The 61,258-nt window shown below is 39.4% G+C and overlaps 3 protein-coding genes and 1 non-coding gene across 4 annotated transcripts; 2 read left to right on the top strand and 2 right to left on the bottom strand.

Annotated features, from left to right (window-relative positions):
• Nucleotides 1-2,697: 2,697 nt before the first annotated feature.
• LOC139732586 (guanine nucleotide-binding protein G(o) subunit alpha-like) lies at nt 2,698-21,879 on the bottom strand. Its single transcript, XM_071643442.1, has 9 exons — nt 21,606-21,879; nt 19,497-19,677; nt 16,681-16,772; nt 12,736-12,828; nt 11,172-11,335; nt 9,738-9,866; nt 5,037-5,166; nt 4,238-4,397; nt 2,698-3,383 (listed from the first exon to the last, which is right to left on the bottom strand). The coding sequence occupies exons 2-9, from the start codon at nt 19,618-19,620 to the stop codon at nt 3,193-3,195; spliced, it is 1,083 nt and encodes a 360-aa protein (XP_071499543.1). The 5' UTR covers nt 19,621-19,677; nt 21,606-21,879; the 3' UTR covers nt 2,698-3,192.
• A 3,294-nt stretch (nt 21,880-25,173) lies between these two features.
• LOC139732595 (coiled-coil domain-containing protein 57-like) lies at nt 25,174-48,938 on the top strand. The gene is made up of 20 exons (XM_071643451.1): nt 25,174-25,301; nt 26,642-26,898; nt 27,615-27,803; nt 28,847-29,057; nt 30,267-30,424; nt 31,997-32,071; nt 32,853-33,053; nt 34,115-34,273; nt 36,151-36,313; nt 36,950-37,087; nt 38,283-38,520; nt 38,962-39,159; nt 39,792-39,892; nt 41,712-41,912; nt 42,436-42,498; nt 43,119-43,217; nt 43,994-44,260; nt 45,802-45,973; nt 47,945-48,145; nt 48,697-48,938. Exons 2-20 carry the CDS (start codon nt 26,648-26,650, stop codon nt 48,936-48,938), a joined length of 3,327 nt encoding a protein of 1,108 aa, XP_071499552.1. The 5' UTR covers nt 25,174-25,301; nt 26,642-26,647.
• Nucleotides 48,939-52,045: 3,107 nt separating this feature from the next.
• On the bottom strand, nt 52,046-57,093 carry LOC139732585 (large ribosomal subunit protein mL62-like). The gene is made up of 6 exons (XM_071643441.1): nt 56,922-57,093; nt 55,773-55,815; nt 54,413-54,472; nt 53,768-53,850; nt 52,983-53,152; nt 52,046-52,420 (listed from the first exon to the last, which is right to left on the bottom strand). Exons 1-6 carry the CDS (start codon nt 57,081-57,083, stop codon nt 52,333-52,335), a joined length of 606 nt encoding a protein of 201 aa, XP_071499542.1. The 5' UTR covers nt 57,084-57,093; the 3' UTR covers nt 52,046-52,332.
• Nucleotides 57,094-57,366: 273 nt separating this feature from the next.
• Nucleotides 57,367-57,448, top strand: Trnal-aag (transfer RNA leucine (anticodon AAG)). Its single transcript has one exon. It is a non-coding gene; the product is annotated as a tRNA-Leu (tRNA).
• The last annotated feature ends 3,810 nt before the right edge of the window (nt 57,449-61,258 follow it).

Raw genomic sequence — 61,258 nt, 5'->3', positions numbered from 1 at the left:
GTATTGGTTGAGGTGAGGATTCAGCTTTTAACTTTTTGCAAGATATTTAGAAAACACTCTACGAAATGTTAAGGAGCATACAATTCTAAGGGGAATCGAAGGTTCATTTGATGAAAATCAGTTTTGAAATGACGGAGTTATTGAAAAACAAGGTAATACAAAGAGATCCTAATGAAAGTTGCGGCCTATCACATTTTATTGAGAATGCTTTTTTGATATCTCAGCCATTTTAAGACCAATTTCCATCAAATAAAATATGAATTCCTCCAAGAATGACATGTTCTTTCATATTTCATAAGAGCTTTCTGATTATCTCACAAACACATATGCACACAAAGTTTGAAACCTGCAGCCCCATCTAAACCAAAACTGTAACATCCTTTAAACACTGCCTACCTGGTTGCTCATTGTGACACATACATTATGCAGAGACTAAGATATGTATTAATGGTCATATATCCTCACACAGTACTCGTATCTTTGAACGAATCTTCAGTTGAAGGGCAAAAAAAGAGGTATCTCAAAATGCAGCAAATATAAGATGATGGTAGGTTATGAAATACACAGCTTTGAAAGAGTCCTGCAGCTCCCCAAACAGTACAAAGTCACACTTTCATAAAATCAGACAGATTACGTAGTAGAGTTGATAACAGTGCCTGAGGCCAGTATCCAGAGGATGCCAATTCTTTTTACAAGATATTGGTCACTAAATTTGTGATGTGACCCTCTACAACAAAAGGATCCGAAAGTCGAGGGAGATCGATTTTCTAAAAACGGCATGACACTATTTCCTCACTACTCCGCTTTAATTTCATTTATAACACAACTCATAAAAGTACTCTGTTGCGGAGATATTGATGATTTTATGAGACCATGTCGAGTGGTCTCGGAAATCAGTGTTTACGGAAAACCGCTTCCAAAGTTTTCTTTCCGACGCAATCGTGATCACGGGGAGGTAAGACAGTTTTCACCTCTGGACAATAGAAGGTCTTCTCATAGCAATCTCCACAATGTTCATTCAAGTTTAGCACCAACGATCTACGCACAACCAATCAGTAGCAAGAATGCCACGCACTGACCAATAAGATTACTCCCTTGTTGCTAGAAGTGGAGTCTACCTGCGACGCTAAATCCAAATCTTGGAAAATGTTTCTGTTCCGTTGAAATCATGGTCCAGAAAAATGCTAATTTCTTGCCTTTCCTTTGATCATTTAGCTCCGAAACTTTGGCAGGTGATAGACGAGACATTAGACTACAACATTATACCAAAAACAGAAATTCTATGGTTTTGACCGATTTTGATGATCTGACTTCAAACTCGATTTTCTCAGCTCAGCCATCAGCAACTTTTGGATTCTTTTGTTGTGCCGGGTCACATTTGTTCTTAACATAGTCGGCATTTCTATACATATCTACCCAACACTTGACGGGGACAAAATTGCAACTTCCTCCTTTCTGTCGGTCGCTACAAAGAGGCCTCTTTTTGCAAACACCACAATCATAATGCCAAGAGATCATCTAGATTGAACTACCTCCTTCCACAGTCATCAGCTTAACATCATTCAAGCATCTGTCATGACTCACATGATGGTCAAACACACCATCTGACCAGTTTCTGTGACCATTTTGGGTTGACAGACCACCTATCCATACATACCACCCATTGCAAGACTTTTCAGAGTAGTTGGTATGAAGTTGGACTTGAATGTACAGACCATGTTCCCCAATAAGCCTTGGCTGAACGGCAAGGACATGGAAGAACCTGACTGCGCTCAGTCCATCTGAAGGCTTCTTCTTCCGGGGGTATTGCAATCTGAACTTTCAATAGGGAGGTCCCGATTTTGTAGTCCCGCCACAGCACTCGTGTCCTTCAACAGGACACCCTCATCTTAAAACATTTCTTCACACCTAGGTCCATAGGTAGATCATTGGCCAGATACAGCACTATCACGCTGTTGAACCCAGTTTACATGTTCCTTTCAACAGGACACCCTCATCTTAAAACATTTCTTCACACCTAGGTCCATAGGTAGATCATTGGCCAGATACAGCACTATCACGCTGTTGAACCCAGTTTACATGTTCCTTTCAAATAGCAGAATGTGTGTACCTTTAAGGTAGCAGCCCAACTGGAGTGCTTTTGTGTTTTGACCACCTCAATGTGGTGAAAATGTCCTATACATAGAAAAAAAAAAATTAATCATTATCATCCATTTTCATTTTCCTCACCTGCATGCTAGGCTAATTTCAGTACACTTCACTTGTGTACAGTTTTGCGAGAAAATGTTTCTTTTCACATTCTAATAGCCCATGAAAATTATCAATGCATTGTGTGAGTTTTTGTGGGAGATCAGCACAACCCACAATTTATGTGGATTTCCACACTGCAAAATAGTCCACATTTACAGTATCTAAGCTTGTCACAACTGCACCTTCATTCAACCTTTCAGTGGTTAAAGAATACCCTAGCAAATGCTTGGCAAGCCTGGCATTCAACTTCTAGTGACCCATCCCCCAGCTATTAGTGTGCTGCCACACCATGCGGATAGAACATCACAATACAGGCGCACAGAGTAGGGAAATAGTCTAGACCTATAGCAGAGAGTGTCCCAAAGATATCTTTCTAACTGATGAGGACATCTCCATGCAGGACTGCAACTAGATGCAGCTTCATCGTGTCGCACCACGCACAAACTTGCCGATACCATCGATGCTTCTTTGGAAGTGACATGCACTACGTAAGCTTCATAAAGAATATCCCAACTTCAGCAATATTAATGGCAGATGGATACAAAAAAAAAAAAAAAATAAAGACAATAATTGATAAGAAAAAGATGTTATAGTCTCTCTCAATGCTGAGGATGCATCTCTGTGAATGTTTGCACAAAATATACAGCCTTCACTTGTCTTAATCAACTGGCATTCAGCTTCTCTCATTAACACTGCAAGCTGGCAATGCAAGCAGTGGCAACACATCTCTTTTTCGCAAGCGATCGCATCGCGATACCTTGAAGAAATTTTAAGGCAGCACTGGTTGTGTACAGCATCTGGAATACAGTAAAAAATACGCCCAACAGTGACCTGCTCATCTCACAGAGCCACGTAGGGGGGTTGGAATTCCTTAGTCAGAATACCAAATGTCTGGACTTGGGAGCATTCTGGTGACAGATCCTCCCCGAGTGACCCCCTTCATCATAAGAGCCCAGCAGCGTCAATGTTGTCCTTGACGATGGTATCCGTGACAACCTGGAAGACCACCTCCATGTTGTTGGTGTCCGTTGCCGTGGTGAAGTGCGGGAACACCTCTTTCTTTGGGTTGCGGTTACAGAGCTGGAAGCGCCTTTGGATGTACTTTGCAGCAGCATCTATGTCATAGTCAGGACCTAGAAATGACAAGGTCAACAACAAATCAGTGTACCACAGAAAGACATTAAAGGTACTCATTTACCTGTGTTTGCATGCTAAAATAAAAGAGAACATCGAATGTCACAAAAAAATAAGGACTACGGGCAAAACATGAACTCTGAACTTTATAAGGGCCTATGTACATTCACATTATGGGACACGTTTATCAGCTTTGTTTTTTTTCGGCAGAAACAGGTTTCCAAACGGCTTTTAGGGATTTTTTTTAGAGATGATAAACGCAAAGCTGTTTGATTATGGGGTTCGGAAGGCCATTTTGAAAATTGCAAATTTGTGCTTTCCGAAACAGGTTTTAGCCAAAAACATATTTCTAGAAGAGAGATAAATGCAAAGCTGTTTAGAAACAACTTTGTACTGCACACGCTGTATATGACCCCTTCTGAGAAAACCTGTTCTAACAAGAGAGGGCACTGACACTGCACTTCCATCTGTGCTGTTTAAATCCACGATGCTGAACTCACCCTGAAAATCTGAAATGCACCGATACAAAGTTGCATGGGTCATGTACTGGCAAAATACTACCATTAAAAATGAAAGGTACACAAGGTACTGTACACGCTGTTATTTTCGCGTACAGATATTTTCGCGAATGATGAGGTCATAGACATTTTCGCGAGATGTTGTTTTCGCGAATCGACACCACTGCTTACGTTGATGCTCTATTAACACAGCACATGGAGTCATTTTCGTGTGTTGTTTAATTCGCGATCCAACTGTGATTCGCGAAATTCGCGAAAATTAAACCCTCGCGAAAATAACAGCTTATAGTACTGTTTTCCATTTCTGCCGTTTAAATCCACCAGTCTGAACTCACCCTGAAAATCTGGGAAGTATTGGTGAAGCTGCCTGTTGGTGTGCAGGATCTTGTACTGGAACAGGTCGACTTTGTTCAGAAAGAGGATCATCGTTGTTTGCCGGAAGAAGCAGTTGTTGCAGATGGACTCGAAGAGCTTCAGGCTCTCTTGAAGCCGATTCTGTCAAGAATACAATGCGTAAAATGGAGTATTTGTGGATGGAAAGAGCAGATTCAAAACTTTCATGAGGTTTGCCAGGGAAGAGTAAAAGAAGATAATATAACACATCTTGCACATTTACATAAAATGTGTCAGCCTCTTACAAGAGAGATTATAAAAGCACCTGAATATTGGACTGAAAACTTTCATAGATTCCCCCCAAAAAACAAAACAAAACAAAACAAAACAACACACCACAAGACTTCATGAAATACACATTAATCTCGTGAACATGACAAACATATGACTCCAAATTTACAACACTTCACTCCAAGTACTGCACAGCATTTTAGAACAGAACGATATTGCCTCCTTTCATTCAGCTCTCATTCGTAAATAATCTTGAATCCATTGTTGACAAATACTTGATGGACACACTGAGTTAGCAAACTGAGCAGTGATTTCATCTATATTTGATTGATTAACTCAGACATGAGTGTATTCGCCCTTGCATGCCAAAGGTCGAAATCTACCCAAAAAGTGCTTTGGTAAATATTTCCAGAAATGAAAAAATAATGCAATGATTGGAGCTCAGAATGGAGATAATGCAGTTTGTGTACTCTGCCTTTGGACTTGACCTCAAAGCATTACTCTGCTCACCACTTCAGGATCTTCGAAGAGGACCATGTCGTAACCGCTGAGGGAGGCGACAAAGAGCAGCGCCTTGACATCGTCAAAGCACTGGATCCACTTCCGTCTCTCTGACCTCTGACCTCCTACATCGTACAATCTGTATAAAGCAAAATATTAGATTAGAGATGTGGAAATAATTTCTGTATACTGAAAGTTCTAGTGTCCCTTGTGCAGCCCTGAAAATTAGATTCCTTTCATAAGCTGGTAAATTGTAGAGGTAGGTAGCTCAGATCTTTTTCTCAGAATAAAACTGAAAAATTCTTAATGATGGAGGTGGAAACAATATCACAGCTTTTATATGAATTTTATTTGAACTCTGAAAAAATTCCAACTGTTATTACCTATACCTATATGTGATTTCTGTATACTGAAAGTTAAGTTCTTGTGTCCCTCGTAAAGCCCTGTAAATTAGATTCCATTTATAAGCTGGTATATTGCAGATGTAGGTAATTCAAACCTTTCCTTAGAATAATTACACTGGAAACTTGTTTATGATGGAGGGAAACGATATCATAAAATTTCCAGTGAATCTATTCGGCATCCAAAAAAATTCTAACCATTATTATGAACACACTAAGGGGAATGTATTCTCAAGTGACATGGAGTTAGTTTTTCATTTCTTTACACTCTTAGGTGTATTTTCTGCATTAAAGGTGCATAGTCCCTGTAGTGTAGAGGGCGCCGTTGATGATACTGCCGATCACCGTTAGCAATGATACGAAGATTACTGAAGTCGAGCTGTCATCAAGAGTAAAGTGCGTAGGTGTTGCTAAATTACGAAAGTAACGTTGCCTTCGTTGTCTTATCTGCGCATCACGCAGTCTCTAGTAATGTCAGGGTGCGTGCATATATTGTGCTTCCTATTATTACATCACAAAAGAAGTTTGCTAAAGCTGCCATCCCCCTCAGCCAAATCATGAGCCGGACTGTGATCGGACCACTGACTACAGTGAATTGGACTTCTTCGGACTCGGGAAGTGGGCCACAGCGTAAGTGCTAAAGAGGAGTTGATAGCGTAGCTAGGTCCCTATAAACTTGCGCCGTGCGCCCGTGTACACTTTTGACTATACCACCGACCATGTACCTTTAAAGATTCATTACACAATGTTGGGAGACAGTCTTCTTCAACCATGCAAAATGTTTGACCTTTGCAAAAGGGATATACAACCTTTAACTCTTTAGCCATGCCCCTTCCCCCGCCCCACCCCTTATCCCGTTGAGAACAAGTACCGAGTAGTGGACCTCCCCCCCCCCCCCAATTGGGTTATAAAATAGTTTCTAATGCAAAACAGAAACTAGAAATGTCGCTATGGCGACTGATGCCTCCGCCATAATGCATGATTCTCCCAATAGGCGTATAGTACAATGTCTTCACAATGTGTGATCCATAACAGTTTCACATAACTGGCAAAATATTGAAATGACAGGTTTGTCAGAAATGTCTTGAACTGGGTTTGCTATAACTTTCTAAGAGTGCAGGTACACATATTTGGGGAATTGTTTTTTTTTTTTTTTTTTGGGGGGGGGAGCATTGAAACCTGGCCTTTGACCCTTAACCTCTGACCTTTGACCTTCTGGCTGGAGATTTCCAGGAGAATCTCCATTAGGTAATGCATGTATTAAGTTTTGAAACTAATAATGCAAGCATTATATACTAGTATGTGAGGGAAATAGTAAAATTTTGAGTTGATCTTGACCTTTGACCCCTGACTATTTACTCATGACCCCTAAATTCCCTAGATAATCTCTGCCAGTCAGTACATGCATATGTACCAAGTTCCACGAAGATACATTGAACCATTTGCGAGAAAAGTGATATTGCAACATTTGACCTTTGACCTTTTTACCTTTGACCTTATGACATGAAACTCTCTTTGGAGAATCTTTACGCAGTAGTACATGTCCACACCAAGTTTCAAGAAAATACCTTTGGGTATTGCATAGCAGGCATGAGACAGAGAAAAGTTGAAAAAAGAGGAGAGAGTTTGCGAGGGAGCGCAGCGACCAAGCTGCTAGGGAGCTTAGCGACCGAGCGGGGGGAGGGTGTGGGAGGGGGGGACTTTTTGAAATTCAAGGTATGAAAAAACTCATTTTAATGCATTTTACAACTGAAATTTACTATTGTTATGAGGTACATTTTACAGAGAAACATTGTGATAATTGAACTCATGAATGACACTTGCAAAATCTAAAGGAAGGAAAAGTATGCTTAACTGTTATACCTAGAGGCTAGGACCTACTCAAATGTGAGGCCATAATAAATCACAGTAATGTACACCCAGGTGACGTCTTGCTGGATTCAGTTCATACGGGTACAAAAAAATAAAAAATAAAATAAATCACAGCTTAGCATTGCCATTGTTGGCTGTCTTTACCTTAGTCCATTAACAGTTTACAGTGCGCAGACCAGGCAAAGTACATTTGTACTAGTATTGCTGATCTTGGTCCATGTAGTCTAGTAGAGAATCATGTATGTATATAAGACAGCTGAAAATAAATCATACATGCAGCTCAGCATTGTTGACCGTCTCTACGTCCATGCAACAGCTAACTTTGACCGATAGATCGGTCTGTATCTGTCCGTCGGGGAATGTTCCGCGGAGACTGCGTCTGGCTTCACGGATTCCCTCCGTAGGACAGCGTTAATGGCAAAATATAAGAGAGTCCTCCCAATTGCTCCGGACAGACAGATCTTTCTGTCTACAGCTAACTTAGACTGCCTATAATACCTTACAGGAGGTACAACAATTTGTAGACCCGGTTAAGTCCATAAACAGCTAATGTAGACCAAGCAAATGAAGTATTGTTGGATGAAGTCCAGAATGTAAAGCGAATCCTTGCGGCGGATGATGTATCACAAGTTCCAGGTGCCGAGGAAGTCGATTGAATCGCTGGCCTAACGTGGTTAGAAGACGAAACTGGTTCTGGGAGATCAACTTCATATTCCAACCACTGCCACTTGAACTTACTACTGTATTGGAGACAGCTGTGTCAATATCCGCTACACGAGGGTCATCCTTATCGAAGGTCTTCATTTTCTCGTTGAAGAAAGAAATATTCTCACTGGTCCACAAAATCACGATGACAAATGTAGGTCACGCCAACGTAATCAACGGGATACAAAAGCAGCGCATCGCGTAGACAGAAAGATCCGTCTGTCCGGAGGACTCTTTTATATTTTGCCATAAGTTATAACGCTGTCCTCCGTATACAGAGGAGATCCGTGAAGCGAGACACAGTATCCGCGGAACATTCCCCGCGACGGACAGATACAGACCGATCTTTCGGTCAACGCATCGCGCTGAATGCTGCGGCGTGCAGCACATGCATGCCGAAGCTCCTTGACAGTAATGATACACGTAATACGCAGTTACAGCCTCACACACGTGTGATACACGTAATACGCAGTTACAGCCTCACACACGTGTGATACACGTAATACGCAGTTACAGCCTCACACCACAGAACTCTTACACAAGAGTTCTGTGCCTCACACACGTGTGCATCATATCACACCACACTGCAAGCTACAGTATAGTACCGTAGCTACAAGTTGATCGACACGCACGTTTCACATCCATTTCACGCATGAAACATGCAACATCGCACAGCTGCCCGCTGACAAAATGCACTCGAATCACCATTCACACACGGCCAGATATGGTGGCTGCAAAAAAAAAAAAAAGAAAGAAAAAGAGGAAAATCACGGAAATTTTCCCGACTGTGTATTTTCTCCCCAGAATTTCAAAATCCGCGGAAATCCGCGGATCCGCTGAGAAGTCTCATGCCTGCATAGGTATGGGGGAAATTGCAACATTTGTAGCATTTGACCTTGACCTTTTGACCTTTGACCTCTTGCCAATGTCACTAAAATCTACTCAACTAATTGTCCCATCTTACATCATCCTTGGACCAAGTTTGGTGAAAGCTGCTTCATACAGTTTTGAGTTATCACGTAAACAGATAGATTTTAAGATTTGACCTTGATCTTTGACCTTTGACCCTTGTCCGATTTCACTGAGAAACTAATCAAGTAATTGTCCCATCATACATCATCTTCCAACAAAGTTTGGTGAAATTTGCTCCATCCAGTCTGGAGTTATCGCATAAACGGATACAATTTCATGATTTGACCTTGACCTTTGACCTTTATAGCCAATTTCACCCAAAATCTAATCAAATAATTGCCCCATCATACTTCGTACTTGGACCAAGTTTGGTAATATTCCATTAAATATTACTCAAGTTATCGCGTAAACGAAAGCGGACGGACGTACGGACGGACGGACAACCCGAAAACATAATGCCTCCGGTACCACTTCGTGGCGGAGGCATAAAAAGAAAGACAGAAAGAACATAAACTGAAAAGATTTCTTGAATGCCGAGATCCGGGTGAGAACGAATGGGTGGATGGATGGGTGGATGGGTGGATGGATGTATAGATGGATGGGCAGAGCCTATGAAGTGATGCCTCTAGCACCCTTCAGTGTAGGCATGTAAAAATGACTAAATGACGCATAACCAATTGTCTGTCGCTTCAAGTTTCAAAAAATAGATATCAGCTTTGATTAATTCAACCATTCCATAGATAAAACTGGATGGTAGTAGTGATGCCGAGGTATTGGAGCTACTACTTTGTACCATAGGACAGATTGGTAAGTTTCCTACCTGAAGATGATTCCCCTGATCTTGAAGTGGGTCTCCAGGATCCCCGTGGTACGAACCCTTGCTCTCAGCACATCCTGGGTGTTGGGTCGGAACTTCTCCGACGTCAACCGCTCCATGTTCTCAAAGTAGCTGCATGAAACCACAAAATTTGACACCTGTATACATTTCAAAGTTTAGAGCAACATTGTACACAGAGCTACCCAAGTACCCATGCACAGTGCCCACAAAAACACACATCATCATCATCACTATCATCATCAACTCGCCTGTGGTATTACGGTCTGAGCTTTCGATCCTAGCAGAATCTTCATCAGAGGCAAAATGACTACCAGGCAGGGAAAGCAATCACATATTATAAGGACTACATACAACAAGAACAGTCAGGGGAGGGCTAGGGACACAGAACAAAGAAAACAAAAGGGGAGGGTTTGAGGTCATGGGCAAGGAGCCCAACAGGTAAAGGGAGGGGGATTAAAGCAAAAGGGTGGACAGACAAAAGGTAGAGGAGGGTCAGTGATGATCCCAAGGATCATTAGGGGCAACCTGTGAAGGATATGGATGATTAGGGAGGCAACATCAAAGAAGATAAGGAACAACAGAGGGATAAAGAAAAGAGTAACATAGCAAAAGCATGAGTTGGGGGGGGGGGGGGGCTGGAGCAAGCAGCGAGCCCGAACCTGTTGTACTAAGAAGAGGCAGCAAAATGAAAAGTGAGAGTCAATCAACAAATGCAAGTTACCAATTATTACCAGTTATTTTAAGAATGTAATCTATATCATCCTGTGTTCACTGTAGATATATTATTAATTGTGACCTTTTTCAACTGAAGCTCTTTGCATTGTTGGACGAGTCCATTAATATCATTACTGGTGTCAACTGCAAAAGTCGCAAGCTGTCATTTGCCCCAAATTGACAAATTTTTTGAACCACGCTGTGTAAACCCTGATCACAAAAGCTGGAAATTTACTCCTTTATGTCCTAAAGTAGGAATTCCAAATTCACATCAGTGATATGCTACAAACAATGTACATGATGCTTTGACTGGGAGCATAAAGCATAGAATGAAAGCCCAGAAACATTAAATCTTACATGCCTTGAACCCACAAACTGAAGTTTCATACACTCATAATCTTAAATTTCAAAATAAAAGACCTGAATTCACAAAGTTGTGAAAATTATGAAATCAGTCCGTGGAGTAAAAATTAGAGAGAAATAGGCATGCACCTTCCATATGCGCTATCAGTGCACATTCATAATTGAACCTATGTTGACGTATGTGACATATCACGCACATTCAGGCACGTGAAATGTGCATAATCTAAGGGCTAATTGTAAACCAACTTTGTAAATTCGGGCCGAAGAGGCTGGAGACCAATTTTCAAAAACACCACAGGGTAACATGTGGGCTTTCGAGTGCTGCCCTGCAATACTTACTAAAGGGCGGAGTCGTTGAGCTCGTATTCATGGCCCCGCGAGACACAGAGGCGTATCCCATCGTCGTTCCATAGGGCAAGGAGTGCGGTGGCTATATCGGGCTTCATCACCACCGAGTATTCGTCAAAGCAGCGGTGGCACTGGAGGATGGTTTGGGCATGATACTGAGGTAGGGGGTGGTAGAAAAGAATGGAATTCATTTTCCATGTCGCTCTGAAATCTTGCCTTGACACAAGCTTAAAGAGTACAGCCATTCCCCCGCTCACACTCATGAATAAAGTAAAAAACTGCAAAAGTGAAAACATGAAGCTAGCGTAACAATAAAAGTGTAAAATTCTAGGCATATATGTAATATCATTTTACATATTTGATCTCAAGGTACATACATGTAGACCTTATTAAAGTGGTATTACTGCTATGCCATTTGTATTTTTTTCACCTTCGATAGTTCTGTCACATGAAGGAATTTGCTGTTGTAATGCAGACCAGTTGCCTTTTACTGTAGCGTAATACCTTCACGTAATAACTCTAGTATCTGAAAGTCATACCTTAATGACAGTACAAAGACGTGAATTACTTTCAATGAGGACACCATTTTGCTGGCTTATTCCATGTCAAACTTAAGAAGGGATAATCTGGTAGCACACATGATATATGAGGTTTCTCTACTAAAAAGTTTATTGCAATACAATAAACAGAAAACATTGTACATGTAATACCATGTGAAACACTCAAACAAGCCGAGGCTTTACTAGGGATTAGAACCTAATTAACAACTTATGCAGCATGTGCGTGACTGGATTTCAAAGAAAATTCTCGGTGAGTAATTGATGTCAGAGCACTTTGTCGTTGCGGCTCAAACTCTTGATCATCAATGACAATTGAAGGCTCTTCAACCAAGTTCCTACAACAGCTGCACACAGCTGTCTGCATACGCCTGCATGTGAATTATTCCTTGCCCCTATTTTCTTTGAAGTCTACACCTCACTACCTTTCGATAAGAATGTGACAAAGAAGTATGGTATTTCCTGCTTGCTCACATAGGTGAGGCCATAATTGGTGCACAGTTATGATTAGGTCATGCCCATGGCACAATTATTTCATGATTTTTATGCATGCTAGTAAAGCATTGAACGCACATTACAGAACTATACAAAGAGATTGGAATTTGATTTAGCATCATACACCATGTTCTACATACATTCTCCATTAGTAGGTATATAAATGGCCACTGGCTGAATGCATACATTATATATACGTTGTATGATTTTTTTTTGATTTTTTTAAATACACTATTTTCTTTTGGTAATATGATTACGTTGCTCTACTGACAGAATAAAAGCCTCATTCCTAATTCAAGGCCTCTTTTTAATCCACAGTGAATTAAATTTCTTATATCTCATACCTTCGCAGCATATGATATCTCACTAACTACACCAGTTTTATTCCTATCTTCTAGATGTTCATTTTTAAAAATCAATTCATAATTTTCATTTTTAAAGGCTACCCTAGATATTTATCACCATTGAGATTATGCCAGATTACTCCAGGATGCCTAACATACCTTATTTCTAGAGTTGGCAAGCGGTATGCGTAGCAGTCCCATTCCGTTCAGGACGTACTTCATGGAATTCAGAAGGTTGTCCAGGACTGCAGGCTGAAAGACACACACACACACAAAAAAATCACAACAAACTGCCCTCCTCAGTGCTTGATGACAGAATAGGCCTATTCACAAAGCTACCAACAGTGGCCATTTAGTTGTGTTGTTATTTGGCTTGTGACACACACATTGCAATTTTTTTATGTGTGTGGACATAAATAATAGCGACTGTTAGTGAGATTCATATCGCAATTTGCCCATCTTTAAAAGTGCAATGTTTCTTTAAAAAAAAATAATGATTATTTGTGGTGCAAAGTGTGTATGACTGATGCACGAAATAATTGTACTGTACCTTTATTTTATTTATTTATTTATTTTTTTGCATCCAAGAATGCTACTTTGTTATAGGTATGTGTTGGACACTTGGAGACAGTCAGGTCAAATTCAAGTCAAAATCCTAGACTAACTCATAAGTCATGTGCAGTTTGGACTCGCCTGGACTAGTGTGACTTTGGTTTCTCTGTGGACCATTGTGATTTGAGTTGCAATTTTTTTTTTTTGGCCTGTATACCTTTAAACAAGAGCACAAAAAAAAAAAGTCCAATTCAAATCTTCAGTGTGTGTCAATGGGCATACTGATGAGTCAACTAAATAAAATTTAGCTCCACATCTACAATCAACACAAATCTTTAACAATTACTGAGCCATCAGTTGACAAACAGAATGGCAAATAAAAAATAAGTATGAATAGGATTCAGTGGCCCCGAACGGCCCCAATTTTAGGCAAGTATGGACATTATAAACACTGATACAAATTAGTGGGGTAAGCTAACCTTATCAAAGGGTGTTTTATAATGGTAACTAGTCCAGTATTTTTCATGCATGTCACAGCAAGACCTTCAATTGTTCATCATATCCGAATACCCATCTGAGAGTAAACAAACTGAGAAATCGCTGCAGCTGTTACGTGCAAAAATGGGACAAGTCAAGATATTTGCACAACGGGGGCGCTGCTATTGTGTTAGCCCACACTGTAAATAGGGAAAAGAAGCCCACATATAAAATCACACGCTGGTTGGATAGATGTGTGGAAATGTAAAGCAAATATACAATACAAATAGAATGTATGATCTCCATTGGCGATACAGACAAGGTATTCAAAGAATCAGTCACCCTAGAGTGTGAAAAAAATAATAATGAAGTACTGTACTTACAAAGTAAACATGAATGTGTATTCTGGCCAGCACCAGTGCATTTTATTTATAATTAATAAATTGGGCGCTCTTCGCGAATTTAAAACACACAAAAATATCAACTCTGATCTCGACATGAATGTGGTGTGCACGCACACATTTCTCCGTTCAGTGTACTCCACAATCGCGAATTTAACCACTTGCGAAATTGTTGAAAACTCCCGATTACTGAAAAATTAGACTAAATATATGGCATATACAGCACTTGCTGAACAGCATGTTTTAGTTGCACCATGGAAGCAAGCGGGTACAAGTGTATAGGCATACATGTACATGTCCTTAACATCTCCAATGAATTTCCAGCACATTACATGTACATACAGCTGTACCCTCTAATCTACATAACATACAATGTACATTGTACAATCTGTTTGAAAGAAGCATCCCATTTATTCATTACTTGTTACATTATAATTGGCTTGCATGAGAATAATGAAAAGGGAAAAAAATGAACACCATAATCTTGAGTGATAATAATTATGATTGTGATCGTGCTGATTATGATCCTCCAGACTAAAGTGGAAACAAAATGAAAGTGAATATTAGCAATATCAAACTGCTTCTCTCTTGAGCACGAAGTCATTCTACAATTTATTATGAAAAGTTATGAACATTAGTTCTCCCCAAAAGTACTGTATATTGTTTATTACACAAACACACAGTAAAAACCTGTAATGCCATCAAAGACCCTGTTTACAGTGCAGGGCTGGGCCGAGCCCGGGCTGAGCCCAGGCTGAGCCTGGCCTCAATTGCGGTACTCGGCCCCGCAATTCTGTCCGTTTACAGAGGAGGGCTCGGCCCAGGCTTTTGTCATTCAAACCTTTCAATATTTTGTCGGAGTGGCGCTCTGCTTGTAAACACATGATTATTACGGGGAGCGCGCTGGTCGCAATTTGGTACCGCATTTGGCCCAGTTTGCGTTTACAGTGAGAAAAGGCCAGGCCGAGCCCAGGCTGAGCCCGGGTCGAGACTACTTCCAGAGCTTGGCCAAATGCGCAGCCGTTTTCGGTACCGCATTCGGTCTTTTGCGCGTTTTACGGTGAAAGGAAGGCCAGGCTCGGCCCGGGCCAAGCCCGGCCTTTTCACTCACTGTAAACAGGGTCAAAGAAGACATTTCCACATTCAGACGATGGAGCCACTATGTTTTTGAAAAAGTAGCTCCATGTTCAGACACTGCAGAGTGTAAACACTTTTGTTTATAATGCCATGTTCCCCTCACATTCCGCAAACAATCAGAAGTGCGGACAAGTCATAAACACCTCTACAAATAGATCTGATTTACAGTCTTACAATTGCATGCTTTGATCAAACCTCAGGAATGTGTGTAATCATGTCATTCTTTGTATTGTGTACTTTTGTAACATACTTGTAAAATAGAGAATGGTATGCAGACAGCTTGTTTATGAGACTCCGACTGTGGGAACAGATCAGACTCTGTCACTTCTAAAGCAAAGATCAGTCTTGCTTAAAGCCTTCCTTTTTTTTTTTCCTTTCTTTTTTTTTTTTTTTTGGGGGGGGGGGCATTCAGAAGTATTGTTTCCATGCGGTTTGTCTTCGATGTTATTTGTTCTTGTGACATTAAAAAAGATATCACGTACATTGTACATGTATCAAGTAATATCAACAACATTACTGTTTTGAGGAAATGGCATCATTCTGTGTATGTAGCCTATTTCCAATGTCTTATTCCATGGATCAAACATGAAATATCTTGCTTACAATCACGATGTTGTTAAAATTGTTTTAAAAAACTGAAAGAAATTCGTACACTTTTGGTCATGCACACTGTAGCATAATACATTGCAAATTCCCTTTGGACTGATATTGGGTATAAAACACCTATAATGACTGATTTTTCTCTGACAATACAGTAGAGACTGCAAACAAACCTTGTGCTCGAGATCAAAACACAAAGAGCTTGCCCCTTTACCTTATACAGTGCTTGTGTATTTTCTTTCTTACTGTGAATCCCTGGTGGCCACAGCTTGGCAAAATATGAGCAATATTTCCCACGAAGGTCAGAGGAGGGCTGATAAAACATCTTTTACAGGGAATATGACCTTCCTTTTCGTGAAACATAAACAGACATGACACACTGGTGTATACAAACACACACCCCAGTTTGACATATCACGCAAAGATTGGTCTATGATAACAGTGTGCATCTACCAATACAATAAAAATGTATGCATGTCTGGGGCTTTTGAGATTATGCTGATACAGTGCCAAACAGCCTGTCTGTCTGTCTGTTGTCATTTTTTTCACACACAAACACACATACACTTTGCTGCTCAATAATTCTTGAATAACTGGGAGCGAACAATATTTTATAACAGAACAATGGGTCCCACCTTTTACTCAGACCACTGTGTTTACATTGTCTTTGGATATATCTCAGTCATTTCAAAACTCATTTTCATCAAAACTTTCAATTCCTCTTAGATCTGTACATGCTCTTTAATATTTCGTATCAATATTTTCTAATTAGCTCACAAAAAAATTAAAATCTGAATTCCCATCTCATCCAAAACTATACTATCCTTTTAATGCGTCCACATACAACTTGTAAGTTTGCTTTTTAATCTATGGCTGACTATTCTCAACTACAGTGTAGGGATGGTCATCACGGTATAGCGCCGTTACAGTACTTTACCTTAAAACTGAGAAGTTCATTCTCTGTGAATCCGTCACTGTGAATGATTTTCATCTGCTTCACTAAGGTGCTCTTTCCACTTTCACCAGCACCTGGAAGAAGAAGATAAAGAAAAATTTTAAGGACAATATTTCCTCTTGTCTCTTCACAGTATTAAGTCATGTTTTTTGGAAGCCACCCTGGAAACAAACAGGAAAGATACAAGAGACGATAATTGAAGAGTATGATATGTTGATGCTCTATGATAAAGACAGATGAGAGATTTGTAATGTCATGGTTCATACCAGTTTGCTAGCAAACTATATACAGTGACAACATATTGACAAGATTTTTCAAATCATGCTAATGTCTGGAGGACCAGTATGCTAATGTCTGGAGGACCAGTTGATCTACATGGTGTTCATTTGTATCATATCTACACTATACTTTCACCGATGATTGCTGGTAATCATGATTACAGGAACATATCAAATTTCAACCTCTAAATTTCTTCTAGGATTTTCATACACAAATTACAGCTCTGTATAGGCCTACTAAACTCATAGCTTACATAGATATACCACATTTGTGTTTCATTAGTGTTCAAAACAGAGGATGCCATTTGACCTGAAAAGAAATTGACAAGCATCTTCAACTAAAAACATTCTGTTTCTCATGTACTGCTTCAAACTACCAAAATATAATATGAGGTAGAAGTAACTACCATTTATATAATACGAGTGCATAATTGCAGTGCGATAAGTTAATGATTGCAGCAAAATCAATTTCTTTTCCTAAGATCTCAGCAAATGCAAGGCACATACAGGCGACTTCTGTGCATTGTGTGTAATCAGTCATCCGCGCTTTCACCTCAATGGTGTCACTAGCCACATGGAATTTCCCAGGCCACTGTGACAGGTTGAGAAATGATGGGAGCCTACCTACACACAACATACAGGATATGCTCTATCGCCGATCTACTCAGACTTAACAATAAAACCAAGGTTCTTTCTTTTCCCCAGTCCATTCATAATGTGCACCTGGTCTTTACTTTGATAAGACACCACATCTTAGACCTAAAAGGAGGGCAAGTATTAAAGGAAAGAATATAACTAGAAGTGTATTCTGTTTTTTTTTTACTTGACAAAGACTACCTGTATTACACACAATGTATTGAAATTTCTTTAAAATTACACACATCCTGATTGCAAGATAAATACTGTACGAGTACAACACAATCTATACAACACAGGAGTTTTTGAAAACATTCTTGTTCGCAGAAAATCAAGTGAAAGGTGATGACATTTCTTCCAAAATCCCTGATGCAGCACTTGGTAGCATACACATGATTGCAATACATAGCTGTACTTTCTTACAAGCATGTATAACACAGAAAACATCCTTGCTCTTTGAATAGCAAGTACAGCATACAAAATAGTTCATAATATCAAAGAAATTGTTAGATAAAAGGGCTTTTACCATCTTTTGCAGATATTTGCTTAACACTGGTTAATGCCACTTTCTTCCCCACGTGTCATACAAATGTACATAACGCTACATTATGACAGCTTCTTGCATAGACTACAGTCAAGTATTAATATTTCATGAACCTGCTAGTTTGTGCGTACTTTTAAGATGATGGAGGCTGTGCGTGAAAAGCTAAAAAGCTTTATAAAATGGGTTCAAGAATGTAGCCAATAGGAAGCGCTGAAATGAGTCATGTGTGCTTTGGTTATTCTAGTCCCATCGCACTGCATGTTAAATCCTATTGCCGATCGTCTGTGCGCGCGGCGGCTCCTTTGAATTGCATGCATACAGTACGCGCTGTCAATCCTGTAAACAACTTCTAGTTCGGGCTGCCGGCCGGCCGGCCTCTTCCCTTGTGCATGACATGTGTGGCGTACTTATACTCTTATACGTACACGTTGTACAGTACTGTAGACCAAGCATTGTGGGACGGACGCGTACATGGAGTCACTTTGAAGGGCAAATCCAACGAGTTAGCAGGTTAATTCTCACACCGTTTTCAGATTATGTTGTCTAGTAGGCCTATATGAGGAGTCTATATCAAGTCTTTAAGGTAAAGGGTGCATATTCTATGTAAAATAAGTAAGTTTTCATGCGGGAACTGAAGTGTCCGGAAACCCAACCCCCCATCATACTTATACTGTATGTGCGGGATTTCCGAGTGCGACGTGCGTAAATGTTTGGGACGAACATCTTCGGACGTCGACCCACAAAGGTACGTGAAAAACGCTGAAAAATGCTGTTAGTTTTCGAATTTTCGACCCATTTTATAAAACAAATGATGCACAGGATTATTTCGTGGCGTTAGTGGAGGCATAGCTCACTCTCGGGTATTTACAATGTAGTGCAACATGCACTCATACGCCTCCACTAACGCACTCTATCCTGTGCATCATTTGTATAATAACATGTGACAAGTGTACTCTTCATGCACATCTGAAATTGTGTGCACCAGACAATTAAAAAAGGAACAGAACAGCATTTTTTTCTTGTTTGTACAGTACAGCTTTTTCAAACAAAATCTCTATTCATGAGATTTTACCCAAAAGGGAATCACAGCTATCCTGAACAGTGATGATGAGAATGGATTCTACAATATTGGCAAAATTAAAATTTCTGTGCAATGATAATATTCCATCTCTTTATCTTGTTCCATTTACACTCTGTCCTATATATTTTCCTACTACTGTAGGTATCTGGTTCCAAGGGGTTTTTTTTTCCAGAGTAAACTTACCATATTATATAACATGGATTAATGAAACCGAGCCTAGACTATAATCATGATTATTTCATTAAGTTTAGAAACTTACCCAAGAGAAGAATCTTCACAATATTCTCCTCCTGCCTAGCCATTGCAACCAAGTTGCGGTCGATCTCTTCGCTGCGCTGCCGCGCACGCTTCTGCTCCTGGTCGATGCTCACGCACGTTCCCATGGTTCATGATGGGAAGATGAGATAACTTGCAAGATGGTGTGCTGGTCTCGACTTGATCTGAAATCAACGATAAAGATGTCATAAAAATGTTAATAAATGCCAGCTTGGATTTTAAGCCAATTCTCATTGAATTTGATTTGACAGATTCTACACCGGCACCTACGGTATGCCTTAAGGCATGAATATTGAATTATAAGTAACCAAAATCTGCTCACTGGTTACGTTACGTTAACACATGTTCCAAGCGGCCAAGGCAGCCCCATCTGTTTGGCAGAAATGTAGCGTGCCATGGGTAGGTGGGTTAAATTCTCTTTTCCCCTCCCCCCCCCCACCCCCCCATCCGTATTCTAGTCTTGTTCGTTCCAGTCCTTGCTCCATCCAGTGAACATGTAGCCATCAGATGCCGATTCTCACAGCATCGTAGTTAGGCTAGAATATGCATAATTCATATATTCCTGACGCGTCCCGATACAAACCACCTCCCAGTTTTGTTACGGCCCGTTTGAAGTTTGTCCATCCTGTCCCCCCAAACAGCCCATCCCCATTGTCTCATGTCCATCCCGTTTTGTCCTCATCAAGTCAGTTGCCTGAAACGGCACCACTGGCATTGCTGACTAATGCTTAGACAGAAAGATCCGTCTGTCCGGAGGACTGTTAAAATTATATTTTGCCATTAACGCTGTCCTCCGTAGACAGACGGAAGGTACCAGTACCCATTGCTGTGTGGATGTTCTTAACCACTGTCTCTATGGAAAATTGGGTGAGGTACCTCACCCTTCTCGATTGCGTCTAATTCACGGCCCTAGGTCGGCAAATTTAAGCTTGTATGGTGAAATTAGCTTTTTAAGAATACGTTACACTCACCAGATTAATGAATAATCCAACATTTTAGGAGAATTTTCAACGTAAAACACAGCCTGTCGCGTCGTCACATTCAAACTGCAGAAACATACACTATGAATCTATTAGCCAATCACATGCGAGGTAGCTTCTACGTGTTTGTTTTACTAAAACACGTACCTCGCATGTGATTGGCTTACAGATTCAAAATGGTGACTTACTCCTCGCGAACAGCGATATTGCGATATCGATAAAATTTCTGCGTTATAACCGAGGTTATGTGAGTATTTCGATTGCACAATGTGAGAAATTTATCCCAAATATTGCTGCATAATGTGTCATGTCATGTCAAACTTGTTTGAATGTAAAAAAGCTGTCTGAAATTTGGTTTATCGTAACGTTTGATCTGTGCGCGACTGCTCCACACAGGAGCCGCAATCATTGACTTCGGTCTGTATATGGAGGGGATCCGTGAAGCCAGACGCAGTCTCCGCGGAACATTCCCCGACGGACAGATACAGACCGATCTTTCGGTCAAACTAATGCTGTGCCATAGCCACCAGGAACATGGTGTAAACGTAGTCATATTCACGGGACACTGCCATAGCAATTGTCATAGCAATTATATCACTCACGGTATGATGTCAAATACTCCACTCTCTCACTCTCAGCCACAGATTTAGACGGAAAGATCTGTCTGTCCGGAGGAGTCTTTTATTTTTATTGACGTTATCTCTCTCTGAGGGGATTTGTGAAGCCAGACACACTACAACAGTCTCCGCGGAACATATCCCTGACGGCCAGATACAGACCGATCTTTCGGTCAACAACAATCAACAGGTTGTGAAACGTTAGTACATTTAAGCTGCTTAATTTCCCTTGCTACTTCTAACACTAGTAATTTAACAGTTAGTTGTGGCCAATGAGCAAAAATTCTGAATTCTGTAGTGAAGACTTAGAACCTGAATAATTTACACATAAGCATAGGTGGTAGTCATACGCCATTCAAATATCACCCAAACAATGGAAAGTCTATCTATCAGTATCACAGAACACACCGTGTTAGGAATCTAAATTACACCACACACACACGGGCAAAACCACGGCGTGGGATCAGCGGGAATTAAATTGCTCGCTAGGCTTACCATCACCACTTGCACTGGCACTGGACGAGTTCGTATTGTAAGCCCACTCTCGATCTCAGACACGGCACTAATAATGAACAGCTGAAGTCAGATGAACGAGACGATGAACTGCCACAGCGGAGGTTTGTAAATTCGGTATTCTGTAATTTCTTTTCTCTCTGCTCTTCCGGTGTTGTCCCGTCAAAACACGGCTCGCTTCTAATAAGCGTGTCACGCACGACAACACCACCAAGGGCATACAAGGCACAACAAATGAGCTGGTGGTGTAGGTCGTTTTATTGGAAGGGGACAATTTTACCCCCACCATGGAGCTACTAACCACAACACCAACGCGTTGCAACGGTTTCGTTGCCCATGCATGCGTGTACCAGACAATGGCCTAAACGTCAACATCAACATACTAGTACAACGTACACACGCCACCACACGTACACACAATTTACACACACACATACACAATACACATTCAGCTCAATGCCACGAACTCACACACGTCGTGTCCATCCGTAGCGCGCGCAAAGTACCTGTAGCGCTACATCTTTATCAACGTTGAGTAAAATAACTTTCAAGCCGCGGATGCCGGTGTTTACTAAGTTGTTGATCGCCTATTTACCTGTCTCTTTACAGGTTGGTCAAAAGCAGAGTATAGAAGCTAGGTTCTAGATACTCTTTGGTCAAAAGCATTCCTCCGTTCCTGAAAAGGGGGGGGGGGGGGGGGGGGGGTGAAAGAGATCACGAGTCCATCTCCGGGGTCATCTCCTAATCGACGTGCGTGTATGTTACCGGTACCAGTAAAAATGTAATGACTAAAAAGTTACCATGACAGCAGCCAGCAAACGAGTTATCACCTGTAGAGGAATATCTTAGCATTATATTTTCGGCTGAGGAAGCATCATTTTGATAGGAGCATAGTTTTAAAATTCCAAAATACTCGTAACTTATTACGTGGTCACAAAAACCGATTTAGACAATAAGGGAACATAACCTTTTTATTCATAATAATTCAATTTTATGAACAAGTAAGGTCTATACTACATATTGAGTGGGTAAAGTTCCTAGATCAAAGCCAATTACTCAGTGTACGTCCTACTTGCTCTGAAATGCAAAACACCCATGAATTTCCAGTCCCGCAGTACCCCCCTCCCCCCCCCCAAAAAAACCTCTGAAATCATCTCATTTTCATATCACAAAGTCTTGCAGTAAACCAGCAGAATTAAAACGTAATTCACCTATAGGATATTTTGCAAATTCTTGTGTGCTTTTTTTTTTCACGAAGACTCTCAATGCTATCACCAATTTCTTCCATGAACTCAGAAATTATTGAGATCTTGACAATGGATGTTTCACCATCCTTGTTTCCCCCCGGTGATCATCAAACGTATGGCCTAGATATACACTATGTAATGGCGGAAGGGGCGCCTTTACAAAAAATTTTCTTTTTATTTCTTTTGTTCTAACAAAAAAATAAAAGGGGCGGTGCCGCATTTATAACAAATATGCTGAGTATATACTAGATTTGTCAAGTGTCATCCATGAAAATTGTTCTGGTCCGATGCGAATGTGCGACATTGCATGAAGGAGACGTACTTGCGACTTTCAATATCGTTTATAGAACTGTGTATATAATAGTTTTACGATTCTTTGGTTCTGTTTCTGATGCTCAGTTCATGCTGGTAGGCGTATGTAAACTATTGGAATTAATGACATTGCTAAATGAACTGGAAAAGACGCTCAATAATGACACTGAACAGGGACCTATTCCACTTGACTAAAGTTCTCATTCAACTGATCATCGTTTAGGAGCAATTTTGTAATCAATCAGCCATCAGCCACTAAGCCAATTTGGGAACAAAACAATTTTATGCACACCTGATGCCACGATTATAGGCATATAGGATGTAGTTCTATGATGCCGACCTTGAATGTCTATTAGGCCTATAAATGCACCTTTCCCGACTCTTGACTTGAATCTGTCCCAACTTCGGGTTCTGATCGTTTTTGCTCGGTGATAGTTACTATGTTAGTGAGACAGGGCCCAAGTCTATAAATATTTCAAGGATGTATATAGTCACATATACAGTCCTTGGTTTTGTTAAAAAAAAGGTCATATTTCCGCACTAAAAACTATATTATGTTATATACTTATCGCCCAGTCGAACTATCTGCTGACTTAAACGGCATCCGAATTCAATCAATTACATTTGTTATTTAGATTCAAATTTCAATAGATTGATCGCCACGTTCTGTAATCCACGTTTGTAATATTTTATGCATCCAATCATTGCATTATTTCGTTATAGCCTATCTGATGTATTTTCCTTGAGATATGTTGAAGTGAAATGAAGTGAAAACAGTGCCAGCAGTGGGACTCAATTTGCGAAAGCAGTTATAAGCCTGTAGGAAAATGGCTATATATTTCAGATTTTACACACGTGCAGCATATTTCATACAGAGGGGGTAAGTAAATGTGAAATATACAATAAAGTAAGAGAATTCACCAAGATCGAGTTAGTAATTGACGGATCAAACTTGTGAATCCTAACTTTATCAGCCTGCGGGACTGAGGGGGATGAGTTCACCTTCTTATATGGTGCTTAAGTCAGGATGTGTGATGTGTGATGCAGAAATAGGCATCCGCTTGTTTTTCTTCTCTCAGTCACTTAAAAAAGTTCAACAAAGAAAAGAAAAAAAAAAACTTGCCAGATGAATCTAGCTCGGAAGAAGACCAACTAAAACAAATTAGCTCATCAGCTGATGGGGATCAATGCTGAAATAACCTCCCCTCCCCCTTTCACTTTGATTGTTTGGGGTTTATTGTATTTTGTTTTGTTTTGTTTTGTTTTAGTTTTAGTTTAGTTTTATTTTTGTTGGTTTTATTGTGGTGATGATGCTGTTGTTGATGTTGTTTTGTTGTTGGCTGCTGACTGATGGCGGATTTTTTTTTTTTATTTGTACTTTATTTCATTCATTTATATATCATCTATATATATATATTTTTTAATGTCCTTTGCAGTTCAGGCGTGAGGTGCGATGAATGTGCTTGCTTGCCAGTTTCTGTTTACCACTGATGACGCAAAGAAAGCACTATGGCCCTGGGCCCTGTTTCATTAAAGCCATGTTCGTAAAGTTACGAAAGACTTACGAAGCGACTGGTGATCAGTTCTGATGTGCTATACTTATCAGAATTTCCATAATTCAGCACAAGAACTGATCACCAGTTGCTCGTAAGTTGTTCGTAACTTTACGAGCAGCTTTATGAAACACCCCCACTGAGCTGGGCAGCCCTGGCTGAGTGCTGGCTGGTGTGTAGCTCGCGCAGCTGGACGCACACTACACAGACTCTTTGGTCAACTCTCCATGGCCCAAAAAGGCATTCTGTGAGTGCGCATCGGAAAGCAGCATCGGAAGTAGCGGTGGATTCAAATGATTCTGTGATTGACTCCTGGGGATTGACGAACAAGTATATTTTGTCAATTCTTCTCTCAAGATTTCTGTAAGACAATGTGTACCATGCCGAATGACTGTAATTTATCCCCAGTAGGCCTCTAAACTACGTCTCTCTGAGGTTGAAACGAAGTTGCAGCACAGTGTCGTGATCAACTCTAAAAGAAGCACATCAAATTACACGCATGGGACTAAATCAGAGACAGACCCAGTTCAAATGCAGATATTGCTTGGAGTATCATGGACTGAAACGTAAGTGCTTCCATCCATGATAGACAACTCTGACCGAGCTAGGTAGAGCACGTTTACTTATTTAATGATGGTGGGCAGATTTCATATCAAAAGAGCTTTGTTAGGAGATGTAGAACTAGTAAGTATTGTCATTAAAGTCATCTTTTGTAAATTACAGCAGAAAACACCACTCACAAAAAGCTCTATTCACTAGGTGTATTCTATTCAAGAATAAGATATTCACTTTGTGTGGAACTTCGATGCATGATTCAAGTAAGGGGAAGGCTTCCATATGTTAGCCCCTACCAAATTCACTGTATCAGTCCACCTTTTACAATTTGATTTGTGTCAATTGAACACATGATTTTTGTGTTAAAATGTCCTCGAAAAAAATAAAAATAAAAAAGTGAGGTCACGTCAAAGATCATTTTTGGCCACATGATCCCACAGCACACCCGGCCCCAGCCCGGTACAATTGCAATTAACCCGTTGAGGACGAGTCCCGAGTATACTGTAAAACGAGGAATGTTCGCGTGCATTTTAATTTCGCGAATTTCGCGAGCGCCAAGATTTGCGAAATCAAAATGCACGCGAAATTTCTTATCTACACTATACATGTATGCATTGAACGCAAGTGGCAATTCGCGAAAATTTCTTGCCACAAAAATGGCCGTCGGCTCCAATTCGCGAAAATTTCTTGCCACAAAAATGGCCGTCGGCTCCAATTCGCGAAAATTTCGTGCCGCGAATATATCATGTTTTACAGTACTTGGGCAGGTGTCTATGGGAAATGCGTGTTAAACGGGTTAAGATGTACAGATACAATCAATACAATCAATGATGTTATTAGAAATGCTTAAAGTATCTGTCAGTGTTATCATTAGCACTTGTAAATGTTGAATAACTTGTACTGTATGTATTGTATTTTTCTTTAAAGACACTGCAGTCTTATGTAGTCAAATCAACAGATGATTTCAGGGTGGTCCACAACTTGAAATTTGAGCATGTTGCACGCTCAGAATCTGAGAATATTGCAGAAATTGTATGTGCGCAAAGCGCTCATCATGAGTACATAGTAAGCAATATTTCGCAGCTTATATCTCTCTTTGTGCTGCTTTCATGTTTTGCACACAAATATCCAAGTACCAGGTAGCTTGATGTTTCTTATGTTTTGCATATGTTTTGCCCATGTTTGAACACATTTTTTTTTTTTGAGGTTGATGCAAATTCTTGAGGATGTTGCACAAGAATTTGAGCACGTTGCAGCGACATGCTGAAACCCCTCGTGGAACACCCTGTGATTTGACAAATCAAGCTTTTTTTTCTCTCTTTTGTTCTTTTTTTTTTTCTTTTTTTTAAAGGGCACAATGCATCAGGGAGAAAAGCAGAGTGGAGTATCAGGCAAGCCTAGTGGTAGCCCTAATTCCTTTGCCCAACTGGCAGCTGTGAAGGAGCAAGAATGGCGGCAGCTTCAAGACATGCACACCAAGAGCCTTGAGGTCATGCTCAAGGAAAAGGACAAGATTCTCGCTGAGCAGCAACAAAAGTTCCACGTGCTGAAAGAAGATTTCAAGTACAACCTGAAACTCCTTGCTGAGAGAGATCAGGAGCTGGAGAGGTTTGTATTTAGGATTTGGCAGCTCTTCATGCATAACTGATCCAGGTACATTCAAAGTTTCATAAAGCTTATGTCATGGTGGTGAAAAAAAAAAAAAACAAACAAAACACAACCGAGATTCCTGTAGAGCAGCTAGGCATGTACAGGATATTTAACATTTTGCAGGGTAATATATTCTTGTTTGACGTCTTCTTTTCCATTTTGTATTTTAGTTATACTTAGCTCATGGTTCTATTCAAATAAAAAACAAACAAACAAACAAGCTCTTCTAGCGTCTTTAACATCCATCTTTCACAGAAATATAAATGTACTTCTACATCAAATTCAAACAGATATTTCAAGTTCTTTGAAATTTTATTACACAAAGCATCAAATCACGCTTTCTTTTGGTAATGCAGTTTAGTTTCGGTAAACATTGTGAGTGCATTTAAAAAATTAAGTAAACAGATGGCAGAGTCATCTTCTAGAGAAATATTTGTTGCCATGAATCCTACTTCTCTGTATCTTTTTCTGTGACACTGTTCAAAATGAAGTCCAATAAGAGGGGTTATGACAGTTTCTGGAATTTGTGAAACTCATCTTTTTCTTTTATATATCTTTTTCTTGTGGCACTGCTCAAAATGTTGAAAGGATCATTGAGGTTGTTTTTTAAAGATCATAGGTGTTTAAATATGACAGTTTTAGATGATTTTAAAACACTCATTTACTCCCTGTAGACTCGAGCTGACTCTGGATCAGCACCGGGCCAGGCTGCAGGAGAGGGAGGCCCAGGCCAGTGAACTCCGGATCCACATTGATGAGCTGAAGACCGGTAGACGCCAGGATGAGAGCTCCATCCAGGACCTCCAGCGACACTACCAGCAGAGGATCAGGGAGAAGCAGGCTGAGGTGGAGCAGTACAAGGCGTAAGCTTTCTCTTTTTATTTTTATTTTGTTTTTGTTTTTGTTTTGTTTTTTAGTATCTAACTTTCATTAATTTAAAATAGGTACTTGTCCTTGTCTCACTGCTATATGTTCATTTTTGGCCTATCAGTAATCTGACCAGAGTGGAAAATTCTATTTCTTTGCTATGGTAATGGTCATTTCCATGAGATTAAAACACGTAAGTAAATGAAGTTAGATCCTTTGAAGCCCTTTAAATTTAAAGAGAGAGAGAGAGAGAGAGAGAGAGAGAGAGGGGGGAGGGGAGAGCTAGAAAAAATACAAGCAAGTCTCTACATGGTATTTTTTAAGAGAGTAAATTTTGTCAAATTTTAGACTTGATTTTCCTCAAATATTGGTTTTCTGGTTTGTCAACTGCAAATCTTAATTTTGTGTCCAATCTTTGCTCTTCCTTCAAAAAAAAGTTTTGAAATGTGCAAAACTTCCTGAAGATAACTGAATAGCTCTAAGTCCGAAATGACAGTGAATTCACATTCTCCTCTTACATACCCACATGTGATTTGGTATGTTTTATTTCAAATTTTAGAGCTACATGTACCACCTTGCAGGTATCTGTAATTTGTCTTCAAAAAAACTGATGCAAATTTCCAGAAAATTGTGGCATGATACAGTAGCTTGCACGGTAGGCATATTATCTGTCATTAACCATGGTTTGTAAGAGATCTTCTGAAACAAAAAATATTAGATTTCATTCACCATGGAAGTAACAAGACTCATATTATTGCAAGAGCCCCAAACTGTTCATGCTTTGTAGTTTTAAGAACATTGTTAACACATGAAAAAAGTGACAGAATATTGTATTTCTTTGAGCTGAAAAATAATGCAATTTACCCATTTACAAATAGAAGTGTAATGGTTCTCTTGTAAAGTCTATGAGTTTTTTGATCTTGTAGGGACCATGTTACTCAGAATGTCTGATAAATATTTTGGGATACTGGTGCCACATTCACATGGTTGAAAGCAAGTATTAACTGCTGTTTGATTCCTACACGGCTCATTTTTTCAGAGCCAAGGATGCAGAGCTGAGGGAGGAGAGGTCCGAGCTGGAGGCCTTCCGCAGAGACACCCAGTGGCGGATCCAGGAGGTGGAGGAGGAACTGGAGATTCAGAGGAGGGAGATGGTGGCGGGATTCGACGACGCATCCCAGAGACGGGAGAAAGAGTACAGGAGCAAGATTGATGAACTCAGTTCCACTGTCCTTGCTCATGAGATGAAGGTATGGATGAGCTGAAATTCTTGTAGTGGTTTTATCTTGGCAATTTTGCAAATCGCCTTTGAACTGTGAAAATGATGTGCACATATTAAAATGCACAAAAACAAGAACGTGTGAAAATAGTATCATTTCTATAGAAAAGAAATCAAGCCATGCCATCAGTGGACTATGCAGTAACCATTCTGGGTCCAACATGCTGCGTGGGCCATACGCAGCAATGTATGTAGGACATACCAACACCCTAGTACAGAACTTCAAATGCAGAACACACTACTTGTTTCACTGAGTGAAGACATTCAATACTTGTACTGTTGCTTGTGTGATATTCTTATTCATTTCATGAAGGTGAAGTAACGATTACTTGACCCTTGCAACTATGAAATTAACAACATTCAAAAATATCTAACAAGTAACAATATGTGAAAATATCTGCATGTAAAAATTTCAGCTCATAGAGTAGTCATGAAAAATGGTTCATGATGCATTGTATGTAATGACCAATGGACACCATGAGTTAACTCTGTCACTAATATCACTCAATCAGCGAAGAGAATGGTGCAGAGAAGGTTACAGCTATATCTTTTATTAGCGAGCTTTAGATCTGTGATATGAATGCTGAGACGACGCTAATTAGGCAAAAATTGGTGTTGTGCACATGCAAGACATAGCTATTTCCATTGTCCAACCCTGGAGGCTGCATCGTTATAGCATTCATATTGCAGATCAGAAGTTTGCTGTTGTCTTCAAGGCAGGTATTTTCTATATGTGTCTACATCACAAAACGATCAAAGGGTTTTGGAGTACCCTTATTTGACTGCCATGGAAATTTGTAGGAATGCCATCCAGCACCAGATGATTTACAGCACTGGAGATACGAGTAGCTTTATGACGCAACACGCAATGTAGGGATCCTGCTATGGGATGGAAATATGTCATTACCACAAATGGCAAAGCAAGTCTATTTTGATAAGGACAATCACCTTGAATTTTCCAGAAGTTCATTGACTTCTCTAAGCTCATGGTTTTAGTTCAGTCACTCCTAAATAGGATTACCCTTCTGTCTGTTTCTAAACATGATTTTTTTTTTTTAAGTTCAGTCAACCTCAAGAATATGACTATGGGACCTTTTAGGGCACGTATTGGTAATATGTTCATTTTGGTGTATACTACGAAGGTGATATTGCACATTTCCTCCATTCTGAATGATCGCAGGTGAAACTGCTGAGCAAGGAACTGGACCTGGTGCGAGGGGCCAGCCAGGAGACGACGGCACAGCTCAGCCAGAGTGACGCTACCCTGGATGACCTCCGGAAGAGACTGAGACAGAAGGAGTGGGAGCTGGGAGACCTGCGTGGCATGAAGGATGCCAGGTTACTTGGGCTCTCGTTCTTTGACCTTTGACATGCCCTTTGACACTTGGCCATAGCTTTTCCAGGGGCTAATGTGTCATGCTACCTTTACACCATGTTCCTGGTTGCCACGGCAGCCTCGTTTACCCGCGACGTAGGGCGCTGTGGATAGATGAGATATTCTCCCTGTTTTTCCCCTCATGTTCCAGTCTTGTTCATTCCAGTCCTCGCTTCGGTGAACATGTAGCTATCAGATGCTGTTCTCACAGCATCGTGTCAGGCTAGACTACATAATATTTTTTTGTCACGTCCCAGTACGGACTACCTCCAAGTTTTGTTACAGCATATAACGTACTGTCATGAGTTGTTGCGTTGGCCCCATTGTATTACTGCCTGCAAGGTTTCTTGTTAGCATCAGGACTGCCGTGGCAAATTTTTTGACAAATTAGAAATCTAACAAGGCATCCATGGCAATCATGGCCTGTCACGTTTGCCCATCCTGGATCCCCTTGTTGTCTCACGTCCATCCCGTTTCATCCACGGTGGCCTGAAACATGACTGCCGTGACCATTGGGAACATGGTGTGAATGCGGCATTACCATTTGATCTGGAATTCATATTTCTGTACTTAAGAGTAACCTGCCTCCTTCTGTCCTGAAGATGAAGATATCAACCTTTTTTATGTTTGTGTTTGACCACTTCACTGATATTTTGCAGCGCTCTTTACGAGAGAAGTGAAGTTGGTTCTTTTACTTGCATAGGGTACAGCTCATCTACACACAGGACTGACAGCTTTAGTTCTCCTCCAAAAGACTTGGTAAAGAGGGCAAAGTGCCTTGCCAAAGGGCATTACTGCTGGGCGGGGAATTGAACCTCATGCGTGCATAGTAGCCTGTAATCTTATCTGTGTGGTCTTAACTGCTTAGCCCCAATAGCTTCTCTCAGCCACAACAGCTGTTCTTACGCTACAATAAAGATTTTCTGTCTGTGTCTCTGTTTCTCATTATCATAATGATATCATTATGTCAGGGCTCCACACTAACTTTTTTTGGGGGTGGCCCGATGGGGCCACCAAAATCATCAATTTCAAATTTTTGGTGGCCCGAGAGAAAAATTTGGTGGCCCGAAAAAAAACCCAATAAAAAACATTAAAAGTCCTTTTTTTTTTAAATGAGTCAAATATTTAAGTTTTATCTTAGTAAGAATTGGAAGCCGGACATATCTACTCATAAATAAACCTCAACAAACTCGTGACACTCATTCTCAGGCACACATTCAGTCCTTTTCATCCGTCATTTAAACAAATTTGACTGCTAATTTCCGGCGCGAAAAGTTACAAATTTATTGACATACTTTTCAAACATTTTTGATGGCCCGAGGCGGGCCACCAAATTTGCCCTTTTTTGAAATTTGGTGGCCCGACTTTCATTTTTGGTGGCCCCAGGCCACCGGGCCACCGTTAGTGTCGAGCCCTGATTATGTATTGGATACTCTTTTTAAATTTCATTTCAATATGATAACATTCCAACCAAACTGTTCCTTTATCCTTCTTAACAGTAATAATGATGGCTGATTTTTTGCTTCTTAATACAGAATTGCCGAGCTTGAGTCCCAACTGCAGCACGCTCATCAAGCTGTAGAGAGGGCTGGAGAGGAGTTTCAAAGAAAGTAAGTATTTGATTATCTGTAAATCCATCTTACTATCATCTTATTCCTGTGTAAACATTTTATCTCTCTATAAATGATAAAGTGATAATCTGTTCTAGCAATTTTGCTGTGTCCTAATGTGAATGAGGTATATGCTTGTTAGTGCAGAGCCAGTATATTTAACGAAGACAAGAACAATTATTTAGTTATCGATATGCACGAATATTTACCAATTTTTTGTTTTGTTTTGTGTCTATAAGGAGCACTTCCCTAGGTGTAAAAGGCATTTTATGTAAAGCATTTTTATTGTACAAACAATCTTTTTCATCAGATACTGTTCAACTATCATTTAAAGTTTCAAGACCACTATTTCAACATTAAAACTTCATGAAGTAGGTGTGTGTGTTACTAAGATCAAAAACATAAGAGCATTCCTTCATATTTTTTTTTCCTCAAGGAAAATCAGTGAATGTATGAATGCTGCAACAGCTCTGAAATGATTGAACCTCATACTACTGGTAGTCAGAATGTGAATTTCACTTAGGAGTTTAAAGTAGGTATTCAGCAGGGTGAAGTTATGTGAATGTGATTTACGGTAATCAATACTGTATTGTCAGCTGATCAAGATATACTCCTCGAGAGGCTGACATTGAGTATAATACTTGCAGCCCCAAACTCATTCAAAACCATTGTGTAGAATCTATGACTGGATACCATTACAAGCAGCTAAAAGCATGATATGAGTGTCATAAAAATTCTGGTGTGAGATTTTAAGCGGTGGAGAAAAATTCTACCACTGCAGACACCAGGAGCTTGATCGCCTCACCAGGGAGAGGGAGGCAGCCGTCGCCTCCCTGAAGGAGGCGCAGGCGGAGGCGGAGCGCAAGCTTCGGGAGGAGATCCGGCAGCTGGAAGGAGACCTGGAGGCGAGGGAGGTGGAAGGGAGGAGGCTTGAATGGGAACATCAAGATGCACTGAAGGACAAGGAGATGCTGGTGGAGAAGTGAGATGGTTTAAGGGTGTGGCATTAACCCTTTTATACTGGGTGATTTTAAGTTAGTGCTAGTGCTAGTGCTGTTGCCTAAACAACTGCTTTAAAGTGAGCTCCAACACCAATGGTCAGATTAACGCAATGATACCGATCAAAATTATTGATCCCAACCACTGGGTGCTGGCATCAAACCACCATGAAGTCGGCGGTAATTGCATGAAGAAAAAAGGGGTGGCACATAGTTCAACCTCTCAACACCGACTGATTTCAAGTTCAGTTTTGTAATCGCTGATGCTAATGCTGAGATAGCACTAGCACTAGCACTGGCAATGAACTTAAAAATCATCGACTGTGCTCTATTCATGGAATGGCATATCTCCTGGAGTGCTCTGGGCACTAGCTGCTGTCAAATAGAGATTAACTAATCCCCTAATCCCTATTATGTCATCATGACCTTCCTGTTGGACTGAGACATTGTTACACCTGAGTGGGCAGACTGACTTGTAATTAGGTCAAGTTAACCCATTGAAGACTAATCGCAAGTATACTCGGGCAGGTGTCTGTGGGAAATGCATTTTGTAGCAAAATCAGTTCGTCCTTTAATGGGTTTAGAGGAATTAAATGAATGATGATGAAAACTTATGGCAAGATATAGCCAAGTGCCTTAGTACATGAAGGTTGCATGTCTAATTATAAACATGGTCATGAATTATTTGTTCAAAATACAAAAGGGTGAAACTAAGACTAGTCTTGTGATCAGGCTTACCTAAAAGATTGTGATGTGACATTAATATTGTGCAGAACAACATTTTCACCTAAATACTTGCTGGTTGAGACATTCAAAGAATTCTCTGTGGCAAGTGTTAGTTTTGTTTTGTTTTGTTTTGTTTTGTTTTGTTTTTTAACCAAAATGAAGATGCTGTCTGATTTATACTGTATCAAGCTGATAACACATATCAAAATAATTTAAATGTGTGGGGGAAATTGTAATTGCTTATGAAAAGAAAAAAGCCATTTGACTGTAAGGCAAATATCTAATAAAATGGACCTCTTCATTGCACCCTACGCTTTAGACTACGAGAGGAACTGAAAGAGTTGAAGGGACAGTTTGACGGTCAGCTGGCCAGAATGTCCAAGGACATGGTGTCCAAAGATCTGGTCATCGAATCTCTGAGGAGTAAAGAGAGCAAGCTGAGGGCCGAGCTGGAGTCTCGGAAAGAAGACATCCAAAGGTGCAGACTGATTGAACGTTGTGTCTTGCTGTTACTTTTGGTGTAATCACTTTATCTATTCTCATAAATGCCAAGATTGTAACAAAATACTGTGGGGTTGTTGCCACATAATATTCAAGTACCGGTAACATGAATCATGATAGTTTTCCTTGAGGATTAACTTAAACAGTGTACAAAATACTGTGGGATTGTTAATGCATCATATGCATATAACTTTAGTCACCAAAATTTTCAGATTCGACAGTTTAGCAGTAGTCTAGTACGTCCATTATTAGTCTTCCACTAAGCTATGTAATAGAATTAGAATGAATATATAAAATGATTGACCTTGAAAAAAGAAATTGAAAGATGTTTTGGAAGCATAGCTGGATGTGGTACATACTTGAAATTTGTTTATTTGTTCATTTTCCATCTGAGAAGATGGCTGGATAGCCCATATTCAGCTACGTTAAGTTGGTCTTCCATGGGGTCCAGTTGGATGTGAGGTGGTTTCTTGGTTTGGTTCCAGTAAACTCAGTAATCTTTTATAGGATGTTGTTAAAATAAAAAAGTTTGAAGGTGTTATATTGTCAAAGTTTGGCACCTCTATTAACACATCATTTTATCTTTAAAAAAACCCCAAGAAACACATAATATCTTGATTGTTTGTTAAGAATCCTAATGACATGGTTTTGTTTGTGTATTTGTTGTTTTTGTCCCCGCCGAACGAGTTCGAGCAGGGGACTATGAAACGGGCTCCGTACGTGTGTGTGTCCGTCTGTCTGTCCGTCCGTCTGTGCGTCCGTCTGTGCGTCCGTGTGTGTTCAAAATGCTACTCCTTCGCCATTTCTAACCCGATTTTGATTCTGTTTGCTTTATATGATAGCACTACATGGGAGCTTTGAAACTTCTATACAGAATTTCAGTTGTGACCTTTGACCTTGACCTTTGACCTATATTGTACATTTTGCTTCAAAATGCTACTCCTCCGCCATTTCTAACCCGATTTTGATTCCGTTTGCTTTATATGATGGCACTAGGGGAGGGCTTCAAAACTTCTACACAGAATTTTGACCTTTGACTTCTTTGACCTTTGACCTTGATTTTTGACCTATATTGTACATTGCCTACAAAATGCTACTCCTTCGCCATTTCTAACCCGATTTCGATTCCGTTTGCTTTATGTGATGGCACTAGGTGAGGGCTTCAAAACTTCTCCACAGAATTTTGACCTTTGACTTCTTTGACCTTTGACCTTGATTTTTGACCTATATTGTACATTTTGCTACAAAATGCTACTCCTTCGCCATTTGTAACCCGATTTCAATTCTGTTTGCTTTATGTTATGGCACTAGATGAGGGCTTCAAAACTTCTACACAGAATTTTGACCTTTGACTTCTTTGACCTCTGACCTTGATTTTTGACCTGTATTGTACATTTTGCTACCAAATGCTACTCCTTTGCCATTTGTAACCCGATTTCAATTCCGTTTGCTTTATGTGATGGCACTAGGTGAGGGCTTCAAAACTTCTACACAGAATTTTGACCGTTGACTTCTTTGACCTTTGACCTTGATTTTTTACCTATATTGTACATTGGCTACAAAATGCTACTCCTTCGCCATTTCTAACCCGATTTCGATTCCGTTTGCTTTATGTGATGGCACTAGGTGAGGGCTTCAAAACCTCTACATAGAATTTTGACCTTTGACTTCTTTGACCTTTGACCTTGATCTTTTTGCCTATATTGTACATTTTGCTACTAAATGCTACTTCCGGCGGGGACATATATTACGCACCGCGTAATTTCTACTTTGCCTTGTTTTAGTTGGTATATGACGTGTCACAGTGTTCCACCAACAAGGTCTCTCTTTTCTCTTCACCCCCTCTGACCACAGGTACAAGCAGGAACTGGTCCATGCGGCAGAGAAGGAGCAGAGCCTTGAGCGGTCCAAGGCCCAGCTGGAGCTGGACTGGCAGCGGAGGTACGAGGATGCGGAGAGGAACCAGTACTCCAAGTCAGAGGACCTCATCGCCCGACTCACCAAGTCAAGGGATGATGTAAGGAAATTTAGTCGGCCTCGGACGTAGGCGTCTTGGGCAGAGGGAGTTATCAAGCTGTTTTAGCCGGTGGATGTCATTTCTCTATTTAGGCAAAGTTGGCAAATTCTACAGTCCCATGTTCATATTTTAGAGGCAGGAATTTTTTATAATCTTAATTGTGATGAAACATTTGTCTTGTGTGTCTTGATTCTTTTACATTTATAAGCAAAGTTTGAATGTTGCTCATGTATTGATATATTGATATACATTCTAGCAGTGAATATTAGTTGAACATTACCTGTGAATATTAGTTAGCATTAGAATATTCATGTGGAAGGCAGTGACTTTTTGCTCATTCCACTGAATTGCTGTAATCAAAGTTAGAATGGATATATTGGTGCATCCTTTCTATCATATTCTCCTTTTAGATTCTATGTGTAGACAGTTTGATATTGGTATTTGAGCCAGCTGGTGTGTGTGCACTTGATTTAATACATCCAGATGGTTTGTACTCAGATCACCTAAATTCCATGCTTTGTTTTGTGACAATGTGTGTTAAGTCATGTGTGTCTTTCCCCGGATCATGGTAATGTGTTGAGCTAGGTCTTCTATCTTTAACCCCATTATCCCCATACACATTCTGCCCAACTGCAGGCTGTGGCACTGAACAAGGAGCTGGAGAGAGAGCTGCAGCAGCGCGACGACCTGAACCGAGTCCTGGCCCGAGACAGAGACCAGGCAGTGGCCACTCTCAGGAAACACAAGCTGCAGATTGACCGGGACATCATACCAGTTAGTCCAGTACCCCCCCCCCCCCCCCCCCCAAAAAAAAAAAACAACCAAAAAACAAAAAACAACAACAACAAACAAACAAACAAACAAACAAACCAAACCACACATTCCATCAACCCTGTATTAAGTTACTGACATTTAACATATTGGAATAATCATATTGACACATACCTTGCTCAGATCATTCATCATGTTACTGTATAAGCTTTTATTTTTGCAAGGGTTTAATTTTCATGAATTTCGCGAATTACTGTTGGACCGCAAATTTAACAACATGCAAAAATGTCGCCATGCACTAGGCTAATAGTACACCTATGATAGCCTTGATTTCAATTCGTGAAAATGTTCCAGACCTCCTCGTTCGCAAATATATCTGTACATGAAAATAACAGCTTATACAGTATTGTTTGTGGGGAAGAAGGGCATGATGGGATCTTTACAGTAGATGTGCTCAGGATGAGCTACATGCAAGTTATAATGGAGTCTGGCTATACAACTCCCCAATGTTTCCTCAAAAAGGGGGAAAATAGATGATTGTAAGTCCTTCTGCCTCTCAACTGCAAAAGTTTGTTGACACTGTAGGAGCATTAGGCTGCCGCATTGAGCCATACTTTAAAAAAAAATAACAAAAGCCAGATTTTTTATTCAGAGGGCGCATACTTTGGTAGTTTTAGCTTGCAGATTGTTAAGAAGGGTAAACACACGTATTGGATGTTTACTCCATAATATTAACTCCCCAAACTGACTACATTCAATGGAAACATTATTGAACAAAGAGTATGAGTACTCATTGCAAGATCCATTTGAGATGAAGTGACTCAGTTTGGGTTACATCATTTACATCCTTTGAGGACACTTCCATGTCTTTAGATCCAGAAGGGCATTGATGCCCATTCTACAACATCTGCAGAATTGACACCGGCAGGTTCTCAATCGATGAGGAGACATTCATGTGTATTCTTTGTCCATGTCTATTTGATTTTTGTGGAAATATTTTTATCCTGATATTAATATTTTACTTTAGAATATATTTCTCTGTCATCATATACTTGATTGTGTGACAATATTTCTTCCATATAGCAATTATCTTCATTCAGCACAGGGATGATACCTGTGTGTATTTTTCTGTGTCATTGTCTGTTTGATGGTGAGGTCATATTTTCATTTTCCTGCTGCCACCATTATTTCCATTCAGAGTAGGGACACAGGCCCCGAAGATCCAGCATTGGCGTCAGATCAGATCCAGGCCCTGCAGGCCCAGAATGAGTCCCTTATCGCGGTCATCCGCGACATGAAGCGGGAGATGGACGAGCTTGCTGGCCAGCCCGACAGTGTGACTACAAGGGAGAGAAAAGAAGGGGAGGGGCCCAGGGGGTCAGAGGGCCAACCTGGAGATCATCTTTCAGACAAGGACAAGCTACCTTTTACAGAAGGTATGGTGGAGAAAAAAAATTTAGTCTTCTCTCTCTCTCTGAGACCAAAGAAAAATGAAAACTTTGTTTGTTCATTTACTGGAAATGGGTGTTAATGATTTAACTTGATCATGTACTGTGTGCATTCTTTTTCTTTTTTTTCTGACAGAATATGTGAAATCTATGGAAGGCAAGGTGGATGAAAAAAATGCAATCTTCTCTCTCTGAACTCAAAGAGGTGTAGAAACCAATTTCTGGTATGCAGTCTCTAAGTAATGACTTGCCTGTTTGTTAATTCGTTGAAGAGAAGTTCTGAGTACAGTCGGGCAGATGTCTATGGGAAATGCGCGTTGTAGCAAAATCAGCCCATCCTCAACATGTTAACCCAAAGTTCTTGTTAATGATATTACTTTAATAATCATGTACTGTGTACATTCCTCACTATTTTTCCATACTTGGCAGAATATGTGAAGTCTTTGGAAAAAGAGTGCAGGGAGCTGAAGGTGGAGAAAAGGAGACTGGAAGAGAGGCTAGCCACACTGGCTCAATCCATGCAAGATGGAGGGGTGTGGACAGCCACTCGCTATGGAGGGACTGCCGTAAACCTGAGTGAGAATGATGCCATCAAGAACCACATACAGTCACTCAATGATACAATTGGTGAATTGACTTTTGTTTCCTTGTTTACCAGGGTATACGTATGTATTCATATCAAAAACTTTGATTTTCTGTATGAAAAAAAAGGCAACACAACAAATTATATTTGAAGGTTGCATAGCCCTTTCACAAATGTCACAAAATTTTTCATGGTTGAAAAATAATGTCTTCCAACACCATGTATGAAATCTTTAATGACTGAAATAAACCTCAGAGTTTAAAGAAAGGGAACGACTAAAACCTATATCACTTGAGAATATGCGCCCCTTTTGTACGAAGAGGAATGTTTTCGGGGTACTTATAGATTCACTGGAAATCTGTAGTATTGTTTCCCCCTCCATCAAAAAGAAGTTTCCAGTTTTATTATTCTGAGGAAATGTCCAAATTACAATTACCCACTTCTACAGTATTACCAGCTTACGAAAGGCATCAAATTTTCAGTGTTGCAAAAGGAACACACAAAATTTAAGCCTGCACATTCATGATCATGGAGAAACAATTTATTTTTGTACAGGTTCAGTGCAGTAGATGTGCTCGACATGAGCTATTGGTAAAGGAATATTGAACTCTGACTGTTCAGTTCATCAAATGCATGGCATGGTCTTTAATTGCTTCGTGACTTGTCGATACTCTAGGAGCCCTTCGGGCGGACAAGGTGACCAGTGCTGCTGAGCTGAGGAAGTGCCAGGCTAGACTGGCTCACCTAGAAGTTGAATTGAATCAGAAGCAGCATCAGGTGAGAGGGGATTTTACAAGTTTTTGTAACACATTGAGATCGAAATGAAGGAAGAGCATAAACAGGATAGTTTGGTTTGAACCAGTTTGAACCAGTTTGAACCAGTTTGAACCAGAAAAAAGTCATCCCAATGGGCCTTTCATCGTATTTATGCCTTCCTGGTTTCCAGGAGAAACTTTGTTGCAAAAGCTGCAAATACAAACTGCAAGATAGGCATCCACGAATATGATGAAAGCATCACCTGAATTGATTAGTTTGTGTGTTGTTTGCTTGTCTGATTATTTCTTTTTGTTTTTGTTGTGTTCTGTGTGTAATCGTAGTTTATCCATAAAGTTTCTGTGTGACATGGGATCAGGTCATACAGTCATTGATTATTGCTTAACCCTATTTTAACTGGGCTATTTGAGACCAAGTTTTTACTGGAGGGGGGGGGGGGTCAATTTGACCCCCCTTCAGATCCCGGCGGCCGATCGCGCGATCGCCGCAAAATTTGCCTGAACATAGAGCCGGATGTCATCTCCAAGATTACATGGTCATACAATAGAAAAATATCAACTTTATATTTTTAGTAAATTAATTAAGCAAATTTATGCATGAAATCATAGTTTCACCTGTAACTCCATTAAAAAGGCTGAAGGATTGCTAAAGTTTTGTGTCAGAATTCCTCAAGACACATCAAACAATTTTCTTGTAAAAAAATAGCACAATCAACATCAATTTCTTTTGTTTTTTATTGTGTTGTTAATTTCTTATGTATTTTATTGTTTTTTCGACCTTTTGTTTTCTGTTGTTTTTTTACCAAAATTTGTTGCAGGGACTTTTTCAAGCTTAGAATTGATTAATTCCTATGATTAAAAGTTGAAATAATCTAATTTATATCAATTTAACAAAAAAAACCCCCACAATTTGCATTGGATTTGCACACGATATCATGAATTTGAGCTGTTTTGGGGTTAACATGCATATGCAAAACATTACGTAACTTCAGAACAGTGTACCCAGACGTTGTAAATTTGGTCTCAAAATATGCGGAAGACTTCAATGAAAAAAGTCGTGACACGACGCGGCAAAATCTTTGCGCGTTACGAAATCGTGGCGCGAAATGTCGAGGGAGGGGTCAATTTGACCCCCCCCCCCATTTGATATAGGGTTAACAGACATAGACATCAGTTTTTCTTCAATGATGATCTCAATGTTTTCAGATAATCAACTGTTAAAGCTGAAGAAAAGTCCCCAAGGCATGCATAATTCCAAGTATGACAAAGGTGTCAAGGAAGCAGGGATGATATTTTGTGATGCATACTTTATTTTGGTACTTTCTGCTCTATGTTTGATTCATTCAATATCTTTCATTTCATTGTATTCCCACATCTGATAAAAACATGAAGAATACATGATCATTACATAAAACATAGGATCAAGCACCAAATGGAGGCAGTTATTTCTGCACGTGGGGTGTGAACATACTGTATACGGCATATATTTAGCAAGTCTAATTTTTCACGAATGGGGACTTCACAACAATTTTGCGAGTGGTTGAATTCGCAGTTGTAAAAACGCGGAACGCTGAAATGTATGCCTGTACGTCACATTCATGTCGTGATCAGAGTTGATATTTTTGCATGTTTTTAAATTCATGAAATTCACAAAAATACAGTGTATACAGTAGACTGTTAATCTGATCCGGAGATTTTCACCTAAAGATAATTACATCAACAAAACACAAAAACTAGAAAAGTTGAAAGGACAAAAGATATAAAGGAAAACAAAATCAAATCTTGAAAACAACAACTGACAAACTCTTTTCTCTCGAATTTAGCCCTCAGAGAAACAGATGGAGATAGACCAGCTGCGGTATGAGCTGTCCATCCAGGCCAGACGCCACGCCACTGAGGCCTCCAGCCTAGCCCAGCGGACCGGTCAGCTAGAGCTGCAGCTGGCTGAGGCCAGGAGAGAGGCTGACGAGTACCACATGGGAACCCTGCAGACCAACCTGGAGGCAACCGCACTGGGGAAACAGGTGAGCGGTGCTAAATTCATCCATGATGGCTGCACCCTGGCACTTGGGGGTTGCTGCCTATTAGACTTGCTGCGCACCTGCATCCTAAAATAGCACCGAAAAATGGCTCTCTCTCTCTCTCTTTTTTTTTTTAAATCAACATTTATGGCTCTTATTTCATAAAATAAAGTTTCAACATTCACTTCTACATGTAGTGTTGTGGATTATATACAATTAAATCTGACATTTGTCTATAAACTGAATTCCTTATTGTATTACAGGATAGTGTTATTTTGTTGTTATATTCCAACTAACTCAAGAAGCATTTATTAAAAAGGTGCAATGTATTGAGGGAAAATGTCAATGAGACAAATGGCAATATAGCCCAAATTAACAAAGGTAGATGAAATCAAGTTCATAGTTTAAATCTAGATTTAAATTACCTTTGTGAATGCCAGCCCGTTTGTATGCATCACATAGTTTTGAGATGATCAAGTGGTCATGAAGACGTTAATGGTTGTAATTGTGTTTCTTTTCACTACAGGTGTCTCAACTGAAGGTAGATCTGGCTGGTCGTGGACCTGCAGGCAGCTCTCACGGCACACAGGTATGCACTGTCTTCAGGCTTTGGGAGGGGTTTTCCTAATGGCTGGTTCTACATGTATCAAAGTGCATACTGAAAAGAGAGTGCCAGTACATGTACTTGATGCAGCATATGCACTGCACCTTGTGGTGCATTATTGTCATAGGCCATGTTTGGTCAAATTTTAACGTAATATGACAAGAGATACTGTGTAAGCTTTCTTCAGATAAGTTGATTTCAGAGGCATAGAAGACAATCGTAGCCTGTCCAGCAGAAGGGCCATAGGCTTACGGGATCAAAAAATCACCAAAAAAAAAAGAAAAAAAGAATAAAAATAATGATGATCTCATCATATAAAAGAGCTATCAAAACTCTGTCAAATTAAGTCATGAACAAATATTTGATGTTGGGGTGAAATTTCATGTTAGGGCCCTTCTGCCAAGCAGGTGATGATTGTTTGTTGTTTTTTGTTTGTTTACGCAAGTTTGTTTGGTTTTGCTGTTACCATTTACACCATACAAATTTCTACACAACTATGACATATCATCCATGCTGGCCTTTTGATGTTGCTACTATGTTCATCATTTTGATGATGGATGTGTCTAGCTTGGTTGTCCACTGTCTGATCTGTTCATCACTCTTAGAATACCTTGATAGCACAGCTCCAGAGGGAGGTGCACAACCTGCGGGCCCAGCTGTCCAGAGTCAAACCCCTGAAAGGGGATCAAGAGGATCACAGTGAGGTGAGCCAATGACACATCCCTCCTGACATTCCGTAGTATACAACACATAAAAAAAATGTAGCTATCCGATTGGTCGATTGCCCATCACATGACATGCAGTTAAAAGTACCATTGTATGTTGTTGCTGTCAGCCGTGCAATCTTGTTTGAGCAAAAATGGATATCGCACAGCTGATGTCACCAATTTCCATTGACTCCTGTGTTAAACTCAAATTTCGTTCCATTGCATGGCGCTGCGCACTCAGCAGTTGAGTGTGCTTACGAGCACGCATTTTGTCACTCACTTTACTGTAAATAACTTCAACCGATTGGTTTTGCGTATCGTACGCGTACCTACACTACATACGACTACTTGGACTGACTGTGACTGTGCTACCCATTTGCCTTTCACAAAAAATAGTACCATTTCTGTGCTCAAATCAAGAATCTGTGTGGACCATATCTGTTGAGGTCTGAGGTGTTGTATAAAACATTATAGTGTATGGTCTTTACTCGTGCAGTGGAACAAGATTTCGCACTCGAAATATGAGGCACACTATTCAACTCCATAAATATAAAGTTATAAAAAAGATTGTGACTAGAATGACTCATGATATATACGTTTCCTTTCATCTGCATTACAAATGTGACCCTGACTGTGTTGAGCAGCTCATTTCCTTCATTTACTATGGCTAGGAATGTTAATGTGGTAAGAATGACAGATCTGTAAATACCTGAAATGTGAATGCTTAGTGAATGTATCAATCACGTTATCTCTGTCTCGCAAATACACTCCAGCTTTGCATGAAACTGAAGACGGCGGCCAGGCACATCGGTCGGCTGGCCAAGGAGCGCCAGAAGCTGATCGAGATGGGGAACCGGCTGAGGGCGGAGCTGGCCCTGCACCAACCCCATCCTCCTCCGGTCCCCGTCAAAGATCCATCCCCACGTGGGCAGGGCCAGAGGGGCAGTGGAGAGGGCACCACCACCGCAGGAAAACTGACCAGAGATGTAACGGCAAGGCTAGATCACCTAGAAAAGTTGCAATATGCCCTCACCAAACAGGTAAAGACTTTTGCTTCTTTAGGATAAGTTCTGGGATATATGTGAGAAATATGAAAGGGTGTATTTAAAGTGATTAATTGTCCCAGATTGTTTTTTCTCTAATCTTGTGTTTTAAAAATAGACATTCATTTATTTGCAACATATTTTCAACCTGTTGAGGATGAGCTGATTTTGCTACAATGCGCATTTCCCTTAGACACTTACCTGAGTATACCCTGGACTCGTCCTCAATGGGTTAACAGGGGCATACCATTCAGTTCTGTGTACATCCAGCAGACCTTCCTTGACCCATTTTTATGCCTCCGCAACGAAGTGGCCGGAGGCATTATGTTTTCGGGTCGTCCGTCCGTCCGTCCGTCCGTCCGTACGTCCGTACGTCCGTCCGTCCCGTTTTGTTTTTGTCGATATCTCAAGAACCGTGTGGTGGTTTTACATCAAACTTGGTATGAGGGTATATCCTTGGGGGATAATACTTTGTGTGGATTTTAGGGTCACAGGGTCAAAGGTCAAAGGTCACAGGTTATTTTGTGAAAAAAAAAATTGAAATTTTTCATGTTTTTCTCCATATCTCGCAAATGGTTCAAGGTATCTTCATGGAACTTAGTATATATGCTTGTACCGATGGGCAGTGATTATCTAGGGAAGTTGGGGGTCATGGGTCAAAGGTCAGGGGGTCAAAGGTCAAGGTCAACTCTTCAAAATATCACTACTTTCCTTAAAATGCAATATGCCTAAGGTGGTTTTTTTTTAACTTGATGTATGGCATGTATTACCCAATATATATTTTTGGGGAAGTTTCTTGCCAAAAGGTCAAAGGTCAAGTGAAAGTGCTAAATTGCACTTTTTCCTCCATATCTCTAAAGTAACTCAAGGTATCATCTTGAAACTTACATATTTATGCATGTTCAACCTAACAGTGATTCTCTTTGGAACTGTGAGGTCAAAGGTCAAAGGCCAGGTTTAGATAATGCTATTTTCCCATTTGATACTGAAATTATACTTTTTCTCAATACCTTGAAAATTACTCAATGCATAAACTTATAAAAGGGTCAAAAGTCAAGTAAAAATCATCAGTTCCCCAAATACCTGCACTCTGACATTTTAATCATTCATCCAATTGAACCTAGTTCTAGGAAAGTGAACATTCAGCTCATTTGTGTCAAACCTGTCATTTTAATATTTTGCCAATTGTGTGAAACTGTCATCACACATTGTCAAGACATTGTACTATAGACCTATTAGTAGAACCATGCATTATGGCGGAGGCATATCAGTAGCCATAGCGATATATCTAGTTTTTTTTTCAGCCAATTTGTTTATTGTCTATTGCTTTTCTATACCTGGCCCATGATTTTTTCAGGGCTCATTTTAAGTAAAGCACTGTAAGTTTTAAATGACAACGGTCATGTAAGCAACAAAAGAAGTTTTTTTCCCTACATTATTTTGTTTTCTAATTGATTCAGTCAGATGTGGTTTTCTTGTTATTTGATTGGATTTAATCCTGGTTTTATTTTATTTTATTCTATTTCTGCATTCATCAGGAGCTGCAGTTTGCCCACCAGAGGTTGGGGCAGGACCAGGGGGACGTCGACGTGGTGCAAGTGCAGCTGAGTTCGTCGTCAAACTCATCCCCAGAACAGACCCACAGGGACCATGAAGGGCTCCCTGGAGGGGAGGCGAACCAAGAATTCCGATCACTCTACCCAGTACAAGGTAAATTAGTGCCGTTGCAGTTCTCAGAATGTCAGTCAATTGTGCATTCCGTCAATCTCTTCATCCCTAATGTTGTCTGTTCAGAACCAGTGGTGCTGTCACCATAGGCTTTCAACAGCATTGTTTTCCACGCTACAATACACTGACTCATATTTCTACCATTCCCTCGCCATATTTAATTCAGATAGCAAAGTGCTTATTACTCCTTGCTTCATTCACATATCAAAAAACAAAACTAACAAGAATAAAATACTCTGTATTGTGTCATAAATAAGATTGTTGTTGATACACATTGAAATGTTAAGATTTTAATTGATTTTGTAACTCATCATATAGGTTCGTTGTGACAAAGCTTGACAAAAACTAAATTTTATGTTAACTGAATAGCCAGTGTTCATATTTTTTCTCCTCCGTCTCATATTTATTGAGTTTATTCTCCATAATTTTGTATTTCTATCATACAATGAAAGTCTCTACATGGCATACATATGATGTGTACCTTCAAGCCAAGTCAAGCCAGTAGACTAAATGTTTGTTTCATTATACCCCCGCCAAACGAAGTTTGAAGGGGGTATATAGGAATCAGTGGACGGTCGGGCGGTCGGGCGGTCGGTCGGGCGGTCGGTCCGTTGCAAATCTTGCGTCGCGAACTACTTCCTCAGTTTTCAACCGATTCCCATAAAACTTGGCACAGATGTGTGCCTTGGGTTGTAGATGTGCAAGACGTATTTTTTGACAGTACCCAAAAGTACGTTGCCATGGTAACGGCATATTATGGGCAAAAATGGGTACAAATCTTGCGTCGCGAACTCCTCCCACAGCTTTTGATCAATTTTTATGAAATTAGGTACAGATGTTCATCTGAATATGTTAATGTGCAAGACACATATTTCCGCAGTGGCAAAAAGTGCGTTGCCATGGTAACGGCATGTTATTGGTAAAATATAGGGCAAAATGCTTCATGGCAAAACTGCTTCATCAGTGTTCTTCCAATTCTCATGGAATTCATATTGAATGTTTGTCTTAGGATATAGGTCAGCATGACACATTTCTTGACAGTGACAAAAAGTATGTTGCCATGGTAACAGCTCACATATTATGAGCCAAAATGATGGAAAATGTTGTGTTGCAAACTACTTCCTCAGTTTTTGCCCAATTTCCATGAAACTTGGTACAGATGTGTGCCTTTGGTTGTAGATGTGCAAGACGCATTTTTTGACAGTACCCGAAAGTACGTTGCCATGGTAACGGCATATTAATGGCAGAAGATCAAGGAAAGATCTTGCGGATTTAACTACTTCCTCAGTTTTTTGACCAAAGCTTATGAAATGTGGCACACACCTTGATCTTGGTGGGAAGATGTGGAAGACATATTTTTCGGACGTGTCGAAAGCTGCGTTGCCATGGTAACGGCATATAAATGGCAGAAGATCAAGGAAAGATCTTGCGGATTGAACTACTTCCTCTGTATTCGACTGAAGCTCATGAAATGTGGCACACACATTGGTCTTGGTGGGAAGATGTGCAAGACATATTTTTTGGATGTGTCGGAAGCTGCGTTGCCATGGGAACGGCATATTAATGGCGGAAGATCAAGGAAAGATCTTGTGGATTGAACTACTTCCTCAGTTTTTGACAAAAGCTTATGAAATGTGGCACACACAATAGTCTTGGTGGGAAGATGTGCAAGACATATTTTTCGGACGTGTCGGAAGCTGCGTTGCCATGGTAACGGCATTTAAATGGCAGAAGATCAAGGAAAGATCATTCCTTGGGTAAGACTGTCGTCACGGGGCGGGGGTATTAATCACCTTAAGTGATATTTCTAGTTATCCATTGTTTTCTTGAAACTCCTGTTGAGATGTCCTACTAATAACACAAACAGACAAAACCAATAAAAATTCCAAACTTTAATGAAATGCACCGTAAGTCAGAAAGAATTTCTTTTCACTAATTTATATTTCTTTAAAGGCTCAAATCAAGCCCGGACTTTGAGGCATTCACAGAGCTCAGAAGGTGATGCCCCCAGCAGTGATTCCTCAGCCAATCAGAGGCGAACTCCACTGGTGATGTCATCTCTAGGGGAGGAGTCAATGCAAGATGTTTGGCGTCTCCTGGATGACGGTGCAAGCCCCGCCTTCTTCCGGTCTCCGTCACCGATGCGCAAACCAGGTTTGGCAGATCACATTTGCTATGTACCTCTCACATAGAGTGCTGAATTCTAAGTACTTGACTAGGCAGGCTTCAAGTTAGCAATGTCCTCAACACTGGTCTTTCATGCCCTCAAGTTTGTTAAAGGTGTTCTCACCTACTCACCTAGTTCTATCATTGCGTCTCTGTATGTTCAAACTTTCATAGATCAAATATCCAACTATGAACTTTAATGTAATGGAAGGCTCAACACTAACTGTCATCTGTATTAGAAACTGTAAGTCTGATGTATTGGTGGCCTAAAAAAGAAATGTAGTGGTCTGAAATGAATGGAAACATTACAATCCATTTTGAATGTTAAGTGCCCAATTGGGCCACCAAAAGTTAGCCATTTTGGAAATATGATGGCCCCACATCAATTTTCAGTGGCACTGGACCACAGCTATTGTCAAACCCTGTGTAATGTCTTTCCAACCTCAAAGACACAAAATCAGTGGATGGTAATAACTGCGTCTTTTAACCATACTGTCAAAGACTTTACCATGCTACGTGTTTGGTCATGATTCTAATAGATCAGTCGCCTATCCCGGAGGAACCCCACCCTACCATTCCATCCAGCCATGACTCACAAGCACATTCCACATCAGGCCTAGCAGTTGCAGGGACAGGCACAAGGTTTCAGGACAGGGGGTCAAGACCCAGCCAGAAGCAGCAGCTCTCGGCGAAAGCTGCCGGGCGGCTCCAGCCGAACCTTCGTCCTGCCAAGCGCAGGGTCCGAAACTATGCATACAAAGATGATGATGAAGACAGATGACATAGTATTGACTTCATCAGTCTATTACGATTGGATTAACAGGCCGTCAAATTGTGGACTCATTCAGGCACCATAAATGATTACTGTAAAATCAGAAATTTATGCATGCATGAAAGTTTCACATATTTTTGGAGGAGCCGTGATTCGCAAAAGTGAAATGCACTCGAAAGTTTTTTTGTCTGCACAATAATGCTTTGAATGGCAGTATAATGCTGTGCATAATCGTGGTCGGCAATTCGTCAAAGTTTCATGCCACGAAAGAGACCATAGGCACCAACTAGAAAGTTTCATGCTGCAAATGTTTCTGGTTTTACAGTATTAGCAGAGGGAGTCATGAATACACCATGGTACATTCCAGGATGTGCAATATTGGTCCTAGAGTCGATGACAGCCTTGCGTCAGGCTTAGATACCTGCCCAATGCCTAAACACTTTCTAGTGCTGCTAACTGCAGTGTTTTGAGGCTAGTAGCTGATTTGCTACCCTCATAACAATGTTCTGACTAGTCTGCCTAGCGCTTAGCCAGTTCATACATTTGAACTACTTGTATTTTCATAGTTTACTAGTTGTGGACTGGTAAGAAATGTCCATGGCATTAACATAGGAGGACTGAAAGGCATATTCTACACGAAAGTTTCCATACCATGCTTGTGCTTCTGCTCTAAAATTGTGAAATATTCATTCTGGTTGTTGTTGAAATTCAGATGCGTTTTCTGAATTATTGCAAATGTGTTGTACATTGTATTTATTACATTGTAGAAAAACAAATGAAGTATTTTTCTATCAATAAATCTATAATTGAATATTCAAAGAATGTTGTCCCGGATTGTTTTATTTAAAACTTCAGACATGGCCTGGAATCTTTGAGGTTTGTCAAATTTAAATAAACTTTGCCAGTTGTGAAATATTGTGAAATAAGGTGCAAATATTGTATCATGACAAAACTGTGGGCCACCACTACTGGTAGTTCTTTTGTTCTGTAGAATCCACCTCCTGTATCTGCTTATGATGATTGGTACATAGTTTACTCAAAATTTTACTACATGCATATTATAAGTATTCACTTTTGGCCATGTATTTGAGAAGGGAACAAGGCAAACATTTTTGTGCACACAGGGTCACACATGCATCCATTCAGACCTGCAAACATGAGCACACATGCATCTAGTCAGACCTGCAAACATTACATGGTTACACATGCATTTGTTCAGACCTGCACAACCTTGTCTTTAGTTGTTCATGTGTAAAGTGTGTGTGTGTGTGTGTGTGTGTGTAAGTGTGTGTGTGTGTATTTATTTATGTTTTGTTGGTGCTTTCTTATTTGTGGTGATTTCGTTATTTTTTTTTGGGGGGGGGGTGGGGGATGGGTCTATTTTTTCTTTCACATCTAATCCTGAATTCAGAGCATGTGGACACGTATCTCTCACACTTCTTTTGTAGAGAATAAGTTCATCACTGTGGAACTGCTACATCCCTACTGTTGTGGTCCCACTTCACTACAATGCAGTTTTATCCAGAAGAAAAGCCTCGATGGGGAGCTACTTCACGGGTGTAGACAGTCCCAAGTTGGCAAATGTCCACAGATAGCTAGTGCACATTCCTTTTTCAAATGTGTGAAGGCATTAGGCTGCGTTCACATAGAAGTATACTATTTGGGTATTCGGTGCTCGTTTTCGAGGGCACGCGAATAGCTTGAATCGAACGATAGGATTTCCTAACACCGGTTCACATAGGAGGGCACTATTCGAAAGTACCGAATAGCTGCGAATAGTATAGCACAGTGGGAATCGAGCTTGTTTGATTTTCTTGCAGCGTATACCGTCTCTCGTTTATGAAATAATGACAATTTTGGTCTGGATTTGCCCTTTAGCAAAAATAAACATGTAGACTGACATTCTGATGCAGTTTAGAAATTGTTAATAAGATTTGCTGGGATGTAGGAGGAAGAAATCCTCACTGCATGGGATGGTGAGTTGACGGTGCGGGTGATGGTGTTCTGGGTGCCCGAATAGCGAATAGCGAATAGCGAATAGCAAATACTGTATACTTTAAGACATGTGAACGCAGCCTCACACAAATGTTCACAAGTACAAACACGTGCACACAGACAAACAGACAGACATAGACACACACACGCATACGCACAAACAAAAACTGTACAAGCGCATCAGTGCACATACTAAGGAGTAGGCTTTCATGAATGAAATGTACATTATACTCCCACATGATCAAGACCCATGACTAATGAATCACATAGAGCAGATATTCAAAGGACATTGTGAGCAAAAGGAGATCTTTGTACAGTCGATTCCTCTTGAAAGCTACTCTCTGTGCTCAACTACAAAAAGCCAGCCTAGTAGAAAATGGCAATTTACACATGATGCACATTTGCTGTAACATGAATGCACACCATATTGCAAAGTATTTGCATGGTTTTGTCTCAAGAGGATGCTTTCATGATGTGTAGCCAAAGAGCTAAACCGAAACTAATGGGACATACTTAACCTTAAATAGTTTCTTTGCAAATTTTCTATTAAAGCAATGAGGACTCCTGTGTACACAGACAATGACAATAACCGGATTCCTTTCATATGCATTTTCAATGTATTTATTACTTTAAGAATATCTTAATGACATCACATTCACATCAGAAGCTCTACACCAAGTCTATGTAGGAATCACAGACCTGCTCTGTGTCCAGGTGGTGATCTTGCAATGTCTAGATCACAGACGACTTGAATGAGACTGCAGGAACCCGTAAAGTTTGACGGTAACGGTGCCTATGTAATAGATGTTTCGATCCAGCCGCAGCTGTAGATTTACCGGTAATATTTCCACTCTATTCTACTACCTTTAAAATATGCTTGTTGTACCACTCTTTCCAGCAATACACAACGTTGATGATAAGATAAATTTTGATATTTAGATGAAGGCAGAAGATTCTTTAAAAAAAAAATGGGGGCAGGGGGTGGGGAAAGGGGAGAGAACAGTGGTCTCTACCACAAAGAGGATACCGGGATAGCCTCAAACTCCCCTTCATCATTGTGCTCTAACAAGCAAGACTGCAAATCTGCCGTGGTAGGGAATTCAAGAAACTTGTCACCTCTTTATCAAACCATTACTTCCGTTGTATTCAAGCTGCCCAGAACAGGAGATCACCACACACTTGTGATTTTCCTGTCATCCCGACATTGCACCGCAGATAACGTAGACATGTTTGGCTTTGTCGGGTTTTTTACCCATGATCCACCTGAGGCGCATGTTGTCTGATCTTCCACATTTCAATCCCAAAGACTATGCGATCTCCCAACCAGCACGTCGGGTGGAATACTTCAGTTCGCATTGTGTCATTCACTTTTGCCTAGAGTCTGTCTCACTACATCTATCTGCGTCAGTCAGTCGTCGATTGAGACGCGCCGATCTTGTTTGGTGGCAGAGTGTAATCTCTTCTCCCGTAGACGCTCGCGATTCATTCGTTCCACTCTGTAGTCATGGCGATAAGAGAAAAGTTGAGAGAGAGAAAGAGATTATTAACACATTCAGAGGAGTGAATATGTACCATGACAGATTTTTATGATCAGTTGTCACCCTCTGTACAAATGTATATAAGTAAGATCGCAACTGCTGATCATCATTTTTAACAAACATGTTGGAAAAGGTCAAAGAAAATTCTACTGGCTTCTTTTTCCGACACGTTTGTTAAAAATGTCAACCAGCAGTTGCGATCTTAAATTTGTACTAACGATGACACTTAATATGAAACATTGTAATAGCACAAGAGAAAAGTCGCTAAGGTTGGTAAATGTTGGCAATTTGGTTGTCTATAAAGGTGAAGTACTACCCTAATTTGCAAAATATTTTGAAGTGTTCTCTGACAGAAAATAGGCTCAGAGTGGATGAAATTGACCACTCATTCAGAAGACAGAAAAACATTCCACACATCTGAGAAAGCAGAATGTGATCCTTTATGGTGACTTACGTTAGCAAAGAGAAAATACAGCTGTACAGTGTACATGTAAACAATTATGATAATGGCACCACTGACCTTATTCTCCTGACAGCCTCGTCTTTTTCACTGGGCGGCTTGGGCTCTCGCTCGGCCTCTGCGATCATGTCTCGGATCTTCTGGAGGCAGTCGCTGAAATTGCGTATCCTCGACCTCGTTCTCTCGGAGGTCACGATCAGCTCTCCTTTGTTGTTGATTCTCGTCTTTTGCTGATTAAGATACGGAGATATGAGAAAAGCTAGATCAGTACCACCGATTGTAAAATATTACTGAGAGTATTAAAAAATGCAGCTCACGTAAGGTTCGATGTGAAAAAAAAAAAAATAAATAAATAAAACAAACCTTGGTAATGCTTGCAGATCTTCCATACAGCCTTCACTGATACAGGCAAAAATATATACTGAAAATGCAGAACAAATTTGTTTGGAAATTTTCACAAATTTCGCACCACTCTGAATTAGTGCAACGATAAGAAAACAAACCTTTGGAGAGATCCTCAAATATATGCAGAACAGTCTCATCCATAAAATACACAACAAGTCTGATGAAATTGGCCCAACCCAACAATTTATGAAAATTTGCCGCATTTACGTATACAGAAACGAATGTTGATCAATTTTTCAATTACATAGACATCTTTAAATGTAACATTCAACAAACACTATACAGTGGTCCAGCACAAGGGATAAGAACTTACAACACAGGTCATTATGAAATTACTATGTACGGTGGATAACATTGTGTTTCTGAAGAAAAAAAGTTTGAATTTTTGTTCTTCATGATTCTATGCACTGTTGAAAGTATTGAAATGAGGAACTGAATACCTGTTCTCCTAGCTTTTCCCTCACTTTTGTCGGTAACCACTCTGCCGTCAAAACTGCAAACCTGACATCGACCTTGGATTCAACTGGAGCACGAAAGTGAAGTAGAAATGGTAAAATATAAGCCAGATGAATCCATTTAAACCACACTAAATGTCTGTATGGTGCATGTTTATTCCCAAGACCAACAAGCCTAAAACAATCATCACTATATTCTTCTAGACACACTTTCAATATATCCATTTTGTAGATAAAAAGCAAACATGGTGAAACCTAGCGTTATAAAAAATTCTGCCAAACATCAGTATACCAGATAAACTGTGATACACATTTAATCATTGACACTAATCAGACATTTACAAATTTGGCATGAGTGCACCATGTGAATTGCAATACATACTTTTCAACAAAAACCATGAAACATACAACATTCTCTATGATGACTTCGCATATAACCACTTCCTCCTATTAAAAGATAAAATATCAGTGTAACCAAGATGTTCCTCCTTAGTTGAAGGCATAAATGCATTCAATCTGCACAAGGTTAGGTGTATGATGCAGAAATGTTCCTGGCTAAGTTCCATTCATTTCCTGTAGTTCTCCATGATCTACATTTACCACTTAGTATAGTGCCACTTGCATCCATACCTTTATTGACATTTTGGCCCCCTGGTCCTCCACTTCTGCTGTACCGGATTGACAGTCTGTCTGTATTCAACAACAATAATAAAGTGAAACAAAAACAATTCAAGGCAAACACTGGAAAGATTGAAAAGTAATAATAATCATGATGATGATATCAAAACTATGTGACAATACTAATTTTCACTTTAATGATGATAAAACAGCAAAGATAATCTTAACAATATGAAAGGGTGCTTTCGACAACTTTATGATCACTGATGCCACAATATGGAAAATGATGGTCAATGTGTTTCTTGTACATTACACCTTTCATTTACATAGACATACAGGTATAATGTGCACTAGTATAAGATGTGACTGTGGTGCATGGCATTTACTTTTGTCCTTCATTATTGGGATTGATAGCTTTGCGTCATATAAAGATAGAACAGGCATTAATGTAGGTGATGAACCAGAATCATACTGGAATGGTCTACAGTCAACCTTGCCTAAGTCGAATCTATTTGGACTGAAGAAATACAATGTGTAGCTTTGACATAGAGAAAATTAGACTTATGAGGGATTAAAATCAATAGAATATAAAGAGAAGAGGACTTGAAAAGACCTTTGACTTAGACAATTATTTGACTCATGCGAGGTTGACTTAAGGAAGGTTGACTGTATATTCAACATACAGTATTGCATTAAATTTACTATCACACAATACTGTAAGGTTTTCTACATCACACGAGTAGATCTCCCTCTATTTCTTGCATTGATACAAATCTAAATGTATTGCAGCAAGCTAGTCTTATATGTCATGATCTTGTGGTATGCATTAATCTTCAGTGCATGCTTCATGATTGCCAAAGTTCCCCCCCCAAAAAAAAAAACCAAAAAACAAAACAAAAGAAGAATCACTGCTTGTTCTGACCAGAGGAATGAAAATTGGCCAATATGCAGACATCGCCTCCGTGTATTAATTTTACAACCCTTACTTTGGACAGCATCATAAACAGGCATACATGTTATCTGAAGTACAAGTATACAAATTTACATTATCACTAATGGCAGTTATGTGATTTACGACTGTATTCATCTTGTGGTCACATATTTATATTTAATCCTAGCTATACCAAATTGCAGACACTTACTAATCTTAGCAACAGATTCATACACTCTGGCGTTAAGACAGTACCGGTATCGTATTCAAAGGATGCCTAAATTTCATTTACCATTAGTGTTACACCTTTTAAAAAAAAGTGCTTAACAATAGTGAATCAAGAAACTATGACTGACAAAATGTGCAGCTGGGACAATTTGACTGGTTATATTACACATCTCTTTAATTTGAAGAACCAGATTATTTGTACATGTTTCTTACCCACAGGGATGTGTCCTGTAAATTTTCCACTTGAACCTGCATTCTACGATAATGAAAGGGAGGAAAAGTGTATAATTACTTTTGTAGTCTGGTTGAGTGAACACTGTGCACAAACAACCTTCTGTTACAGTGCTAGCTGTTATACAGCACAGATGGTGTAAACAGATCTGTTTTCTGCATCAGATTTTGAAATCAGCTTTGTATTTTCATTGTAATAATTCATAATTGTAATATCCATGAACCATCAATAACAAGGGAGAGAAAAGCTTATTATGTCCCCCACTTATTTTGAAATGGTATTTACACTATTACCACTCTACACTGTGACTACACTACCCTACAATACAATGTGTACGTTAGTTAACTCAATACGCACGGATGCAAGCTAAGTAATTTAGGCCTACTGCAAAAGTGACAATTTTCGCAGAGTGGAAATTTTTGTGCATTTCGCACAACCAAAACTCAGCTAGCGCGAAAAGAAAAGCACAAGAATATTTATAGATGGCGTATGTTCCAGGAGTTAAAATGGTTAACATACTGATTATGGGGAATTAAAAACATGCCAAGTTCACCTTATACCTGGCTGAGCGCAAAAAAAAAAAAAAAAAAAAATATCCACTTTTAAAGTTTACAGTAAATTAACTGTTAGTGTTAGACCTGTCTTCTTCTTGTTCTTGGAAAGTAAATTTTACAGTCCCGTCGGTCAGTAAATTTACAACTAACAAATTTAAATACCATCAAGGACCAGGTAAACATAAATTACTTTACTTAGCATGTACTGGACTAGCCTTACTGGTTAAACTTTACTTGTGAAAACACTCGACTCTTGAAGAGTCAAATTGATCAAATCGGACTAGACTCTATGGTAAATTTGTCAAATGGTTGACTGGCAGCTGGCTGGGGCATAATGATCATGAAGCAGATGGGGATGGGGACAAATATCTCTAATCAGTAATCTTTCACTTGCTCACTCAAATCAGCCTAGATTCTAGGCTAGCATGAATTAAAAATCAATAAGAGTTTCATTCCAGATAAAACAAATACAAATCAACCTACAACTTTACAGCAAGATACATTCATCGTTCATCGCCATCGGTCATTGATTCGGCACCGACCAGACGTAGCTAGACCAGAGCATTGAGCACCTACCTCATGCGATTCTCGCAGTGGTATCGTAACGTCAGGATTACTCTGCGGGTATAATTTTTCTAAACTGTAGCTACTCTGAAAGTTCCCACAATTAAGGGGATATTGACAGGTTGCAAAGTGTCTGTGACGTAGAAGAAGGCATCCGGCCCTTCTCATCATCATGGAGTACAGAAGTAAGAGTCTTTTGGGCTGCAGAATCGAATGAATGGCAGAGAGAGAGAGCAAGAGACACGTAATACGAGTCTACCAAGTTACAGCAGTGTGGTGTGATATGATGTGGTGTCAATGGAGTCAACAAACGTGTACTGAGTATTGAATACTTGCTAACAAATTTTAGCATATATGGGACTAATAGCAGCATGACCGCAGGCAGCCATTATGTAGACAGGAGCAGGCTAATGCACTTCAGAGATTATATAGTATATGTTCCCAGGAATTCGCATAAGGTAGCGTGGCCGAGCGGTCTAAGGCGCTGGTTTAAGGCACCAGTCATTTCGATGGCGTGGGTTCGAATCCCACCGCTGCCACATCTTTTTGCTTTTGGGGTACCTTCTTTTTTTTTATTAGGTGATCCGAGAATCCTCTCGGATCACCTATTGTATCTGTACGGATTCTTTCTTTCTTTCTTTCTTTCTTTCTTTATTTCTGGACAAAAGTTGTTCAGAGGTTAGCTCAGAAAGTGCATTGCCTATCAATGTCAAACTTATACCATATATGTATCCTGTCCCAAAGACAACAGATCTAGTTTTCTTTTCTTTTTTCTTCTTCTTCTTTACGCGTACCAGTCTAATCTTTATGATGTGTAAATGTGAAGTTTTCGGGCTTTCCGCACATTGTCACATCATTTTGATTAAAAATCATGCGACAAAGGGCAAGGAGCCCAGTTCTCCATACAAACAGTTGGTATTGACAGCATGATACATTTCTATAATTACATGTATGTCTTAAATCTTTATATATATATATATATATATATATATATATATATATATATATATATATATATGTATACATATATATATATACATATATATATACATATATATATATATATATATATATATACATATATATATATATATATATGTATATATATATATATATATGTATATATATATATATATAATATACATATATATATATATATATACATATATATATATATATATATGTATATATATATATATATATGTATATATATATATATATACATATATATATATATATATATATATATATATATATATATATATATATATATATATATATATATACATATATATATATATATATATATATATATATATATATATATATATATATGAAGAGAGAGAGAGAGAGAGATGCCAGTTCAGGCCATCCAAATAATCAAATTTCATTTTCTTTTTTCAGTGGCATGATAATAAAATTTGGCGGCCTGAAGAGATTAAGAAAAACATAGATACTGAAATTATTGAATAAAATGTTGACAAAACATGATAATCATGCAAAAATTGGCAGGTATGATAAAGTGTTTCAAATATTATGTACTGTGACTAAAAAGTAAGAATGAAAATCATTACAGAATGAAATAATTTGACAAAGTATTAAAATATTAAAAAAACATGATAGGCCTAGTTACGTGAAAATTGCCAGGCAAAGTATGATCAAGGGCTTTAGACACCACATACCTACTGTGACTGAGCTGTGTGAGCGAGGCATGTTTTTTATTGGATGTGAGTAAGAATTGCAAGCGAGCACATGGCTTTGCTTATGTAAGGGAGAAGAATGTTCGCGAAAGCATGTGTTTCGCAATGGCATGGATACTTATATACTGCGCTTTCATGGCTATGCATGTACGTGTACTGGATGGACGGAGGTCAAAACACATCAGTCCGAAGCTTGCTTTGTAAGTTCGATGTAAACGACAACTGATAGGGAATCTTTGAAATATTGTTGTGGCATTTTGGTAGATTTTTTGAGTAAAATATTAACAAAATCATAGATCGCTTGAAGAAAAATTGTCTCGTTTATCAGAGGTCCCCGCCCGATTATCCAGTGAAAACAACATGCATTGGAAATGTTTCTGGGAAGCGTATGTCATTTAAGCGAGGTTCCCGATTATCAGATGCCCGATTATGCGATGAATACTGTATTAACAACTTTACTCTTCAAACATTGTCATACATTGATCTTATCTTCAGCTTAATTCATGCTTTTGTTATGGATTTGTTTGTTTTGCTTTAAATAAAGAAAGAAGAACCATCACCAGATATTATATTTACTCTGCACCAAGGTCATATAATAAATTTTGTAAACTGTTCCATATCTAGTCCGTCGTAATAGTTATACTTTTATTATCAAATATTAAACAGGATTCAAATAAATATCTTTTTCCTATTCTCTGGATTCTTCTGTCACATTGGCCCAAATTCACGAAGGTGGTACAAATGAAACCATGGTTTAAACCACGGACAAAAACCATGGAGTGCCAAGTGTCGCATGGAATATTTCGTTACAAAATCAGTCATTTCGTCGATGAAAATTAATGATCATTTTGTAACGAAATGACAACATTTTGTAACTAAAGGAACATTTTGTTTACAAAACGGTCATTTTGTCGACGAAATGACCAATTTCGTAAAGAAATATTACATGTGACACTTGGCGCTCCATGGTTTTTGTCCAAACCATGTTTTTGTACCACCTTCGTGAATTCAGGCCATTGAGTTCAAAACGGCACTGCAAACGTAGCACTGACAAACAATGTCATGCTCATGCTGAAACTTTTCTTCTATCAAATATTATTCGCATTAACTTTAATAAGTATAGTATAGTGTCCCATCAGGTATATGGAATAATAAAAGTGTTGTAAAAATCAGATGTGAAATAGGAAAGTTATGAAATCTAAACGTTTCACATATTTTGACACAAATTAGAAGAGAAAATGAATTATGACCTCACAACTCTCCTGTTGGTTGCTACTCAAAATAATGATAATGATAATACTGATAATAGTAGTAGTAGTAGAAGTAGCAATAATAGTAATATTAATAGTAATAATAAAAATAGTACTGATAATAAAAATTATATTAATGATTTTGATAATGATGATGATGATAATCATCATCATCATCATCATCATCATCATCATCATAACATATGACTTATATATGGCAAAATCCACTCTGTAGAGTGCTCAATGTGCATGCACACTACTGTCATAACCCCAGTAACTGATATTGATGACTTTGCATCTGCAACCTTTTGATTGTGGATAAATCTTGCCATAATTAATTTCATGTCCAAAAACAAAAAGAAAAAAAGAGAGGAAATTTAGTGGTGATATGTGTAGAGTTCAATGAGAGATTTGTGACGCAATAACATCATCACCTTTGGCCAATTTGAATACTGTACAGTAAGAAATGTTCTCAGCATGAAATTTTCGCACACTGCCACTGGCATTCAATGCATACAGTGTAGACAGGAACTTTCATGTGCATTTTAATTTTGCGAATCTTGGCTCTGGCGAAATTCCCGAAATCAAAATGACATGAACACTTCTAGTTTACAGTATTATAAGATTGCAACCAATATCCCAGCTGTGTGAAAACATCGGAAGCTGTAAAATTCCATAACTTCTCTTTTTTTTTAAGTCTAATTTTTATGAAACCCCTCACATTCTGTTCATTCCATTTTACTCAATTCATTACAGCCAACTCCTATATCACTCACGTTACAGATGCTGCTACCCCAGAACTTCTGGGCATACACATTCTCGCAATCTCAGAATTCAACTTACAGAACAGACCACACAAACTGATCAGAAGTGCTTTATCACAAAACTGCTCGATTTATTGCAATTATAAAATATATGATTTTCTGATGATAGCATGATTCTGTGTATGTTATTTAAAAAAAAACCACAATCATATTAGGATTGTTACAATTTCTTCTGAGTGATAAAAACTTATATTTTCATCCTTCATATTAATACTCTTCTTGGTTGATCTTGACTATGCTAATATCTAAAATCTGCTCAAAGTCAAAATTTGTAAAATGTGCAGTTAAAAATGCAAGATGCATGATTTGTTAGCCTTTGATAGGAGTCACATGTTTCTATACATCACAGGAAAAAAAAAGATTTAATCTCAAGCTTATAGTCAGTCTTTTACTATGGTTCACACTTTGTATGCAGAAAACTGTTACATACAGCAATACCATAAGTATAGTACTTTCAAGACTTACGGTACTTCTACGGTTAGAACCATTGGCAATCTCAGATTTATGGCTATGTTAACACACAGTTTTGGGGATTGCTTTATATGCTCACAACAATGGAGAAAATTGAATGAACG

Source organism: Diadema antillarum, unplaced genomic scaffold (genome assembly GCF_040938485.1).
Source record: "Diadema antillarum isolate AM-2024a unplaced genomic scaffold, OU_Dant_1.0 seq00000439_RagTag, whole genome shotgun sequence".
NCBI lineage: Eukaryota > Metazoa > Echinodermata > Echinoidea > Diadematoida > Diadematidae > Diadema > Diadema antillarum.
Note: the sequence above shows the minus strand (reverse complement) of the source record. Positions and strands in the feature narration are given on the sequence as shown.

Coding starts and splice junctions, on each gene's coding strand:
- LOC139732586 (XM_071643442.1), bottom strand. CDS start 19,620: ATGGGAACGTGCGTGAGCATCGACCAGGAGCAGAAGCGTGCGCGGCAG. Junction 4,398..5,036: donor TCTTCGAAGATCCTGAAGTG/GTGAGCAGAGTA, acceptor TATTCTTGACAG/AATCGGCTTCAAGAGAGCCT. Junction 3,384..4,237: donor ATACTTCCCAGATTTTCAGG/GTGAGTTCAGAC, acceptor TGTCATTTCTAG/GTCCTGACTATGACATAGAT.
- LOC139732595 (XM_071643451.1), top strand. CDS start 26,648: ATGCATCAGGGAGAAAAGCAGAGTGGAGTATCAGGCAAGCCTAGTGGT. Junction 32,072..32,852: donor GGAGAGGAGTTTCAAAGAAA/GTAAGTATTTGA, acceptor CTACCACTGCAG/ACACCAGGAGCTTGATCGCC. Junction 39,893..41,711: donor TGAATCAGAAGCAGCATCAG/GTGAGAGGGGAT, acceptor TCTCGAATTTAG/CCCTCAGAGAAACAGATGGA.
- LOC139732585 (XM_071643441.1), bottom strand. CDS start 57,083: ATGATGATGAGAAGGGCCGGATGCCTTCTTCTACGTCACAGACACTTT. Junction 53,851..54,412: donor GGGCCAAAATGTCAATAAAG/GTATGGATGCAA, acceptor TTCGTGCTCCAG/TTGAATCCAAGGTCGATGTC. Junction 52,421..52,982: donor GAGGCTGTCAGGAGAATAAG/GTCAGTGGTGCC, acceptor CCATGACTACAG/AGTGGAACGAATGAATCGCG.